Source organism: Carassius carassius, chromosome 25, assembly GCF_963082965.1.
Source record: "Carassius carassius chromosome 25, fCarCar2.1, whole genome shotgun sequence".
NCBI classification, from domain to species: Eukaryota; Metazoa; Chordata; class Actinopteri; order Cypriniformes; family Cyprinidae; genus Carassius; species Carassius carassius.
This window is the reverse complement of record NC_081779.1, coordinates 1,814,145-1,886,233: the sequence shown is the minus strand read 5'-3', so window position 1 is coordinate 1,886,233 and position 72,089 is coordinate 1,814,145. Positions and strand designations below refer to the sequence as shown.

The 72,089-nt window shown below is 37.7% G+C and overlaps 3 protein-coding genes, 1 long non-coding RNA gene and 1 other non-coding gene across 6 annotated transcripts; 1 reads left to right on the top strand and 4 right to left on the bottom strand.

Annotated features, from left to right (window-relative positions):
- Positions 1 to 18,147: 18,147 nt before the first annotated feature.
- On the bottom strand, positions 18,148 to 33,337 carry LOC132103877 (uncharacterized). Of its 2 annotated transcripts, none has more exons than XR_009423477.1 (4): positions 33,178 to 33,337; positions 32,977 to 33,030; positions 18,659 to 18,731; positions 18,148 to 18,242 (listed from the first exon to the last, which is right to left on the bottom strand). It is a non-coding gene; the product is annotated as an uncharacterized LOC132103877 (long non-coding RNA). The 2 variants fall into 2 exon arrangements; XR_009423476.1 differs by having other exon boundaries at positions 18,207 to 18,418.
- Positions 33,238 to 38,986, top strand: LOC132103876 (eomesodermin-like). Its single transcript, XM_059508942.1, has 7 exons — positions 33,238 to 33,374; positions 33,879 to 34,739; positions 35,056 to 35,210; positions 35,978 to 36,099; positions 36,548 to 36,706; positions 36,792 to 36,853; positions 37,844 to 38,986. Exons 2-7 carry the CDS (start codon positions 34,015 to 34,017, stop codon positions 38,610 to 38,612), a joined length of 1,992 nt encoding a protein of 663 aa, XP_059364925.1. The 5' UTR covers positions 33,238 to 33,374; positions 33,879 to 34,014; the 3' UTR covers positions 38,613 to 38,986.
- A 10,446-nt stretch (positions 38,987 to 49,432) lies between these two features.
- On the bottom strand, positions 49,433 to 60,123 carry LOC132103879 (trichohyalin-like). The gene is made up of 5 exons (XM_059508945.1): positions 59,965 to 60,123; positions 59,735 to 59,826; positions 55,533 to 59,189; positions 51,118 to 51,364; positions 49,433 to 50,013 (listed from the first exon to the last, which is right to left on the bottom strand). Exons 3-5 carry the CDS (start codon positions 59,100 to 59,102, stop codon positions 49,985 to 49,987), a joined length of 3,846 nt encoding a protein of 1,281 aa, XP_059364928.1. The 5' UTR covers positions 59,103 to 59,189; positions 59,735 to 59,826; positions 59,965 to 60,123; the 3' UTR covers positions 49,433 to 49,984.
- A 2,620-nt stretch (positions 60,124 to 62,743) lies between these two features.
- On the bottom strand, positions 62,744 to 62,816 carry trnak-cuu (transfer RNA lysine (anticodon CUU)). The gene has a single exon. It is a non-coding gene; the product is annotated as a tRNA-Lys (tRNA).
- A 2,774-nt stretch (positions 62,817 to 65,590) lies between these two features.
- Positions 65,591 to 67,675, bottom strand: LOC132103883 (uncharacterized). The gene is made up of 5 exons (XM_059508951.1): positions 67,123 to 67,675; positions 66,884 to 66,927; positions 66,255 to 66,530; positions 65,775 to 66,026; positions 65,591 to 65,685 (listed from the first exon to the last, which is right to left on the bottom strand). Coding segments are annotated over exons 1-5 (669 nt in total). The 5' UTR covers positions 67,125 to 67,675.
- Between the last annotated feature and the right edge of the window lie 4,414 nt (positions 67,676 to 72,089).

Sequence of the window (72,089 nt, the reverse complement as noted above, 5' to 3'; positions counted from 1 at the left end):
ATTAATTAAGTAACACTGTTTTAAAGACAGACATGCGTTTCATCCTGAAAGAGAAAACAGATGCAGCACGTGGAGCTCGAGCTGGAGGTGTGAAGAAACACAGTCCTGGAGAAGAACAGTGTTCTCGCTCGGGCTTACACTCCTCTGACAGCAGTGTGTGTGTGTGTGTGTGAGTGTGTGCCTCCAGCACCAGTGCTCTCACTCAGGTACGTTTACCTCCACAAATCCATATCTACATGTACGTACACTGCTGTTCAAATCATCATCATCATCTGTTTTGTAGAGCTCAGTTTACTCTGGTATTTCAGATCATTCTGATAGAAACTGATCTATTTACACATGATTTCCCTGTGAAATAATCCAGCCAACATTTATTTGGACAAGATTCATATGGACAAAAATATTCCAATGCACTGGACACTAGGAACATTAGAAATATTTTCCTTTTTCTTTCTTTCTTTCTTTCTGAAGAAAAAATCTTCTTAATGTTAAGAAGTCTTAACATTCTTCTTAATGAAATCTTCTTAATCTTTTTTTTTAAAGCTTTTATTTAGCTTTGTTATTTGTTTATTTTTAGTTATTTTTAATTTAAACTATTTAAATAGTTTATTCTGTCTATTTATATTTTTTTTATTAAAATTAAGACTTTTAATGTATCCATTTTAATTATTATAACTTTTAATTAAAATAAAGAATTGTTCATGTTTATAGACTTAAAAGCCTTTATTACATTTTGAATTAAAATAAATTAAATAGTTTTGTTTTTTTTATCTTTTATTATAATTAATTAAAACAAGATTTTTTTTTGTTATATTTTGTTTCTATTGTTATTATAAATAAAGACTTGTAATAGTTCACAAACATTTCACCTTTAATTAAATTATTATAATGTTTAATAAAAATAATTTTAAAACATTTTAACGTTTATGTCAGAAGATATGTATTGGACATTTTTGTATAAAATCCACCAAACACCAAACCTCATTCATAAAGATTCATAAACAGCACTGAAATACTTGAGAACATAATATCTTCATCAATATTGATAAAATGCAGAGTCCTAGTGTTAAAATCATATTGGATGAGCCAAATGATGTAAAACAGCCAATCGAAAAAAACAGCTGATAAAAATATATATCTGATGTGATGAAAAACAGCATTTTAAAAAACATTTCACTGTTTATTATAAAATTGGTGTCTTTTATTATTTTACTGTTACAGTCTTTTACAAAAAGCAATCAGTCGCTTGAGGCTGTGCATTCCAGTGATTTACCACGGTAAAAAGAGCTAAGAACTAAAAACTTTTAAAACCTCGGTAAATGCCGCAAGTGGCTTTATTCTGCACCACACGTCTATCTGTGCTCTAAACAGAAATAAAACACGTCTGTCACTAACGCGGTGACAAATAAACACACAGATCTGTGAATTTCTAGACTCTCGTGATTCAAAATCCTGATTCGTCCTCAATCTGTTGTGTGCAGGATCTTCGGTCGCACACAAACGCAGCGATACGAGGCACAGGAGCGAGAGAACGAGAGAGCGAGCGGCCGCTGGGCTCGGCCAGGCATGATGCCATCAGCTCCAGCTTCACGTTGGCACGGCTCCTTCGCCCTTGCCCTTGCCCTGTCGATGCCAGCCGAAGGCACAGGGTGGCACCTTGGCCGAGATGCCCAATGGTCCAGCTAATCATATGCATCTCTGTAGGGCAGATCAGGCCACCCTGAGAGAGACCAGCAGATACTCCAAACTCTCGAAATATGACACCGTTTGGAGGGGAAAGGAACATTATCTCCTAAAGCTAAAGAAATTAGAAATAGAAACAGCACGAATGGTCTTCAACGAGCCCAAATGTTACACCTATCCTCATCTCCATGGCTAACGGATGCAGCTCGCATCAAGTTCAAGACATTGCTTCTTGCATATAAGACTCCGCACCCGTCTACATCCACTCACTATTACGAATCTAGATCCCCTCCAGAAGTCTGAGATCCGCTAGTGAGCGACGCCTCATGGTACCATCACAGAGAGGCTCAAAATCACTTTCCAGAACATTCTCCTTCACCGTTCCTGGCTGGTGCAATGATCTTCCCACCCCTATCTGGAATATGCTGAATCCCTGACAGTTTTTAAACGACAGCTGAAAACTCATCTCTTTCGAAACTACTTGGCTTCTTGGTAAAAACATCAAAAAACTCGGAGAAGCACCCTATAGTGTCATTGTAAAAACAGTTGAAGCTGCTAGAAGCCTCATCAGCCGTTTGACAAGAGGTCAGAGGTCAGCAGCTCTACAGTCACGTTGTTAAAGGTCACAAACAGACACCTTCTTAGTTGCATTTGAGCACCAATCAGTTTTACAGAGACAACAGACGTTTATGGAAGAGCTAAGTAAGTGTGTGTGTGTGTGTGTGTGTGTGTGTGTGTGTGTGTGTTACAGGTGGACATTCTGCCGAAGCATCTGTTGTCTGTACAGATGAGTGACCCACAGCGGGATGGACACACCTTACACAGTGTGTGTGTGTGTGTGTGTGTGTGTGTGTGTCGTGACCTTGTGTTTCTCAATGTCAAGTGTTTTCAGATTGATGTTCACCTTCACTGGTCTGAGGTCAGTGTGATCAGTCTGTCTGTATGTGTGCTTTAACTGCTTTCTCGCTCTCTCATATCGGTCTCGTCTGAGGAAAAGGAAACTGCAGGCTGGATAAAAGGAAACCTGCTCATGCAACACTGGCTGTGAGCCATATTCGTCCTGTCCGTCTGTCTGTCCCCGTCTCTGACTGTAAACTCTCATCCCGTCTGATCTGTGTAACCTTTCCTCGAGCCGCTGTCGGCAGTGATGCTGCGGTCCTGATGCTGTGACACGAAAGCTCTTCGAAGGCTCATTGTGATCACACTCACCTGTGTGTGTGAGACGCAGAGACGAGAAACCGTGAGATCAGATCTATTGTGGTGGTCTGTGGTGTTTTCACAGCTAAACACACATTTGGATGCACATGCTAAATACTGACGGGAATACATCCAGCTGTAAATCTGCTGCTGCTCTAGATAAAATGAAATTAAATGAAAAAAATAAAATAAATTACTTACATTTATTTTTAAAAATTTAAATAGTTACATACATAAAAAATACAATTGAAATAACTAATTTAAATAATTTGAATAAATAATATATTTAATTAACTTAATGGAGGAAAATTAAAATAAATGCAGAAAAATTAGAACCAAATAAATAATAATAAAATATTTTAATGAACAATACAATGTTGAATAGCTAAATTTTTACAAATTTTTATAATTTCAATAAATAAAATGAAAAAATCAAAAATAAAGTGTATTTATGCTCTACGTTTTGCATTAGTGAATTGTAGAGCTGCACAATTAATTATATTTTAATCTTGATCACAATTTCTTCTATCAATGAATTAACAGAATGAATAAATAAATAAAAACTATTTTACTGAAATAAAGTGAACTGAAATAAACATGAAATGAAAAAATTAATAATATAATATAATATAATATAATATAATATAATAAATAATTGCATCAATAAAATAAAAAAATAAAGTTAACTGATTTCAATGAAACTGAATTTAATACATGAAAAAATATATTAAAATAATAACAAAATTAAAATGATAAAAAATGCATAATAAATGAAAAAATAAATTATAACAAAATAAAACTTCATTATTTTAATAAATAATTCTTTTTTATGTACTGTTTTGCCACAAAGCACTGTGCTTCTGCATAGCAAAAACAGAGCAGAATAAATCAAAGCAGAAGGCCTGTTTCCTAAAGCTCAGCTCCAGAAGTGAACAGCAAAGGTTCCTCAGCAGCACGTGAGTGTGAGCGTGTGACAGGTCTCCGTGTGCTCATCTGAAACTAAAGAGCAGCCAATCACAGCTAAATGTCCCCCTGAGGTCCTTGAGAGACAGACCCCCACCCCGCCCTCCCCCAAAACATGAACTTGTGCCCCCTGCCCCAGATTTGACCCCTGTCTCTCTCTCTCTCTCACACACACACTCCTGTTCCATCCCTCTGAAGTGAGAAAATAAGACATCGTATCTATTAACACATCTGTCTGAGTTTGTGTGTGTGTGTGTGTGTGTGTGTGTGTGTGTGTGTGTGTGGATAAAACACAGAGCAGAGAGGAGAAGAGCCGGATTGACCGGCGGATGGACTGATGTGATGGGGAGAGAGACGGTCGCCGCGGTAACAAGCAACATCTCTGTTCAAACATGTGGAGGTGAAAATCTTACACACACTCATATCACACATTGATCGCTCTGATTGATCCACACACACACACACACAGTGATCGATAGAGAGGAATCTGTCTGGGCATGTAGACCAGAACAAAGGAAGAGTGTGTGTGTGTGTGTGTGAGAGAGAGAGAGAGAGAGAGAGAGAGAGAGAGAGAGAGAGAGAGAGAGAGAGAGAGAGAGAGAGAGGGAGAGAGAACCCATCCAATGATGCATTAGCGATTGTGAATATTGTTGTGTTTTTGTATGTTTGTGTCTGGTTCACTGGAAATAATTGGGCTGATTTCGGGCAGCGTCTAACGCTGGATGTGTTTCTGTAACGAGTTGAACTCGTTATCACAGCGAACATTAATTACTGTGCTCTTACAGCATCTGAACGCTGCGTGTGACTGTCTGTGCCCACACACACACACACACACACACAAGGTGTGATTTTGCAGCACACGATTACACAAACATGGGGAAATTGAATAGGAATCAATTGAAAAATGCTCCCTGAATTGAACTGAAATGCCCAGCAGTTGTATTTATTACCATTTATATGATATATTCTGGACTATGAGGTGAAAATACACGTTTGGTATGAACTTTTTATTCTCATAATTCTGACTTTTCTTATTGCAATTCTTATAAGAAAAAAGAGCAAGATATAATCTCAGAATTCTGAGGGAAATGGTCAGAATTTAATTATTTAATTATTATATCTTTTTATCTCACAATTCAGAATTCTTTCCACACAATTCTGAGAAAAAGGATCTTCGATTATCAAATGTATTTCACAGTAAGAAAATAATAGTTCCAATTTAAAAAAGTGTTCATGAAAGCCTCTTTAGAGACCCTAAAAAAAAGTTGTCAAAACATCCTGAATGTACAAGGGATGAAAAAATGCCTTTGAAAGAGAAACATCTTGAATTGGAGATATTTGTCCAAGTAAAATGTGTGATTTATGACATAAATAATATTTATAAATGATATTTACTCATATAACAAGTAAATTTGTAAAAGTCTAGCGACAGGTCTGAAATGATCGCTGTCCAGAGGCAGTAGAAAAACAATATTGGAGCTCGGCAGTAATAGTCACAAACGCAACCATTGTGGAGCAAAACCTGTAGAAAACGTGAATATTATGGGATTCGTCTTCCCTATGGTGCTTTGTCAGCGTTTCTGGACATTCACCATTCAAAGTAGGAATAAAGAGGCTTTCTCTCAACATTAAAAATATAATGCATCATTCCTCAAGTGCTTGCAAACGACACAAGTTTGATTCTTAGACAATGCATGAACTGTTCAAAGTAAATCTGCAATGAAAGCCGCTTTGCATTAAAACAGCATCCAAATGCATGAATCTAAAATGTTACAATTAACTAAAATGCTGTAATCTCCTCAGAATGACCCAGTTACTAAAATACCGCCGATAATTATGCATCAAGATGAATTCATGCACAGATTGCAAAGATCATCTTCATAAACTGAAAAGCTTGAGATATCACAGACGTAGTTGCACGTTCTGTAAGTCAGTGTGAGTTTTCTGCAGAGGAGGCTTGATTTCTCAATAGAAAGTTAATTAATAAGACTAACAAGGCTGTCTAAACATGTCTCCGGCTCTCTCGTGTTGAGCACAGAACTCATGACACTTCTAGAGCTCCATTTCCATGATGCATATATGCATATACAGACTTCCCCCTTTGAGAATTCATTACCATGCACACACACACACACACACTCGTTACCCGGAATATCACACACGACATTTACAGGTGTTAAAAGATACATATTAAAAATACAGTGCGAAATTCCTCTGATGAAAGAGTGTCTTCCAACTCGCCCGCTCTGAACGACAGGGAGAGAGAGAGAATTCTCTGCGCGAGTCGTCTGGATTTTTGGCCGTGTTTGTTAAAGCGAGTCGAGTCTTAAGAGAAAGTGCTAAAATATACAGTGAGAGAAAGTGAGAGGAGTGATCCGGGGGGTGGGGGTGTGGGGTGGAGGGAGAGAGAGAGAGAGAAAGTGAACGAGACAGAAACAAACATGAGATTGGGCTTTGAGGACCAGCTGATCGACGTCCAGAGAACGTTTGCACAACCTCTGCAGAACAAAACAACTCGAGCGCAGTGGGCTTTAAATATACAATATTGGCCTTCAGAGGTGAATTACATCTGATCCGTTTGGGTCCGATTAATGACAAAATATTTTATAAATATTTTATAAATAATAATAAATAAATAACTGTAAAAATGTATAAAAAATGAAATAATTTAATAAAATATAATTATTATTTTATATATTTGATAATAGATTTCAAATATTATATATTAAATATAATTTGAGTCTTTAGTAATTGTAAATAACTTAAAATAGTAAAATAAATAAACAAACAAAAGCACTTTGAGTGCTTAGAAAGAGCGCTATATTATTATTATTATTATTATTATTATTATTATTATTAAAAGCAAACTATCCGTCATAATTTGGGTCTGTAGTCAGTGTAAATAAATAAAAATAAAAACATTCAAGGTCATTTAATATGTGCTTGTTTATTGGCTAAATAAATGTATGAGTAAAATAAATAAATAGTTTCTATTATAGACTGGGTCTTTAGCCATTTTAGATAACTTTACAACAAAAAAGTATATCAAATGGGACTATTTAACTAGATAAAAGTGTGTAAAAAAAAAAAAATAATAATAATAATAATTGTATTTATTGTTTTGGGTCTGTAGCGAGTGTAAATAACGTAACAAATCAATGAGCTGCTCTACATTCATTTAAATTGTATTTTTAAAGAAAAAATTAATTAATTAAAAAATAAATGTGCCAAATATAGCCAAATCAGCTCATTTTCATCAGTATTCGCTAGCTGTTTCTATTTTTAACTATGTCTGTTAACTATTTATTTTTTTATTTCTCCTAAAGAATTTTAACAGATCATTTCCATTACGTTTCCTTAGACAAACTTACGGGCCAAACATCTTCACAGTATTTGAGTTCTGTTCCCATGCAGAACATCATTCACCATGAAAACCACCTCATCAATGCTGACAGAACTAAAGCAAAAGCAATCAATTATTTCTCAATCCTCTTTAAAAGCCCATCAAACCGCCATGTTCTCCTCCACCTCCTCAATCAGGCCTTCATTAATTTTCCACCTCCAGTCTTTCTGCTCGGCCCGCTTCTCCTTCAGCGAACTAATGGAGCAGAAAAGCAAACAGAAAGCACAACAAACGCTGAATAGAAAGAGCCACTGCTGGGCCGCTCTTAACACATTCAACGGCGCTGTTCTCTGAGGATCTGCGCCTCGCTTTAACCTTCACCAACCCTCTCTTGTGCTCGGCCATCCCCCTCATGTTAACTACAGGGGCCCAGAGGCTATGCTAATTAATGGCCCCGCTCTCGGGCCCCTGGACCAGTCCAAGATCCAGTGTAATGAATGGATTAAGTGGCTGTATTAAGACCTATTTAACCTCCAGCACTTGTCCAGCTTCAATACGGATTACAGAGGTCTTTAAAGCGAGTGGCGGTCTCAATTAAGACACATAAAGGCTAACATGCAGAAAGCGTTGTTGGGGGGGGGGGGGGGGGGGTGTAGCATCTGCCCAAAACGCAGAGAGAGAGAAAGAGAGAGATGCAATGCAGCCTGCGGCGATGACATCAGCAAACAAGGGTCAGAAGCAACCTGCATGCATTTGCATGTGAATGCATGAATGCATAATGATCATCATGACTAACCTCATCTCTACTAGTTAAGTCAAGCCAGTCAGTCACTTTATTGCCATTGCACATCTGTAATAATGAGAACTCAGTACTACTCTTTACAGTAAGGTCTCATTTGCATGCAACTAACATGAACTAACAACGAGCAATATCACAGCATTTATTAACCTTTGTTCATGTTAGTTAATAACCTTCGTGTTAGTTCACAGATGCAACTTTTAATTTAAAAAAAAAGCATTGAAAAATGTTGAAATGCAATTTACATTAACCTAACTAGGCTGTAGAAATACTTTTATAACGTTGTTAGTTCACAGTAACAAATAAGTAACATATCTAATTGACTAACATAGTTCTAATACTAGTAATAAAACTAGTACTAATGAGAAAAGATTATATTTTTAAAGATTTTTATACTTACTGTTATTGTACAAATACTAATGACAAAGGCAGTCTGTCATCATCCATAACTTGATTTATACTGGTGCACATATGCATATTGTCATTGTAAAAATAAGATTAGTTAATACTATTAAACATGAGATTAGCCCTAATACAAGCTCCAGTAGTTAGTTTTACTACTAGTACAAATGTGAGAAAAACGATCTCAGGTCTTTATACATAGTGTGATGCAATACTATTCAGCACTAATACTAGTACTAATGGAAAAGGCAGTCTCAGATCTTTATACATAATTGCATCTTTACTACTAAAGACATATGGCTTATTGACATTGTGCAAATACAGACATTAGTTAGACAAAACTAGTTAGCTCTAATACTAGTAATGAAAAAGACAATCTGGGATCGTAATACACAATTTGATCTTCACTAGTAAAGTCAAGACAGATGCTTATTGGCATTGTAAACATAAATACAAGAAAACTAGTTAAAACAACAAGACATACGCCACGATACTAGTTCTTTGACAAAAGACAATCTGGGATCTTTATACACAATCTGATATTTTACTAGTGAAGACATAAGCATATTTTCATTGCACAACACAACAAGATTAGTTCTAATACAAGCTCCAATACTAGTCAATTCTCATACTAGTACAAATAAAAACAAAACAAAAAACTGTTTGGTATCTATATACATAATTTGATCTTCATTAGTCAAGTCATAAGCACATTATGATTGTACGAACACAACAAAATTAGTTATAACAACAATATATAAGTTCTAAGACTAGTTATCTCTAATACTAGTATTGATGAAGAGAATCTATGATCTTTATATGTACTGTAATTTGATCTTTACTAGTCAACCTAAGGCAGGTGAATATCGTCATCGAACAAATTTAAGAAGATTAGTTTAACAGTGAGATTAGATACTTGTCAGCTGTAATGCTAATGATTATGAGAAACACAATCTAATATTTAAGATGCCTATTCTCATAGTACAGATACAACAAGATAAGTTAAAAGAACAAGATAGAAGTTCCAGTACTAGTCAGTTCTAATCCTAGTACTAAAACTAGTATTAATGCCAAAGACAACCTGGGAACTTTAGTAGTTAATTCAAAACAGATGCATGTTTTCACTGTACATATAGAATATGAATAGTTGAAACACAGAGTAGTTCTAATACGAACTCCAATACTAGTAAATGCTGATACTAGTTTTGAGAGCTACTAAAGCAAATAGTCATTGTGTTTGTGGTTAATGTCTTTAGTTGTGTTCTGACTGAAGTTGAAATACTCAAACAATTATCTTTCAATAAAGCTTTAAAAATGACAGTGTTTCACACACACACACACACACACAGAAATCTATTTTCTAAGTTGATCTCTCGAGATGCTGCAAAGCGCAAGGAAGGTGTCATGCCAGATCCCCTGCCGAACAATACTTCCATTGTTCACTTCGGTAAAGCAAGCTGTCACTGAGGCACGCTTCCCTCTTGTATCTTTCTGTCGCCCACAATTCGTTTGTTGGTGAGGCGATGTGGGCCCAATGTGGCCCCAGTGGGGGGGCCAGAAACGTCAGGCGTGGCGGCACCCTAAATTTAGACATTTCTGTAAAGACAGTGATGGGCTTTTTTTGAACTCTGCAAGCAGGTCGTCGCGCATCTCGGTAACAGCCCTCACCAATTCACACGCAATTAATGATGACCACTGACCGGTAACGTCGGCGTTCGAGGACGCTCCTCTGCGCCGCTAAATGAGATTATATTAAGCACTTATTATAATTCTCTCTCTTTTCTCTGTTCGTTTAACAATAGGCCTGTTTCACACGTAGAGGAGAGGGCTGGAAAGTGTTAATGAGCCTGCGGATCTCAGGACGAGATTCTCGTGCACACACACAAACGCTAATCCCTATCATTACGCGAAAACCTTTTCGTCTTTACCGAGAGACCTCAAAGAGAGTGGCACTGGCCACAAACACACTTAACCCATATTTTCAGTGTTCAGAAAAACAAGTGGCATGTGTTAAGTAAACAGAGAAGTCACGTTAAAAACAAGCGCATCAGTCGACGAAGAGTGGCTACAGTCGCGACCGGGAAGCACTGCGAAGGCTAAACACTCAAATAATACTCTGAATCTGTCACACTTCAGCTTTTGTGCATGGAATTCTGTCGCACAGTGAATGAAAGTGAGCAAGTAGCCTGTTTATTGCTAATGGATTTCTCTGATGCCAAGATAAATTCTGACACCTCGAGTCGCAAAAATACCTCCCTCCCCTATCAAAAGGTATTACCATACAGCAGAATTGAGATTAAAATCTTTGAATATATTATATATAACTATACATAATTAAAATTAATTAAAATTGTACCAAATTTATATTTTATATAAAATTACTCATTTTAAACAATACAATTTACATTTACATTAACTAAGAAAAATGCATGCTTTAGAAGTAGTTCATAGTAGTTACAGTAACTAATGTTAACAGATGATATATATATATATATGTGTGTGTGTGTGTGTGTGTGTGTGTGTAGCCCGTTTATTGCTAATGGATTTCTGTGATGCTGAGAGGATTTCTGTCAAATCAAGTCACAAAAATACCTCTCCCATCATAAAGCATTACCACATGGTGCACAAAACCCTAAAAAGCAGCTTTAAAGTCTCTACAGCGGTTGAGTTAATTAAGCCAACACTGAGCTGGAGCTATGATTCCTGTCAGAAACCACCGAATGCAAACCTCCCCACTGGCCGAGTCTTAAACCGAACACCATGAGACCCATCAGACTCCATTAGGCTCTAGCATGCTAGCATTTTAGCACTAGCCCACGGGCCTGTGGGAGGGAGGGGCTTATGCGAATGATTGACAGCTGACAGTAGGGAAAGTGAGTTGCAGCAAGAGGCTCACGCTTGAGAAGAGGTTAACCGCAGATGGGAGGTGACATGGAGACACACGCCACAAGATTTGCGTTCCTCTCTTCATTACACACTCCAGTGATACTGTCACTCATGCTAGCAATCAAAAGAAGAAAGAACTGCAGTGAAGAGGCCGCATTCGGTATGGGATGCCGAACCACGTACTGGTGTGGGGTGATGCACTCGCTGTCAGTGCATCGATTCAAGGGTATTGCAGGTTTGCAGAGAAATAAAAAATCAGATCAATGCCAACGCACTATAAACGATAGATGGATGGACGAATGGATGGACGAAACAATGGATGGATGGATGGACGGTGGGATGTTTGACAGATGGATGGATGGACAGAAGGATGGATGGATGGATGATGGATGGAACAGTAGATGGTTGGACGGATGGATGGACGGAACAATATATATAGATGATGGATGGATGGTGGGACATTGGACCGATGGATGGATAGACAGAACGATAGATGGATGGACAGACGGATGGATGGATGATGGATGGAACAGATGGATGGACGGACGGATGGATGGACGGATGGATGGACAGATGGATGGATGAATGTTAGGACATTGGATGGATGGACAGGACGATAGATAGTTGGACAGATGGATGGACAAAACAATATATATAGATGATGGATGGATGGTGGGACATTGGACCAATGGATGGAGGAACAGAAGATAGATGTATGGATGAACAAATGGATGGATAGACGGATGGATGGATGGATGGACAGATGGATGGATAGCGGGAAGTTCGATGGATAGACGGACGGAACAATAGATGGATGGATGGTGGGACATTGGATGGATTGACGGATGGATGGACAGAACAGTAGATGGATGGATGGATGAATGATAGATGGATGGACGGAACAATAGATGGATGGACGGATGATGGGACGTTGGATAGATGGACAGAACGATAGATGGATGGACAGACGGGACAATATATGGATGGATGGAGGGACGTTGGAAGGATGGATGGACAGAATGATAGATGGATGGATAGAACAATAGATGGATGGACGGACAGAACAATATATGGATGGATGGAGGGACGTTGGAAGGATGGATGGACAGAATGATAGATGGATAGATAGAACAATAGATGGATGGACGGATGGATCGATGGACTAACAGATGGACGGATGGATCGATGGACAGAACGATAGATGGATGGAAGGATGGAGGGACATTGGATGGATGGATGGACAGAGAGATTGACAGATGGACGGATGGACAGAATGATAGATGGATGGATGGAACAATAGATGGAAGGTTGATTGAACGATTAATGGACAGATGGATGTGTGGATGGATGGATGAATGAACGAATGAATAAATGATGGATGGATGAATGCATAACTGAATGATAGATAAATGGATCGATGAAATTATGGATATTTGAACAATGGATGGATGGATGATGGGACGTTGGATGGATGGATGGAATGATAGATGAATAAACCAGTAGATGGATGGATGGATGGACGGATGATTATTGAAATTATGGATATTTGAACAATGGATGGATGGATGATGGAATGATAGATGGATGGACGGAACAATAAATGGATAATGAATTAATGCATAATTGAATAATAGTTAGATGGATGGTTGAACTGATGGATGTTTGAGCAATGGATGGATGGGTGATGGAATGATAGATAGGTGGATGATGGATGGTTGGATGACCAGTTTGATAGAGATGGATGGATAGATCAACAGATAGATGGATGGATGATGGAACAATGGTTGATGAATGTATAGATAGATGGATGCATGAACGATGGGATGATGAGAATAAACAGATGGATAAATGGATGGATATAACAGAAAGACAGTCAACCTAGAGTGATTACACAAATGAATCACTAAATCAAAGTTTTGAAATGATTCATTTAAATGAACCATGTGAACTGATTCACTGAAAAATGAATCAACCTTACCAACCCTAACAGCATTGGTACTACTTAAGTTTAAAAGAAACGCTATTAAAATATAAATATCTGTCTCAACATTTCCATACACACCAGACACAAGATGAAGAATAATCAAATTAGTCTAATCAAACGATATCTAAAAAGTGCATAAAGCATCAAAATACTCGCACTGTGCTGCTAAATGAACGTGGAGACGTGTTGTGAGAAAGGCAGTCAAGAGGTGACCACAAACCCTTCAGCAGAAACCAACACCATGACACCTCCAGCAGCGAGAGGAATCCCCCAGCATGCACCTCACATATACCATCACAGCTCTCCTCCTCCTCCTCCTCTCCTGCGCTCTGCTCTCAGATGAGCTGTCATTAGGATGCGAGCCTCATCTAGGTGTTAAACCACACAACTTTCCCTCTGTCTCTATCTGTCAGTCACTTTATCTCTAAATATGTGTCTGAACGGCAGAGCGAAGATCAGTATGGACAGATGTCAGCAGGAACGGCGGGTTTTGCAGAAGCAGAGAGTTGCGTTGAACTTGAAATGACTGGTGACTGAAGCATACATATGAAACATACACATTTATGGTGTTGCATATAAAAAACGTGAAACGTTTCTGCCTGAATGCTAGAAAAGATGAAAGGTGTTTAATTATGTTTTGAGTATAAAACTTTTTTCCAGTCATATTAGCTTTATATAAAACACCATAAGTCTATGCATGTATGTGCATGAGTGTGCGCGAGTGAGTGTGTGTGTGTGTGTGTGTGTGTGTGTGTGCGCGTGTGTGTGTGTGTGTGTGAAACAGCAGACAGATCAGGAGGTGATAATGAGCTCTAGTCATGAGTGAGTGAGTGAGTGCTGTCACTCATTCTGTCCGTCACCAGCTCTGAATGGCCAAATGGGAAAGATCAAGCGCCTGGCATGAGCAGACGGGCACCCAGACCGCGCTGATGTCACATCCTGTGGCCCCCGGCCCTGTCATATGACTCAATGCCCCCTACTGAGGGCCGAGGTGTCCCACACCCAGGCATGCACACACACTGTCCTCACACAAACACAGAGCAGCACAAGTGTGCACAAACACAGGCTATTATGACACACAGATGCCCCAAAACTCTGTGCGCACGCAAACACTACAGTTACAGTTCAGCCGCTTTACCATGGTAAAAATCCCTGTGTATACATGCACGGACTGCTCTAACAGTACAAACGCACATGCAAACTCTTAATTATCTAATTTAGAATATGAGGAAGTGAAGATACAAAAATATTCTAAATTAAACAAAAAATAAAATAAAAGAACTTTATGAGAATTCAAGCTTTTGGCAAAAAAATAAATGTGAAAATATTCACGTTTAAAATGCAAAATACACTTCTAGTATTTTATAAAGCCACTTTTTTAATGGTATAAATCACTGTGTACTCTTACATGAAAAGATCTAACAGCAAATACACAAGAAAACTCTTATTTAGAGAATTTGCTCAGTTATGTGAAGAATCAAGCTGAAGGTAAAAATAATCTGGTATTTTAAAACTAAAATTAAAATAATAAAGTTAAAACCAGGATAATCAGTCTTTAACTTCTCCATTCTTGTCTCCAGCTCTATAAAAACATATCAAACAACAGATCTGTCCAGCCGACCACATGTAGAGATTTTAAGGACTTATCTAAAAAAAAAAGAAAAAAAAGAAAAAAACAATGATGCCAGCTGCATTTTACCCTGTTTGAGGCTTCATTCATTTAAGAGTGAGCAAAAATTAAACAGTTCTTTACTAAAGCAATAATGCAATACAGTACTGGATTGTAAGTTGAAATCTTTGAATGTTTTAATTATTAGATGACCCTCTTGATTCTTATTGGTTATAATGGTATAATTCTGTGGTCAAATATAAAAATTTACTGTAAACTATAAACCGCAGTTTCAATGATTTCATAGCTGTGCTGGTTTTATGTCTCGTGTATTGATAAGATACACTCTTTTTGTGTGTGTGTGCACATAATAAAATCATATACATTCAAACAAATATTTAATAGCCATTAATATAAAAATAAAATTTAATATCCAAAAATAAGTTTAATTAAAACAAAAAATGTATACTAAACTTAATATTTCATAAAAAAAATATATAATTTAAAATTAATCGAAATATAAAATAATAAACAAGTTATATAAATAAATGAAAAAATAAATATTCTTTTAGAATCTGACTCTCTTTCTGCTGTAATAATTATAATCATAATTAAAATAATTTCACTCAGATCCAATCCAGTATCAATATATTTCTGCATTATTGTTTTCCTGCAGCTCAGACAGTAGTTCATTTCACTCAAGGTCAAGGGTAAGTTGATTACTTCATCATAAAATGCAGATCATACAGGTTATCATAAACACGAGACGACACGTTGTAGAAACTTTCAGCATTACAACCACTTCATAACAGAAACCCATTCTCTCACAGTGTTCAGTAGGTAAAGTCAAACGCACGTGATTCTGTAAATTCTGTAATATACGAGGAAGCGGTGCTCATTACGGACTCTGGAGATGTGTCTATTCATTAGTTTCAAAAGGGTGTCATGCACATGAATTATGCTAACAGGATCTAATTAGCAGATGCAAATGAGGTTAGTCAAAATCAGGGAGAAAAGACAGAAGAAAAGCTCCATGGGATAGTTGGAGCGCCACGGCTCACGAACGCCCCCACGCTGGGCACCAAATGTGATGGTTCGCCCCTGCTGCTCTCCTGTACCGGAGACAGGAACGAACCATAAACACGGGCCGAGGGGGGCGAAGGGTTCTGGAGGAGAACGCCATGTTTGGCGGGAGCCGATGGAACTCCGGAATCCGGATGTGAGAAGAACTCGCCCACCGGCGCCTGCCATTATGACATCAGCGGGCGCAGGGCCAGGATGCTGGCACGGCCCCCGTGAGCAGCTTGCCTTCTGGCCTGCCCAGGATGGGTGCATGCTGATGGGTCAAAGCCCACTCGGGCCACGGGCGAAGGTGCACGAGCGGAGCACGAAGGCTGGGGGTTTGACCCGCGTCGGGACATTGGGAGGGCAGCGACCGCGGATAAACGCACACAGCGAGGAGAGCGCGACCGCGACCGCGGATACCCTTCCTGTGACCGACAGGGCCGAGAAAGCATGCCAGCGAGTGTGTGTGTGTGTGTGTGTGTGTGTGTGTGGCCGTCATCGTTGAGTGAGCGCGGCGTGTGTGTGCAGTGCCAGGTTACCACAGGAAGGTGAAAGAAGTAATGCAGCTGATACACAAACACAAATATGCATCAGGGCATGAAATACACTGAATATTCAGATAGTGCTTTTCATGCTTCATATGACACTGAGAAGTTATGGGAACGCAAAAATGCATCATAAAAACAGATGTGAAAATATGCACACAGGACAATAAAATTCAAAATAAAAGCATAATAAAAAATTTAAACAATCAAACAATAAAAATTAAATAAAAAACACATTAGAACATCTCTACTGTTAAGGAATGGAGAGAAGCACAATCAGGCCTTAAATAAAATAAAATAAAAATCAGGTTATAAATTGTATTAAATATTCAAGTAACAGCAGTAAAAAGTTATGAGAATGCGAAAAATGCATCACAAAAAAAATGTGAAAATAATGCACAAATTAAATAAAAAATAAATAAATAAATAAAACCAAACACTAGAACATCTCCACGGTTAAGGAATGGAGAGAATCACAATCAGGTCATAAAATAAAATAAATGTAAAAAAATTAATAAAATCAGGATATAAAGTATGTTAAATATTCAGGTAACAGCAGGCAGTGAGAAGTTATGAGAATGCAAAAATGCATACAAATAAAAGTGAATGTGTTCACATATGGGACAATAATAATAATCTTAATAATTGTGACTGGCCATCCATCTAGAGTAGGACAAGCTATTTAGAGATGAATAAATAAATAAATAAATAAATCAAAACTGACTGACTTCAACACAATAAGGTCATAAAATACATCAAATGTTTAATAAACTCATTTCACTATAGGTTGCTTCTTACGGCACTGAGAAGTTACGAGAACACAAAAATATAGAAGTTCCTCTGTGACTTCTGTCGAACCTCCTGAAGCTTCACAGGTTGTTGAGAACAAGGACTGACTCTAGATATGACCCATGTTAGGCTTTTGCTGTACAGGCCAGTCATAACGGACAAGAGGAGAATGAGTACAAATACATTAAATGACTATTTCCTGGCAGTGACTTCTTCCCTTAATCCATCCATTTCCACACTAGAACATCTTTTTGTGTACCCTTAACCTTCATGTCTCTTTATTTTATTTAATAATCTATCATTTTTGCATTAAAAAATGCATTTACTAGTCAGTGCTATTTTAGTATAACTGATATTCTATTAGTTTTCATTTTTATATTTTCTGTTTATATTTTATGTACATTTATAGGAATTCTTTTGTGTGTGTGTGTGTGTGTGTGTGTGTGTGTGTGTGTGTGTGTGTGTGTGTGTGTGTGTGTGTGTGTGTGTGTGTGTGTGTGTTTTTCATGTGTCTATATACATTTTTTATTTCAGTTTCAGTTTTTGTTATTTTAGAACGAAACTAAAATGAGAATGAGTTGTGTGGGCAAGTAGCTGAAATATGAAAGAATCAATTTTTTTGTATTTCAGTTCATTTTATTTCAAGTAATAACTTTTTTTCTACAGTTTCTAGCTCATATTTCACATTCTGTGCAAGTATAATTATTAAAAGTATCCATTTAACTGTACGAACATGAAACAAAACATTCTTAATTTTTACTTGCTCAAACTCCCACACACACACACACACACACACACACACCTGCTGTTTGAAACCTCATAACCAGCTGAAGAACATGCATTAGAACGTGTGTTTTGTGTTTACTGCTGTGGATGCTCAATAGAGTTGTTCTGCGGTTGCTGAGATGTTCTGAGTGATTGTTAGATGGTTTCTTACCGGTCCTGGTCACAAGAGTCCTGCACGCTGACAGTCTGGTCTGTGAATATGGCTCAGGTCCATCACTTCAGAGCATCACGTGACAGTAGATCAGAAGAAAGCAGCAAGTCTGGATGAGTCACAGCGCTGAGCCGCAGGTGGGTTGAAAGTTCTGGTCACCCACACACCTCTACATCACCTGACTTAACCAGAACTCACCACCACAGGTGAACCAACCTGCACACAAAGGTCAACCAACCACGAGTGCTCACCCCTCACTGTACAACACACACACACACACACACACACACGTTTACTGTGCATGGATGTTTTTATACAGACATCCAGCTAGTTATAAACAACATAATAATAATATTCCTATCTTTAATGATTTAAGAGAACGTCTGACAGGCACAGAGTTTATTTATCTGACAGATTGTCAAATGTTTACACTGAACATGCTAGGTAGCTACACACCTCAGTATTTCTTCTTCTGGTGAGTCATAATTCTGATGCGTCTTGCCTTCAGATGAGGACCTGTGAGTAAAAACTACACACATTGCAAAAATCTGATTGGTACGTGTCTTATATTTGAGTAAAACGAAAGTGTCTTTAAAACAAGATAAAATCATCCGAGATGCAAAAAATTGCTTTAAAAAAAAAAAAAAAAAAAAACCTTGATATGCATTTAGCTTATCAGTTCTACGAATCCCATTTTAGGGACCCATTTTAAGGATTTTCACCGGAAAACAAGAGGCAAAAAAATAACAAAACGAAAGGGACAAGGATTTGTACAGCTCAACTCTCAACAAGTCTCATTTGCAGCAGTTATGGTACATACAGATCATTTGCATGCCGCACGAGACACCTGTAAACATGCACATGCACTGCATAAGCTATTGTTTAAATGTGCATCAGATGTGAGCCTGAAGAGACATGAAAATGAAAGCACAGATTTGTGGTGTTCAATGCAGCCCACCACAAATGTCGCGTCTTGTCTGTCTTTCTTTCTCTTTCCCTCTTTTGTTGCCCGGTAGTCTCAACACCTCCCACTCTCAGGTTTAGAGACTGGGTGACCTCATGTAGGACTCCCCCCTGCGCGGGCAGGGGGCTCGAGGTGTGATTTTTCTGAGCTGATTGATGCTTCTGCACTCGACTTGAGCTCAGGACCGATCTTATACATTGTGCACGCATCAGGACTGACGTGACGTGTCGAGCGGTGGCATGAGGGCCCGTCCCAGACGCCAACCAGCAATATTACAAAGGCTTTTCTCAAGTGCCACAACACACCCACAGATATTTTGCAACTTAGACTCAGTACAAAGCCTCTTCTAATCAAAAAACATATTTTGTATTACAAGTTTTTACAGAGGGGGTTATGGATACCCCTCTTTATCACTCCATAAACCAGAAAATACTGTTGTATAAACTGTATCAGCTGATTTTTATTTTAACAAACTCCTCAGTAAAAACCTTCAGAATATAAATAGGAATAAAACTGTAAATTTCGGTGTTAGTTAGGGATGCACCGATACCGATACTAGTATGGGTATCGGCCCAATACTGCGCTCCTGAACTCGTAAAAATGCCCAAATACCAAAAGTCAATACCCACACAGCATGTAAACAGCTGTGTCCAGAAAAAGAAACACTCAAAACAGAATAACACAGAGTAGAATAGAGTTATTAGAGATTAAGGACGCCTATGAAGTACATTCAAGTAATTCATCTAATGTTAAACGTTCAATATTCACCTTTTTAAGATCTATTTAAAATGTTATTTTAATTAGAATATTTGTGATTACAGTATTGAGCTGCTGCAATGGAGCACCTCTAATGTGCCATTAAAATGAACAGTGAACGTAACAAAAGCTTTTTAACATTTTACATTTTAACAGGTATGATTAAGAGTAGAAATAATGATAAAAGATAATATCTGTTTGCTAAATCAAGCCAACTAACATGATTCATATTTTTATTGTATTTATTATTATTATTATTATTATTTTTATTTTGTTTCTGTACCCAATATTAAAAAACAAAAAATAAATCCAAATGATGTGAAAATACCGGTATCAGTATCGGTATCGGCAAGTACCAAAAATGATATCGTATCAGACTTTTTCTGAAAAATGTTATATTGGTGTGTTTGTAAGTGAGACAAAACCAATAAAACCCATTACAAACAAGGCATTTGTTGCATCCCGTTGGGACATATTTATTGATTATAATGACTTATACAGTCTTTTTACATGTTGCGTTGCATATCGCGCTGTGTTAACATAAAACCATGTCTGCATTTGTGATCGGAGAAACGACAAACGCTACTCTACACTGCTCAAAACTTGTGTTTGAATTGTCAGTGGCAAATCCTTTAAATATGTAAACTTTCTCACAGGCTGTGAGTCAGAAGCACCAGACTGTCCTTGTTTGAACTGCCCAACTTTATAGAAACAGCGTTTGTGCCACAGAAGCATTATAGTCTACTCTCACAAGAATCAGTCTTTGTTCTCCATAAAATCTGAATATTTGGGTTGAACTGTTCTGGAACAGTGCTGTCAATACACCTTAACCACTGATTTCTAGTTTATCCTCTTTTGGAAGGCCAAACAAAGTAGTTTCGCTTTCACAATGAAACACAGCATCTCTACAACATGGCTCCGGCATCAACAGCGAGAACAAAAGTTACTCCTTTCTTTGCGTGTATATCTGGGCACGTGTTATGCTAATGTTCCCACATAGTGACTTGGATTTGAGACTTTAGTCTTTTCAAATTTACAGATCTTCTTTATCCACCAAGTGCTTGCAACACTATCCTATCTGATATTTTTCGGTCTTAAAAAATATCAGTATTTTTCATCAATATATAAATTACATGAATTGCATGATTCACAAACCCATCTAACTTCCATTCATACTGAAAACCATTCATACTGAAACTAAACTAAACCACTTTCCATACTGAAATTGAACAGCTCTACATTGTTTATCCTAATTTTGATTTGAATATTGCTTCACACCCAGAGGTGTTGCAATTAAATTAAAATTGTGAAAAACATTTTTTATTTTCTTTAGAATAAGGTGCACCAATGAGTCAAACACAATAAGACCTAAACATGCTTAAATGGGACAGTTCACCCCAAAATGTAAATTCTGTTATCATTTACTCAACATCAAACCTGCATGACTTGCTTTCTTCTGTGTGGAATAAAAAAAAAAATTTTTTTTAAATGTGCATACAATGAAAGTCAATGGGGTCCAGCAACATGAAGCGTTCAAGGTGAAAAACCCTCAAAATATGAAATGCACTGCACGTTTAAAAGAAGACTTCTATGACATCTTTTGTTTGGGAGGGAAGGTCTGATTTAGTCTAGTGTAGCCGTGCATGAATACCTGAATAAGCAACATGTCCCTGTGTGTGTGTCTGTCGTGTGTTGCGGTGCATTTAAAAACACATGCGGTTTGTGGGTAAAGGAGAATCTGGGGGTTGCTACACAACAGATTTGTATTGGAGAAAAAAAGAACATTAACACCAGGTCTGAGTCCAAACTGGGCCGGCTGTTTCTAAGCTGAGAGGTCCAAATCCTCCAAAGCCAAGACCTCTCTGCCTCTCTTTCTCTCTCACAGGCAGCATGTTCAGGGTAGATCGCATGTGTCTGGACTCCCGTCATGGCTAACCTACAAGCACAGAAGGAAATGCAAACACCCAACAGACGATCCAAAGCAACACACTCCTGTCATGTGCTGGTGGAATTTCCCCACAGCAGCTGATCTGAGAACAGCCTGGACTTTCTCTCGTGGATTTGACTTTGATTGTTGAGAAGCCATCAGAGTCGCATTTCAAAGGATGACTTTAATTTGAATAGCTTTAGTTAACATGCATCAAGTTTAACTTGAGCTGAAAAATGCATTTCGTTTCTGAATTTAAAGAAACACTAAACTGAGAAAGCCTATTTTTTGCGAAAACGGCCAAGAATAAGAAAGAAGCCTTTTATTCCTACCACCATTAGCATTTTAAATAGATTTTTTATATACATTTTATTTTTTTAGTTCTACAAGTAGGTTACATGTTAACCACATCAACTCTATTTAATAATAGCTTATTAAATAATAGGTATTGTGTTGTTTGATTAAGCCTTAGTCTAAAGACAAGTTTCCACCCTATGTGGGTAGACAATTAAGCTTTTGAATTTGAAACGGGATGGATGGATGGATGGATGGATAGATGGGATATTGTCAACATACACTCACACTCAGTGTTTAAAAACAACAAACACAGGTGATCACTGGGCCATTCTGGTGTCCAAACGGACAGGGACAGAACAGTAAGCGTGTAAAGAATTTGGATGCAAGTTTAAAAATATGGGCCATTCTGGTGTCCAAATGGATAGAACAATGTGTGTGTGTGTGTGTGTGTGTGTGTGTGTGTGTGTGTGTGCGTGTTGAAGGGGGGTCTGTTTATCAGGAGTGCCTGCTGTCATCGGGCCTGTCGGGTGTGTGTATGCGTCTGATCAGCGTCTGATACTGATCTGAGTCCAGTCGACAGGCGGCCCGTCCAGACTGTTGTACAGCATCTCAGATAAATACACAGACCTCTGCTGTCCTGCACCTTCAATATTGAGATTCTCCTCATCAAAGACCAGAGACTCGCCAAAGAAAGCACCGCTGATGACAAAGACGGCTAGAAATGAAAATATGCTATACTGGGACGCACGGATACGGAAAATCTGGCATATACTGAAAAGTATGTTTTTCTAGGGCAGATAATTGATATGATGACTGATAGAATAGACAGCGTTTCCAGGATGTTGTCATTTTCATTACATTTTGCATTTTGTCTGAGAAATAATCTCTACCTGTCTATTCAGATTAACATCTCTTTCCAATTTTCCAAACTATGTAAAAAAATAAATAAATAAAAACATGTTTGGATGATTTACATGTGATCTTTGCCAGGACAGAATAAGATGCAAAGTGGACCAGAGTTTGTGTTTGACGAATAATGAGAAGATGACAACATGCAGAACTCCTGGCGTGAGTTCAGGTGATGAAAGATGTTACTGATCATTTCTCATTTGGTGCTGTAATAAAACAAGATTCAAATGACTCATTCCCTCAAATGAATCCACTGATATTAAATACAAAAGCGTCTCACTTGCATTCAATCAGTTGAACTGACACGAGTGTTCAGAGACGAGAGCGTGGGTTTGACGTCTCCAGAGACCCTCAGTGGGGGATTCCTTCTCTCTATGGGGTCAGTTTTAAAGCAATAAACATGTCTACATAAGCAGCATATGCCTGAGTAGGCTGAGAGACAGAGATGTGTGTGTGTGTTTAGCGAAAGGTGTAAAAACCTCTGACTCACAGAGACAGGCCCGTGCGCAGCTGCTCCTGCACTGAACTGCTGCAGAGAACTGCGTCTGCTCGCTGTCCCGAAGAAAGAGAGAGAGCGGCGAAATGCAGTTTCTGAGTCAGAGCTGGAGATGTGATAAAAGCCCTGCTTGTTCTTGAGTAACAGCACTCGTGGGCCGCCACCGCCGGACCCTCCAAAGTGCACACACACACACACACACACACACACACACACACACATGCATCCTGAAACACACACACGTACTGAGAGGATAACGGTGAATAATCTTGGCCCCTTAGCATGTTACTCTCAAAACACACTCCCACAGACTCGATCACAAATACTGAATTCAGTAAAGCATTTACAGTATTTAGGATGCACACGGTGCAGTATGCAGTTGCACTTTATTTTACAATACATGCACTTGCATGTACTTATAGTGCACTTACAGTGTATTTATCTAAGAAAGTTCATGGGGTAGGGGTAGGTTCAAGGGTAGCACTTAGTTATTACATAGTTATTGTAATTACCATAATAAGTACACAGTATGTACATGAGGAACAGGACTGTATAATAAAGTGCTACCTGAATGTCCTGTATGCATCACTAAAATTTGTAAGGAATATGGTATCCCACAATGCAGTGTGCTCAACTTGACCTTTTAAACATACATTTATAGTTATTTAATATTTTGAAGTAGTTTTTATATTTTCTGTTTTACTTTAATTTTAGATTAAACTTTTAGTAATTTCATTGAGTATTTGTTTCATTTTTATTAGTTATTAAGTTATTGTTTTACATAGTTTTAATATACGTTTTATATATACGTTTTATATTAATATACGTTATATATATATATATATAAATAAATACACGTTTTATATTATATATATATATATATATAAATATACATACATTGTATACTAATCTAAAAGAGTACAATGGAAACCAAACAATACAACCGTAACAGCCTACAACCCGAATTCCGGAAAAGTTGGGACGTTTTTTTAAATTTTAATAAAATGAAAACTAAAGGAATTTCAAATCACATGAGCCAATATTTTATTCACAATAGAACATAGATAACATAGTAAATGTTTAAACTGAGAAATTTTACACTTTTATCCACTTAATTAGCTCATTTAAAATTTAATGCCTGCTACAGGTCTCAAAAAAGTTGGCACGGGGGCAACAAATGGCTAAAAAAGCAAGCAGTTTTGAAAAGATTCAGCTGGGAGAACATCTAGTGATTAATTAAGTTAATTGATATCAGGTCTGTAACATGATTAGCTATAAAAGCTTTGTCTTAGAGAAGCAGAGTCTCTCAGAAGTAAAGATGGGCAGAGGCTCTCCAATCTGTGAAAGACTGCGTAAAAAAATTGTGGAAAACTTTAAAAACAATGTTCCTCAACGTCAAATTGCAAAGGCTTTGCAAATCTCATCATCTACAGTGCATAACATCATCAAAAGATTCAGAGAAACTGGAGAAATCTCTGTGCGTAAAGGACAAGGCCGGAGACCTTTATTGGATGCCCGTGGTCTTCGGGCTCTCAGACGACACTGCATCACTCATCGGCATGATTGTGTCAATGACATTACTAAATGGGCCCAGGAATACTTTCAGAAACCACTGTCGGTAAACACAATCCGCCATGCCATCAGCAGATGCCAACTAAAGCTCTATCATGCAAAAAGGAAGCCATATGTGAACATGGTCCAGAAGCGCCGTCGTGTCCTGTGGGCCAAGGCTCATTTAAAATGGACTATTTCAAAGTGGAATAGTGTTTTATGGTCAGAGGAGTCCAAATTTGACATTCTTGTTGGAAATCACAGACGCCGTGTCCTCCGGGCTAAAGAGGAGGGAGACCTTCCAGCATGTTATCAGCGTTCAGTTCAAAAGCCAGCATCTCTGATGGTATGGGGGTGCATAAGTGCATACGGTATGGGCAGCTTGCATGTTTTGGAAGGCTCTGTGAATGCTGAAAGGTACATAAAGGTTTTAGAGCAACATATGCTTCCCTCCAAACAACGTCTATTTCAGGGAAGGCCTTGTTTATTTCAGCAGGACAATGCAAAACCACATACTGCAGCTATAACAACAGCATGGCTTCGTCGTAGAAGAGTCCGGGTGCTAACCTGGCCTGCCTGCAGTCCAGATCTTTCACCTATAGAGAACATTTGGCGCATCATTAAACGAAAAATACGTCAAAGACGACCACGAACTCTTCAGCAGCTGGAAATCTATATAAGGCAAGAATGGGACCAAATTCCAACAGCAAAACTCCAGCAACTCATAGCCTCAATGCCCAGACGTCTTCAAACTGTTTTGAAAAGAAAAGGAAATGCTACACCATGGTAAACATGCCCCGTCCCAACTATTTTGAGACCTGTAGCAGAAATCAAAATAGAAATGAGCTCGTTTTGTGCATAAAATTGTAAACTTTCTCAGTTTAAACATTTGCTATGTTATCTATGTTCTATTGTGAATAAAATATTGGCTCATGTGATTTGAAAGTCTTTTAGTTTTCATTTTATTAAAATTTAAAAAACGTCCCAACTTTTCCGGAATTCGGGTTGTATTATATATAGTTTTATTTATTTATTTATGTATATATGTATTTATTTTCAGTCTTAGTTTCAGTTATTTTAGCACATGAATATATATATTTATCTTATTTTAAGAAACACATTATGGTTGTACTTTTAGTTTTACTTTATTATAATGACCTGTTTCAAATCTGGAAACAATACAGCTGTGATTCTGACATCCTTTACTCATTATTGGAGCAGAATGACTAGTTGATATATTTTTAATGCAAAAGTAAATTAAACATGCAAAATAACATTTATTTCGTCTGATATAATTAATTCTATTTTTTACATTCTATTTAAGTTTTCTGAATTGGCACAACAATTTTAACAAAGAAAATTAGTTGATGAATTTAATTAATTCTTAAATTAAGAATTTAGAATTATAATATATTTGTATTTAAATATAACTTTTATATTCATAATATAGTGTTAAATTATTGGCATTTAAAATATTTTTTTATTAAAATGAAGCTAAAATAAAATATCAATATTACATTAAATAATAATAATAATAATAAACTGATCAAAAATTTTAAATTGACATGAGTTGAAGCATAAAATACAAAAAGTGGAGCAAATTAAAAACTAAAACGGAAATCAAAATAACAACCCTAAAATTAACATAAAAAACTAAAAATTACACACACACACAAAACAAAATTACTAAAATTTAACTAAAACTAAAAAATAATTCCAAAATATTAATAAAAATTGGCAGGATATATAAAATAATACTAAAATAACTGGTTGCAGTGCAGATGCCAGGACATACACGCACACACTAACACTCAAAACATGTATCTCTGGCCTACGCTGTCAAACTTTTAGCACCTCGGCCGGTCGATGGCTCCGGCGTACTGCGAGGAGAGAGATCCGAGGCCAGAAATGGGTCAGCGTCAGACCCAGCCCGGGGTCAGCCAGAGGTCAGCTCCAGTTAGGAGGCCAAGACGGTGCACGACTCAAACCTGACCGGGGCTAGACAGAAACCGTGCTGCTTTAGGATATACACAAAGCCTGTCCGTCTCATCCGTGAGGTTATACTGAGGACTCATCCATGTATCTGTTAATGTTATTATGTGGTGTTCGACGGCCCCAGTTCCCTTGGATGACTACAGGAGATCAGATCGAGCAGACGCGCCAAAACCCGCAGAATATTCAATCCACAATCTGCATTTGTGCATACAGCTGCTGCCACGCACATCTAATCCACGGGCTTTGATTCTATCATCTTACAGAGACTGGATCAATTCAATTCAAACAGCAACACCAAATTTCTCTATTTATTTTGGAAAGCCTTGGGTTAGTTCACCCAAAAATGATTCTAATGCAAGACTGAAGTGTGGCTTCAAATTATATGGTGCACATCCATTTTATAGTTTGTTTCGGCAGAATCTGTCCACATCTACTCCAGACAAACTGCAATTTATCCTCTTTTTACCCAGTTTTGTCCTTTTCTTACTTAACTGTAAGTAAAAAGGCCAATCATAACATGCATCAGGAATAAATTTATTTACTAATACTCACTTTATCTTAGTATTGCTAAGCAGAAAAGTAAATAAACTCCCATCTTTAAACATTTTACATATAGTATGAAAAGGACAAAACCCAACTTTGGACCCCATTGACTTTCACTGTTCGTTTGAGATGCACGGAAGCAGCTCATACATGTTTGCAGTGAGTAAATGCAACAGAACTCACATTTTTAGGTGAACTCTCCCTTTCAGCATTGATTTGTTTGGGGTTTGTTTTACATTTAGGGGTCACTTAACATTACTGAATATTCCCCCAAAAAGCTCTGACAGCAAACAGGCATCCGATACTCAGGGAAAGCACAGCCATCCATCTCTTTAAAGAGCGACTGTCGGCAGATGCCACGGGCCTGTGTGTCCTTCATGTGCAAATAAATCCCCATAACGCAGAAGAGAGCGCAGACACGCGCAGGTGAAAGCAGACGGGAGCGCAGACGTTCCTCAGCTCGCCTCCCGCCGCGGCTCTCAGCTCCAGGATCCTCTAATGAGACGTACGGCGTTAATCCTGTCCACGGCGTTCATGAATCTCGCACTGATCGCATCATAAAGCAGGAATGCACCGCTTTCATGTGCGTCCGCCTCTGATGGACTCTGACAACAATACGGCTGGACTTCCTTCCCTTCGACGGCCGGCCCCTGACCTCTGGACACCGGGGGTCACGGTACATGGTGAACGGGTCAGAACGGGAGCGGGTTTATGAGGAAACGTAAACTTAGGGCTCTGTTGGAATGAATCTATGCGTATGTGCCGTAATTCAACCTTGTTTGGTTCTCTGGGAGCCTTGAGGTTCGGTGGAGCGATGGGAGACTGATACATGCTTTGAAAACCAATCCATACTTTCTGAACTCAACTGAAAGAGCTGCACTTATAGTGCTCATTTAGTGCAGCCAACTGTGAAATATCACAATATACTACAACGTTAATAAATGGGACTAATGTAATGACCAGGGTCATAGCTAAAACCCAAGATACTTATATATATATATATATATACCAAATGATTAAAACTTCAAAATCACAATGAAGGCAAAAAAACTAAAAAACTAATATGAAACTACAATAGTATATTAAACTAGAATAACACTTATGACTCACTAATTAAAAGTTCAACCAGTCAGGATTCTTTAAATTAAAACGATAAAACCTTTAAACGTCATTACATTTTTTATATACAGTATAGCTATATTAAATCAGTTACAAAAAAAACCCTGCTGCACTATAAAAGCAAAAAATTGCATTTTTTATATTGTTGATTTAATTAGTAATTCAAATTCAAGCTTTTTTTGCCTTTTTTACCCTCTATCAACAAAAGAAAAAAACAATCTACAAATTTAGAAAATGACTGGCACACTTCTACTGAAAAATAGACACGTTATGAGGTAAAATATAAAAATATGTTATATTCATTGCTTAGCTAGCACCTTATTTTAATACTATTTAATTGTAATTTGATATATTGTATGTTTCTTTTTCTTTTTTATTACTTGTTTTGTTGTATAACACTTTGAATATTTCTATGTAAACACAAATATGCCAGTAAAATACTTTAGACTGAACTGAAGTTAAATAATTGATCGATTAGGCCTCATCTGGAGACTGTAAATGGCCTGTTGTGTTCGTCGGGTGTACCGAGGTGTTGACAGCGTTTGAGGCTAAATGTGTCTCCAGTCTGTCATCTGACCTCAGTAACGGAGCCGCGGTATGATACACGGCTAGGACATTTAGCGCACGGCGACGCCACCGCAAGGCACACGCTGATACACCGCTGTCACGTCAGGTCTGCATCCAGCGGTGTGACATGACAGGTCAAAGGGCGCGAACGTGTGCACAGCGACTGTCACTCCTGCAGCCGGGGAGAACACTGTACACCCCATCACTTTAATAGCACAGAAGATTATTTATTTCATTTGCCCTTTATAATAAATGCATATGCATGTTTTTTTACACATTTTTTTTTTATATACCAAGTAAAAAATGTTTGCAAGAGCGTGCATTTTAAATAAATGAAAAAAAAGCATGTTATGGGGTTTCATTAAGGTCTGTAGCACAAACTGTGAAGTTTACTACGATGCGCTCAGGTATTTAAGAAAAAAAAATGTGTTCATGTCACTAATAATAAGCTTGGTCTATACAGCACCTATGAAAACATGGTTAATGTGCTTTAGGATATTGTTCATTTTTCATGTACACATCCGAGGGGACAAGAACTATGCATTATATGCATTATAGACATGAGTTTACATTTACCTGAGTGAAATCACTGTGACTGACCCAAGTCTTCAGTTCTGTGAACCACAATGAAAAACACTCACAGTTGTGTGCTTAAAAAGAAGAGTCAGGATCCCAAATCCACCGTCACCCGTCTCAAAGCCTCTGAGAGCTACAAAAAAACATTTAAGACGATTACCGTCCCTTATGTATCTGTCCCATCTAAAAGCACCGTATTGATTTTGAGTGACCCTGATTCACCCGCAGCCTTTCGCCCGACTCTCTCCTGTGCACTCAGGACGGAGAGAAACCGAGCAAGGGAAATAAAGACTGGGTGGCGTTTTGAGTCAATAATAAAATGAGAAAGATGCTTTCAGAGGCAGAGGAGTCTTGTGGGGACGCCGCGGGGCCCTCGGGGGCCATGACAGACATCTTGCGCCTGGTCACCGAGGTCCCAGACCGGAGAGGACAGCAGATTCTTATTTCCTCCTCAGGCTGGCAGCCAATCAGTTTCCAGCTGAGTTCCAGCCCCCCTCTCTGTCTTTTCACAGATTTTTAGCCCCTTTTCCCCAAATTCTTCACACATCTCTAGATTGCACACATGCAAACACACATATACACACATATTCCCTGCTCATAACACACATCTGCACACGGATAATGTGCACACATATGTTTGGCCTAAATATATAAAGCAATAAACTAAAGTAACTTAATATAATATAAATAAATAAAGGATCCAAAAGGATGTTTTCAACAGAAGAACCAGAAACATAAGAGTTCAACTATTTTATGGTGCATGAAGAACCTTTAACATGCATGGAACCTTTGCATTCCAAAAAAGCTCATTTAGATTATTAAAATGTTCTTCATGCTCAGAAAATAAAAAGGTTATTTTAATAACTGTTCACTGAAAGGTTCCGAAAATGACAAAATACCCATTTGGAACCTTTATATTTTAGAGTGAATAACATTTTATAATGTAAAAAACACTTTTTCCACTCTAAAGAATCTTTTGTGGAATGGAAAATGTTCCATGGATGTTAAATTGTCATGGAACCATATAGATGGAAATAAAGAATCTTTATTTTTGTAAATGTTCTGAAGCTCAATTTAGCTCTTCATTTCATCTGTTTTAATTGCATGGATATATTTAAAAAAAAAAAAAAAAAGGTTCCAATGGGGTGTTTCACAGCGATGCCATGGAAGAACCATTCGGTGTTCCTCAAAGAACCTTTCAGTAAACAGTTATTAAAACAATCATTTTTCTACAACGTTAATCCAATAATCCAAATATTTAACACTATAAAGAACCTTTTGTCAAATGTAAATGTTAGAGGTTCTTCATGGAACTGTTGATGCCAATAAAGAACCTTTATTTTTAAGAACGCAGAAGAGCCATTTATGGTTAAGAACCTTTAACTGGACCGTTCTTTAAAGAACCATTTTTTCTGAATGTAAAGAACATTTTAATCATCTAAAGAACCTTTGGTGGAATGGAAAGATTCCAAAGGTTCTTCGTGGAACCATGTAAATGCCAATGAAGAATCTTTACTTTTAAGAGTGTATGACTGACAGTCTAAAAGCGAGTTTCTTCTGTAGAAAGCAGAATTGTGTATTCTGCACGGTGAAGTCGTTCTCGTCTCAAAATTCCTCTTAGCTGGGAGCTAATCCTTGTGAATCTCACACCTTAAAAACTACAAGGCACTTGGGACCCGGGATCTGTCAGGTGAGAACGCATAATCATTCCTGAGTGTGTGTGTGTGTGTTTCTCAGGTGCTTTGTGTGGATCGTCTTTACATCACACCTAGTTGAGATGATTTCAGGATTGGATCTCATAATTTAGACACACCGACTGAGCCGATACGACAAGTCCGAATCCAACACTGGGTTTTCATTACACTGATAATGATTGAGCAGGATTTAAAGATTGAAGCTGCAGATGTTGTTGATTTAAGGAATAATGTGTGAGAGAGCCGCAGCAAGGTCAAATCATATTATCACTCTGAAAGCAAATAGAAAGAGGTCAAATGGGCCAAATAGAAACGTAATTTCAAGTGAGAATAGGTTAATGCATGGTAGTGTTTTAATATAATCACAACCTGTGACTTATTAAATGTATAACAGACTCTCTTTAGTTTGTCATCAGGCCCGTGGCTGTCATCAAGGAATTTAATTTAGAATGACGAGCTAAAGAGAGTCAGCGGATGGGTTTGATGAGGACACCCGGTGGGGTTTTTCATTAAAGAGCTCTCGCGCTGAGCGGGTGACCCTTTCCGGGTAACCGACCATTATCGCCACCCGGTCAGCGCGGCTCCGTGTATCGCGAAGTTTTGCGGCCTTTCTGTCCGTCCTCCTCTCCTCTATATATATTTCTCTCTCTCTTTTATCATATTTGTGTTACAGAAGGGTTTTAATAAGGCGGTGTCTATCCTCCGGCTGTCTCTTCCTTCACTATCACCGGTTCTTTCACACGGAAAAATAATTGGCCGGTTTCCCTGAGCTTGGAAAGGGGTTGAGCCCCCGCCCCTCTCTTTTTATTACCACCGCCTGATGATAAAGACAATCAGATATTACCTTATGGTGAACTGGGGCTCAATTGTTTTTCCATCTGTTGACCTGCGTGTGTTTTCTCTCTCTCTCTCTCTCTCTCTCTCTCTCTTTCTGAAAATGTTCTCTGATATTGTTTGAATCCTCCAGACGTTTTGATCCATACAACCTACTTATTTCGTGCACAAAATGTTTCGCTTTAAACACATAAATAAATACATGGTATTCTATTTAATAAACAAATATGAATATTCTAGAAATAAACAATTTATTCAGTGTCTTAAAGCCATTTTTGATTATCCGTTATTTAGGAATTATGAAGAAAAAAAACACAAGCACAATATTTACAATTAGGTAGCCTAATATTTTAATTCTAAAGAGAAAAGATACGTAAAAATAAAATGAATGTATTTTTATTTGCCTTCACTAAAAATCTATAGGCTAAATCTATTTTATAACCAGGGTATATTGTCAGTATTATTAATAATAAAGGCGCAAGGTTTTTTGTTGTTGTTTTTTTAACCCCTCAGGTGACGCACGAGCGCGCCTCACGCCACACTCACCTCGTGCACGCCGAAAACAATCTCCAGCAGTTTGTCGCCCGGATCATGTAGACGCTGAAACAGAGTTCACAATAGAAATACACATTAGAACACGTAGATTAGGCACTTAACTTAAATATATGTATATATAAACTACTTTTCTATAGGGGAAATGCATTGGGTAATTGCACGTTAAAACTCACTACATTTTCGAATGCTTACTTGTGCGTTTCGTTGTCAACAGCAGAGGGAACTTACGCTGCTGGTCGAGTTTTTTTGCGCTGAAAAGAAGAGAAAAGCGTCTGGGCGCGTGCAGGTGAAGCGTGATTTACCCCAAACACACTGATCCGGAGAAGGCTCAACTTTAACCCTGCCACACGACGAGCTCGAGACATGGCGGTCCTGCATGACAGTCTGTGGTGAGTTTGGTTTCGCTGGTAATCGTTTGTTAATTATTTGAGTTGCCAAGTAAAACCGTTCTCAGGTCAGCCTGGAGGACTCGTTAATTGTTTTGTTGTCGGTGCTTCTAAAATGGGTGTCAAGTTCCTATGTGGGTTCAATGTCAGTCTCAAATTAACACTCATTAATTGGCTGGAAACGAATTTTGAAATGTTCTTTTTAAGAAAGTTTTAGTCATAACCACAAATTGTAGACACTCCAATTAAATATAATAACCTATACTGTTAATAACAGCAGACCTACCTTTCTAGCATAGATACATTTTAAGTCAACAAAAATAGAAGTACTGGCTAAAATAATACTAAAAAAAGAACAAAAATGCATGCGTTTTAAATAATAGTAGAGATAAAAAAAGAAGGCCTCCGAGCCAATGAGAACACGTTCAGAACGCACGAATTGCCGAGGCTCCGCCCCCTCGAGTGGGATCATATAAAAACTCTCTCAAACAATTCTGTCACTCACAGATTACAGTTGAAAATCCGGAGGTGTCGCTTCAGAGGTCAAGCTGCGGGGCGCACGGATCCGCGTCCTGGTGTGATCTACTTATTGATCTCCACCTGCTTTTAATTGATTCTCATCCCCGTGTCAGTGCATTGAATAATGCAGTTAGAAAGCATCCTCCCTGGCGCATCTGTAAACTTACCCAAGACCTTCTATAACCTGTCGTCGTCCTCAGAGAGCACCAACAACAGCCCGGGGTCAACGCAGATAGACTTCCAGGACATGGACCGAACTGAAACCGAGCAGAGCTCCGGGGCCAAGAAGTTTTTGAGCGGTGGGAGCGCGCTGATGGATGAGGCTGACAGTGAGGGCTTCACCGGGACTAAAGCAGCAGCAGCGGCCGCCGCACCGGACGCGCGTAAAACTTCCCCAGTGATCGGTGGAGATGATGAGCTGTCCAACGCCCGCCGCTACAACATCGACGAGCTGGGCACTGACCGCTATTTCATATCCTCGACCCAACCGAGCTCAGACGTCACCAACCCATGCTCTCTCTTCCCGTACGGAGGCCAGACCGGGTCGGTGTACAGCGGCTCGAACGGGTCCAGGTATTCGTCGTCTCTGCATTACGGCTCGGTTCTTCCGCCCGCCGGGTTCTCCTCCGCTGTGTGCGCCAGTAGGAGTCAGTTTGGGAGCGGGTATCAGTTCGGACAGGGTCCCGGGTGCCTGTACCCGTCCTATCCCGGACCGGGCTCCGGTTTGAGCTCGATGCCCATTCCGGGCTCGGGCTCCGCGGCAAGGGCGCAGGTTTACCTGTGCAACAGACCACTGTGGCTCAAGTTTCACCGCCATCAGACCGAGATGATCATCACCAAACAGGGCAGGTAAGAAAGAAACTTCAGGAGCTGGAAAATGTAAACTAGTTTTCATTTATATATATATTTATATATATATATATATATATATATATATATATATATATATATATATATATATATATATATATATATATATATATATATATATAGCAATTTAGAACATAAATGCATGCTTTTAAAATTGTTTTTCAAACATGAAATATGTAAATTACAATTTCATAAAATTATACGCCTGGTTTGAATATCGAATTCATTTTCGCAGGATGATAAATCAATCCAGAATCCGTTCTAATTCGTGTTTTATTAACGATCATATTCGCAGGCGAATGTTCCCTTTTCTGAGTTTTAATATCACTGGGCTGAACCTGACGGCGCATTATAACGTGTTTGTGGAGGTTGTTCTGGCTGATCCGAATCACTGGAGATTTCAGGGCGGAAAATGGGTCACCTGCGGGAAAGCGGACAACAACATGCAAGGTGAGAAAAAAGGAAAAGAAAAAAAAATACCAGAGATGATGTGAAAATTATTTGAGCATCATGACAACCGGATATATCTGCAGTTAAAAATTAACATTGTTTTTGTTCTATAAAATAATATATTATTATACATCAATTAAATGAATATTTATTTATAATCTATAATCAAATAAATCATAATTTATAATCAAATAAAACGAAAAGATGAAATCGATTTTTTAATTTTCTTCTGAGTGGGATTTTAATTTACATTCGAGATTGTGTTGATAGAATTGGTTAAATATATAAAATCTTCTCTGGTGTAATGCAACGGAAACATATTAAAATCAACGAATTTCTTAAAATAATTTACCAGGCATTTTAAAACTAAAATGTGATGTTACGATTTCCAAAAATGTTTCTGAATGCGCGCGATTGTTTTATGTTATCATAATAATTTTTTCCACTGTTTACCGTGTCATTTCGTTTAAAAATGAGTGTATTTTGCAATTAAAACAGTTTCACATTTAACATGAGCGATTTGCAGCTATGACACTCGGGGACACGCGGGGGTGGACGTGTTATTCTGCTATATGCATTAGAATTATTCAAAACAAATCGCTCTTAGTCACGATACATGTTTTTTATAAAGGAGATTTTTTTTTTTTTTTTTTTTTTTTTTACCGCTAAAGTTCACTGCTGCTTATTTTAAATGCCTTATCTGTCTGTTTAGAAAAACTAATAATTTACTACCAAACAAAACATCGAAATTCTTTGTTTTTGTGCAGGAAACAAGGTTTATGTTCACCCAGAATCACCAAACACTGGAGCACACTGGATGAGACAAGAAATATCATTCGGAAAACTGAAACTAACCAACAACAAGGGCGCAAATAACAACAATACTCAGGTAAACTAATAACCTTAAAACTCACTCAATGTTTTAATGTACAACTAAGTTTGAAATTTGAAATGTGGATTGAAACTATAGTAAAGACACGCATGTATTTTATTAAAGCCTAAAAAGAAGAAGGCTTGCAAAAAAAAAAAAGGCAGATATGTTTTTATTAGGAAGTGATGTTTTTAAACTAAGGCATGAAGTATACTGGCTGTAAGACCAAATATGAAACAAAAAGCAGAACCTTTAAATCTTAATAATTTACAGTCTGATATTTTAGTACATGTCGCAAAGAACAGATGCATCTGGTGCATTTAAAAATAAAGATAAAGACGAGTCTGCGTGCGTGTAGAAACTTCCAGTCATCTTCAGTGTGGCTTTGACACCTCTCTGTATGTCTAACTGCAAACTCTGACCATGAACTCTGATGCTGTCTGTCTGTGTATGTGTGTTCAAACAGATGATCGTCCTGCAGTCCCTGCATAAATACCAGCCTCGGCTGCACATCGTGGAGGTGACAGAGGATGGTGTGGAGGACATGAGCACCGAAGCTAAAACACAAACCTTCACTTTCCCAGAAAACCAGTTCATCGCTGTAACAGCTTACCAGAACACAGATGTAAGCAGAAACTCAGCCACAGCTCCCTGCAGCCACTTCTGCATTCTGCTCTGCTTCTGAACTCCTGGTGTTTGTTTAATTGCAGATCACACAGCTCAAGATCGACCACAACCCCTTCGCTAAAGGCTTCAGAGACAATTATGATTCGTAAGTGCATTTCATACTACAAAAACAAATTATGAAACCCCTTCAAAATATATGGGCCTTCCTTTTGTCATTCCCTTTATTTACACTTGACTCTCAAGCTGCAGATTTTACATTTGAAGTCTGAAAACATTTCTTTTGAATAATTTATCATTTAAAAGAAAGATTTTCAAACTTTGATTCCAATTTCATTTATGCATTTATGCTACAAAGCAATGTTTATAAAATTCTGTAGTATGACGGGTGAACACGGGTAAACTGAGACTGTATCTATGATATTTATATGATGACACTTTACAATTAGGTCCCATTAGTGAACAGTTAATGCATTAACTAAAATTGTGCACGAATAAAAATAAAACTAATCTTTGGTAGTTCATGTTAGCTTTAGGTTCATTAAATAATATTAACTGAAAATTAAAAGTTAAATGTTATGTATTACTGAATATTTAATTATTAAAAAATAAATTATTTAATTATTTCCATTGTTAAAGTAATCTAGTTGACAAATGTTATATATATATGCATGTGTGTGTGAATAAATAATTTTATATTTGTAATATTTGTTTAGCGAAGATCTTTAGCTGCACTTGTAAAAAAAAAAAAGAACATTTTAATTTTCCTTGTTTTATATATACTGTATATATATATATATATATATATATAGTTTTTCATTTTCCTTGTTACGCGAAGATCTTTAGCTACACTTGAAACTTGTAAATAAAACAGATTACAGAGCATTTTCACAAAATAAAAATACAATTTCTTTCTATTAAAAAAAATGTCAATTAATTCAGTGTGTTACTTCCTGTTTCTTTGTAATTGATTGTGAAAATAGTTTCTGCACCTTTTTTTTTTGTTTGTTTTAATCTCTTTTTCCACGGTGCATTGATTGATATCACACAAGGCATCATAGTTTAGGCAACTGATCAGAAAGCTTTAATAATACAAACTTCTAACAGCCTCTGTCTTTCTGTGCCGCTTCTCTCTCAGGATGTACACGGCTCCAGAGAGCGACAGACTGACCCCATCTCCTACTGATTCTCCGCGGTCGCACCAGATTGTCCCCGGCGCCCGCTATGCAATGCAGCCCTTCTTCCAAGACCAGTTTGTAAACAACCTGCCGCAAAACCACCGCTTCTACGCCAGCGAGCGCGCCGTGCCACAGACCAACGGCCTGCTCTCTCCTCAGAGCGAAGACTCGGCTGCAAGCTCGGCTTCGGCTCAGCGCTGGTTCGTCCAGCAGAGCGCTGCGTCTGGTAAACTGGACCTGTCCTATGACAGTGAGTACTCGGCCTCCAGCCTCCTGCCGTATGGCATCAAGCCACTTCCTCTGCAGAGTCCACACGCGCTCAGCTACTACCCCGACTCGGCCTTCGCCTCCATGGCGGCCGGCTGGAGCAGCAGAAGTTCGTATCCGAGGAAGATGACCACCGGCCTGCCCTGGTCTCCTCGACCGAGCCCTCCGGCGTACACCGACGACCTGCTGTCCTCTAAAGACAAGCTGCAGGACGAGAGCTCAACGGCGGGCCCCACGGCTGGCAACACTGGCTCCTGGATGGAGGCCCCGCCGGTGCTGAAGGCTGTAGACTCGGGGGACACCAGCGGATACTCAATGGTGTGTAAGAGGCGACGCATTTCTCCTGGAGGCTCCAGTACAGACGCTTCACCCACTATAAAGTGTGAGGACTTGAGCTCTGAGGAGTATAATAAAGAGAGCCATAAAGCCATGGGTTATTACGCCTTCTACACCAGCCCTTAAGAACTGCTTACTCGGGTCGACTCTCTCTCTTTCTCTCTCTCTCTTTATTTAGTTTGAAGTGATCTGATCATGTTGTGTTTTTAATCTTTTAATCTGCAAGTGCCAAAGCTTTCGTGCCCCCTGGTTGTGCTTGTTCATTTTTTTGGCTCATTTGTGAAATACGCTTCATTTTAATGAGGTTTTTACTTTGGATTCTTTTTATAGCATGCCCTTAATTCTTTTTAATCATATTTTTCTATGAAGCCCGATGCGATTTTCCTTTTATTTAAGATTCCTCTGTTGTACAGTATTTGTGCACTTTAGATTGTGACGTATCTTGTACAAATGTTCTAATGGCACTGTTATGAAAGGTGAAATAAAATGTGCTTTTCATACTTTCTTTGTCTTTCTTTGCACTGCAATATTGAACACTTCTATCTTTTATTTTTAATGTGGTTTTTATTTATTGTGTGTATTTCTTTAAGGAAAATCTTGATTTGAAGCTTACAGGCTTATTCATGAACCTGTTCATTAGAAAAACTATTAGGATCGAATTCGTAAATGTATTTAATACTGTACTCCACGTTCAGTTAACAACATGAACACGTAATATTTTAATCAATCAACAGATGTTTTTCGCGGCAATGAGCAAAACGTTTGTAAAGCAGACCGATGGAAAAATAAGTGTTTTGGGTTGATTTTGAAATATAACTAATATTTGCCATTTAAGAATTATACAAAATGTGTGCAATAAACCAAAGATCAATAATATTTTTAGAATGTTTCTATTTTTGATTCATAGGCTAATGTTCTAAATGTTCTTAAATGTCAACAGAATCATTCCTTTTAAACGTTGCACTGAACAACCATGTAGTCGAATTATTCTTAGAGATTCTGTTCGTTTAGTTTTGGCTTCTCCAAAAACATCGTGATGGATCTCGATCTCCAGATCAACCACAAACGCACCGTTGTGTCTTTATTTGAACGCCTGCGGGTCACATTTCTTTATTTTGAACGCGTTCTGGTGAGCAGGAGTTTGTCGCCTATACATTCAGCAGCTTTTCCCGGAGTTATTTCGGATCACACGAAACGCATTTCTGGGTGAATGTGACAGAGGAAGTCACTACAGTTCCTCATTTGCTCTCTTCGTGTTTTATGCCACTATTTTGCGCTTTAAATGAAAGTGACACAAATACATTTTCCTTTACAACCCCTGCTGAACACATTTAGAGATGCTTCTGTACAGTAACCGCACGAATTGTCCGTCCAATGCATTTAACACTTTGTCCGAGAAATATAATGCGTCTGTGTTTTTCAAAATATTGAAATTCGAATAATTTTTTTTTTTGTATAGCGCCTTTCACCACACATCGTTTCAAAGAAGCTTTACAGAAAATGCATATTCAAAATAGTATTATTATTATTATTAATTTAGCACATTTATGTGCTTTTCAAGAACCCATAAATCTAAAGAACTTATAATTAAACATCTAGAGTTTATTAAAATGTGTTGTTTTGAAGACTAAAGGCGTAACTATTTTTAAAGACCTGTCCTTTTAAACCTATTCATTTCTTACACAATACATTTTCTTAACTGATGAGGCAATTGATTTTCTACCTGTTGTATTTTTATGAAGAAGCTCAATGAAATATTGAATGTATTAAATATGACATGCTGGTCGTGCTGATAAACTTTCTAAGCAAGATGCACGAGGTTGGGCCCATATTTGGCATTTTTAATGAGAATTGGACCCTCTTGGAGCTCTGTTCCGTCTGTCAGCTCACAATCCTTCCTCATCAGCGAATCCCTCTTGAATTCATTTCAATGCCCCGGTATTTTTAAGTCTAATGAATTCTGTTGTCAGACTTCTTGACAGAAAGCGAAGACTCCGACTAACTCCAATTAACACCTTCTAATGATGCTGAGCTCCTGATGGCGCTGAGATCATCTGCCCCGGGCGGGGTACTGATGGGGTAGCGGGGCTAAAAATGTTCTGTGCTCCTTCATCACCCGTGTCAGCGAATCCCAGACCGGATTACCGCGATCCACTTCGCGCAGCGTGTACGAACTCCTGCCGGTGACGAGCATCTGCGCGGACGCGCGCGCCATCGCTTCTGCTGACTCGCGTTCACGGGCGCTTTCTTACTTTGAGCCTGTGTGAGTCTTACAAGACAAAAGTGTAGCACTTAATTTGATTTCACTATTTTGTAGGGTGACTTGTGTAGAAGGCGCGCCATTTTTAACGTGAATGTGCGCAACTTCCGGTGTCTTTGGCTTCCAGTTATTTCATCTGTCTAAAACAGTCTGTTATGGTGCTTGATATTGCAAACTAGTATTTGCAATCATATTATTTTAACTTATTATCATAATCATAAACACACCCTTTTGTAGCACAAACCGTTTTAATGTTTACAGCACGTCAATAGCAGCAAATAAACCGGAAGTCTATCACATTCACGTAAATATTACGCAAAATAAGGCGGATATGCTGTCTGCAATGTCTGTGTGCTCCTGGAAAATGACAAAAAATAACTTTAGTGTTGCACATTTCAAATTTACAGTTTTCTTTCTTTTTTTAATTCTTTTGGAAAACAGACCAAAAATATTGGCAATAATCAATAATCTAGATTAAGAATGTCCCTCCCAAACATTATAAATACCACTTTCTTTATACTAAATAGCAAAGAATGGCTCATGTTAAACTAAGTTTATAGGCCTTGAGCTCTGAAGTCCCATTTTGCTTCAATATGTAACATGTAGACTAATCAAACCATGAGCCATTATTTGATATTAACTATGCTCGTTTGCAAACAAATATTGACTAAAATTGACAATCATGATGTTGGCATGTGCCAAACTATTTCAAACATAAAGCCAGTGTAGTATTAAAGCTATTTGGAGTGAATCCAGATCACTTCCTCTTTGGAAATCCCTTCAGGTGTCTGATGACCCAGGATCAGACCAGTCGTGTTTTTCTCTCCTCGTTTACATGCTGTGCTCCATCTCGACATGCAGAGCGCAGGTGAAGTGTCTATTGATTAGTGGAGTTCCTGTATTAATGTGTGTTAGTGTGGCAGTCGATTGATTCGTTGTAAGAGTACAGTTCCTGTCCTCCCAAAGCTCAGGGTCATGTGTGCATGTGATCCATTAGCTAAATGAACAAGACAAGATCAGACATCCTCCAGTTCAATTGCAAAGCACCAGGACACAAGGAGAAAACTTTCCCTTTAGAGGTGGGGAAATGAAAAATAAAAAAACATGCCACTACAATACAATTTCATACCTACATTTTATCAGCCACCAGATCTCTACTGAGAAAAGTCACTGTAAAACCATTAACTTCTTACAAGTGTGGCACATAATCTAAATATCAGCATGTGTGCTGTGTATCTTTAAAATAATCTCCACACATGTGGAACATCTCTGCTAAAATAAATAAATAAACAGCATGAAGGTAATCAAATGATGACAGTCTTAATTTTTGGGGTGAACTATCCCTTTAAGACCCTCAAACATCATTAACACACAGTGAAACAGTCCTTTAACACGGACGGAGTGAATGGACATGTAGCTTGCAGGAGGAGGTGTGGGGAATGAGAGAGAACTGAGATCAGTCTGTTCTCAGATTAATCGGACTCGGCTGATTTGAGGAGGTCAGGTCTGTTGTGCTGGGTCGTGATCACAGATTGTCCAGCTGTATCCTGGCCTGTGTGTCATGCTATGTGTGTGTGTGTGTATATGGTCTGGGTCAGTAGTGCATGAATAACAGTGTTGGGGCCTGAAACTGTCCCCTGCTCAGACCTGCACTTAACACTGAATTGATTTCAGACACCCCTTGCCGTCCTGGGAGGATCCGGGCTTTACCGCTGGAGAACAACCGCAACACACACACACACACACACATACACATACACACACTGTAAAATCAAAATTTTGGATAAGGTTGAACGCACCAGCACTGATTTAGAAGAACAAAACACTGATCACATGTTCAGAACCCCATAGTATTTCTGCACTGTGTATTTTAATCATGGTATGCAAATTTTCTTTATGCATGTTAAAAAGTGCAGCACACACTACTGTATCCCACAGTGCAGTGCAGTGCATCCGATTCCACATTTATTTGCATTATAACACATGCAACGTAAGTTATTGAGTTAACATTTTTTATTATTTAACTAATAATTATTGACTTAATCTATTTTATCAAACTGCAACAAGTTAAAAGGCTAGTTCATCATTTACTCACCTTCATGTTGATCCAACCTATAAGACTTTAGTTAATCTTTAAAACATAAATTAAGATATCGAGCCTAAGAGGTTCCTGTGCTTTCACTGAAAGTCCAGTTAGCCAAAACTAAGACCCAAAAGGGTTATAAGATCCATATGAATCGAGTTTTTAATTGGTATTGACACTTTATATGATGAATAGATTTAATTTAGGGGTTTATCTGGCTTTATCATTTGATTATGATCAACACACATACAGACTTCGATTAAACCACTCGATTCATATGGATTCGTTTTGCGATCTTTCTGGATCTTAAACATTTGGTTGCATGAACAGTTTGAAAGGAGTCAGAAACCTCAGAGAGTTCCTAAAAAATTTGTGTTTCAAAGATTTCAAAAGTCTTGTGGGTTTTAAATGGCAATTTAAGAGTATTTTGCGTAAATGCCCTTTTAAATTTATATTTGTAAAATTGGGTTGGAAATGCAAAGTTCTGAGGTAAGCGGATCCCATTCATTGAATTATAAATGCTCACGTGGAGGTCATGTGACAACACTATGACTTCTTGATGCATAATGAGTGCTGTTTCACATACTAGTATTCACTGTACAGCCATAAGTACACTTCTACTTCATAGTTCTGGGTCAGGATGGCGGGTCTGAGGCGTTGTTCGGTACCAGCGCCCCCCTGTGGCTCTCCCCAGAGACACTAGCAGACACATGGAGCACTAAAGCTTCCAACATGGCCGCAAACAAGTTCCAGTCAAGTGTGTGTGTGTGTGTGTGTACAGGGAGCATGTTGTCCATAGCCGACCGGCTGGAAAGTTGTGGTGCTGAAATCAATGCACTGGCACTTTGAGGAGCGTCCGACAGATTTAGGTTGTCCCTGTAGGGTCCAAACCGCTGGAAAAAAAGAAAAACAACATCCTTCCATCCCTCCAGTGCCCCAGGGAAAGAGGGATGCTATCTCTCCATCACCCCTGGGGAACAAACGCAACACACTTGATAACCTCCATCCTAAATAACCCACTCGATACACACGTATCTATTGTTTTAACACTGGATCAAATAAATTAACAAACATGAAATACTGTAGTGTAAACTATTTCATTACATGATAATTAAGTCTGGCACTGCTATGAAGGGAATCAGTTGCACGGGACAACAATAGTATTAACCAACCAGTATCAAATATTCCAACGCGCCACAAAAAATACAAATACATCTGTCATTGATGTCAAGTTTTGCTTTCTAATTATTGTAGCCTATTTTTTGCATTTATTGTAGTTACAGGTTATATATTTATATCATTTCTAGAAGTCTCTTCTGCTCACCAATGCTGCATTTATTTGATGGAAAAATACAGTAAAAACAGTGAAACATTATTACAATTTACAATAACGGTGTTCTATGTGAATCTATGTTAAAGTGTAATTTATTTCTCTGATGCACAGCTGTATTTTCAGCATCATTACTCCAGTCTTCAGTGTCACATGATCTTCAGAAATCATGAAAATATACTGATTTACTGCTCAAGAAACATTTCTGATTATTATCAATGTAGAAAAACAATTGTGCTGTTTCATATAATCATGGAAACCATGATTTATTTTATTTTTCAGGGTTCTTTGATGAACAAAGAGTTCAAAAGAACAGCATTTATTTGAAATAAAAATCTTTAATACATTATAAACATCTTTACTGGCACTTTTGATCAATTAAGTGCATCATTGAAGAATAATATAATATTTAATATTATTAACAATAATAATATTTTTTTTTAATGTTAGAATAACTTATAAGCATTTTTAATATGTTAGAATGTCTATAAAGCATAATGCCAGCAGTGTGATCAAATGTCTTTTGGAGCAGATGGCGGCTCTAGAGCTGAACTGTTGACCCCGTTGGCCCCAGTTATAACAGACCTACAGGATCCTGGAGAACCAGAGGATGCATTGGTTCATAGTGATCTGTGGGAGCTCATCTATCTTAGTTTAGTTAGCTGGAGACCATAATCTCATGAGTGATGGAGGTGTGATACTGGATAAAAGCTCAAGGCTTGCTGGTTTGGTCAGGACATGGACTGGCCTCCAATCATCATCACTGTGTCTCTGTGCAAGGCACTTAACCTCAGGTTACTCCAGAGAGACTGAACCTGTAGTGAGTCTATATGAGACACTTTAGATGAAAGCATTCGCTTTCACATCCAAATAATAGATTTCTTTATGCATTTCTTACTCACAAAGTGTGTACATACACAGTGTGTTTAATTCACAATGGTGATAATTCATAGGTCAGTCCTTGTGGGAATTGAACCAGCAACCTTCCAGATATCAGCTCTGACCACAACACTAAACCACACCAGACCAGATCCTCTGGAAAACACTTCAGATTGATAAAAACAGCTCTTCTCAACATCAAAACAGATGATATCTCTGGAGCAAAGAGCTTGATAAATCTACCTGGAATTAAACCAAACTCAAAACTGCTAAAAATTCCCAGAAAACCAAATGCTGTTTAAAGGGTTAAATCACCATTTTCCTATCTCCGTGTTGTTCCAAATCTTCCTCTCTTCATAGAAACACAAAAGGAGCTCTACTTCTCTATTCAACGACTACACAAAAAATACAGCTCTAGAAAGCGCTTTAGAAAAGACAAAAAAAAACTATAACTTTTGTGGTGCACATTTGAGAGTTTGGCACTAGTAATCATCTATTTTCAGAAGAAATCAATAAATATGATGGTCAACTATTCCTTTAAGACTCAATCTCTCTTTATGGCACGCTGATGGTATTTGCACCTAACAGTTCGATACATGAATGTCTGAAGACTCTGGCACTGGAGCGTTTTAGACTCATTGCGTCATTGTGGTGACTGGCAACTCGCATTGGGACAAATTTCTGACAGCAGCTCTATATGACACATAATAAATAGCCAAAAACAATGTTTTTCAAAAAGTGCAACAACAATAGCAGTGCTTGTTGAAAATAAAATGTGTAATTCTACAAGCTTGCCATTGAAAGACATTAATGCAATAAGAAGAATAACGAGAGCGACTTGAAAGATGTGCATTTTATTGATGTCTTTTTATCAAACCTATTGGTAAAATACTTTTTTAAAATGATGGGAATCATAGCAAAAGGTTACAAAACTACAAATAAAAGTGGATCTGATAAGTTAGCTTTATGCTTCAATAAAAGCATCATCATGTCTGTACATCATAAAGGTGCACTCCGGTAAAGCAATGCAATCTCTGGATCTGAGAAACCCGTACACACCTCAGGTACTTGGTGTGTGTTAAAGGATCTGAACAGAACTACAAACGAGGTGTAATTAACTGGTGAGAGTGTCTGTGATATTCGTGTTCTGTGGTGTGACTTGCCTTTTGGGAAAATAACTATTTCAAGACCGAACCCCATGCACAGTGAGAATCATCTGACATCCTACAGCACACAACACCGCTAGAACAGAGAGATGTGCTGTCATTTTTAGACAGACTCATGTCTGTATAGGACTACATTTCGGGTTACAGCTGTTAGACACACTCAAACAAACATGAATATTTTAGAGAAGCCTTCAAAAGACATGAGAACAGCCTTCAAACCACTGGAGAACTGAGAGATGATAACAGCAATCTGTTAATGACTGAATGAGATTCCTGAAGCCTTAAAAATACACTTATGTTTATGCTCTAAACAGATGTTTCATACAAAAACTGACATGCAATAAAATGCACAAATCACATTTAGTGGAAATTACCATGATAGAGTGGAGAAAATACACAGCATATGCTCAGACAGGCCCCAAATAATGAGGAAAGACAAAAAACACAACAAATAACCTGCAATATTTGCAAATGCATATCAAGCTGCTGATAAACTAATATTACATCAGACTGACAATGCACAAACACACAGCTGTACATAATGTGTCATTATGCATCAGTCTGACAATTACATTCCAATGCAATTACTACAGATAAAAAAAAAAACTTTTATAAAGACTATAATATTCAAAGTATTATGCATCTATCCAATCCAATCCAATCTATTTCTTATTTAATAATCATACAGTGGAACTATGAATGTAAAACCTACTGTTTTTGTATTTCAGTACAGTGTAAAATAGTCCTTAGATTACAAATGCATCTTCAGCTTTTTTTATAAAGCAATTATGATGGTTCATAATTATTTTTAGTAAATATGCTGATTCTGACGACACAAATATGGAAGGCTAACCAAAATAATCAAATCTAGTTCAATCAAACTCCTGTTTCTATGAAGCATCATTTAGTGAAGATTCATAATGGAATCATTGTCAGAGTCTCTTTTTAATCACTACCGAGTTCCTAACAAGTAAAGAGTATTTATAGTACAAGAACAGAGCTGATGAGGGTCCCAGAATTAGTCCATCATGAGCAGGTGTCTTAATACTCACACTACAAATGGCTGTTGATTGACATGCGCAGTAGAAACTGGGTTTTGATGTATGAATGGATTCAAGCCTGAGGACCAGGCCCATCTGGGGTCCCAATAATGGAAACGGTCTTAATCTTTCTTCGTTATTGATTTTAGCATTAAGCTAGTTTTCAGTCTTCTGCTGCTCTCTAGTGGTCTTTATGAGTAATTGATTTCAGACTTTCTTCACAAACTAGTTGGGAAACACTACAGTGCCCCGCTTAAATTGGCACATGGTTAAAAAGGTGATAACTCATAAAATATAATACATATAAAGCCATAACATGGTATAAAAACTCATATCGCTCTAACAAATAGTAGCCTACTGAATCACAGTGATGGAAATATAACATGGCACACTAAGTGGCCTATATATTGCATACTACTTATATTAGCTGTGGTATTTACATGTTTCAATGAATGCCATGGTGCCATGTTCAAATCATATGGTACTTTTGGTAAGTACTATAAAACATGCTTACATTTTGACGAGGTCACCCTCCGCTTCATCATTTTGGGGGAAAGAAAAGAAAAGTTTACACTGACGCACAATTTACACAGCGAGAGCGGAGCCGTTAGGATTTTCCCGCTCATCAAGAATTTGAAATGATTTGGAGGTGTCTGGAATTGAAGGCTGAAGAGTCTATAAAAAAAAGGATTAAATTAATAATGATAAGATTTGTTATGTATTATTCGTGTCTGCTAGCTAGAAGTTCTAATATTCATTGCTGCTAGTAGTCCATTCTAAAGAAATTGCGTATCACGATTTAGATCAGTGTTGCCAGGCGTACGATAATTATTGTATTTGTACGATAATTTTTTACCTCTGCACGATGTACGATCAATAATGAAAAAAATCCCGTAATGTACGATAATTTTAGAATTTTCTGAAAATTTAAATTATGTTAGTTGCAGTCATATGGCTTCTTTACTCATACAAGAAATCGGCTCATTACAGACAGTCTAAATGCGTTCGTGTGCACCTGAGGGTGTGTTAAGAATGCAGGAGGGTGCCCTGCTTTAAAGCCAACGAGCAATAGTTGCGGTCCAACACAGCAAGAACTTCTTCAACATCTGGCAACACGCAGGAATCCGATGACAGCGGCTCAGATGTGGAGTTAACTGCACCACGCAGCAACAGCTAAATTCCTTCTTCACTGGACGCGACAAAGCAAGCGTTAAAAATAATTTTAATATGATTTAATATGCGCTGCGACGCAGACAGTCACTGAAAATAATGGGATAGTATTTTGTCTCACTGCTTCCGTCCGACAATAGCTAAGCATAGTTATATATTGTGGTAATTTGCAGGTCGTGTCAAAATGTTTTTGGTTTAGAATAGATAAATAACTCATTTGACTCGTGTACGATAATTTTCTTCCAAATACGATAATTTTGAACTTCTGGTACGATACTTGGACATTTCCAATCTGGCAACACTGATTTAGATGTCATCACGTGATCACAAGTTCGCGGTGATTGACACGAAGGCGCGTCCGAATCACTTCCTGTCTCCTGAGACGTTGAGCTTAAAAAAATAAAGATGGTCTATAAAAGCTGCGGTTGGTGGTCAGTTTGTGCGTTCCTGACCAACTTTTTGCACTGTTGATGTTTTCTGTAGCTGGAAATAACTATTATTAACACGTCTATAGGACGTTTCCTATCAGATGTCTGAAAGCTTATTTTGGTCAGCAATGAAATTTGATAAATTTCCCGTAACTGTGCAAAATGGACTGTGGAGATGGGCATCTCATTAATATTTCTGATGTTTTGATGTGAAAAATCACTCATCGTTATCATGATTGACCAGCAGGTGGCGCTTCAATACAGCGTGCAGAAGAATCGAGAAAATAACCAGTCACTCGATGGACTTTGACATAAAATATACAAACACACTGTATTTATCTTGAATGTTTATTAACATTTTGAAGGTGTTTCTTCATTTTGTTGTAAAGTTAAAATAGACAAACTGGTATTTAAGTACAAACAATATATAAAAAATTGATTTTTTTTATCGCATTGTAAAAATGCAAGTGTGTCTCACTGCATTTTAATACAGACCATTCTCTCTCGCTCACTCAAACTCTATATGCATCACATGATGAAAACTTATCTCCTTATTTCCCATATAAATATCATATCACTGTACCATGAAAATATTTAATCTAACCTTTATTAATCATAATCATACATTCACAAAAGAGAGTAAACTCTACTCATATGACAATCAGATAGTGAGGGTTTAATGTCCATTTTTGAATAAAAATGAGTCCCCTCAAATGTGGTAAATGATATAATTGGAGTCTATTACTGTATTTTTTTAACCTTTCAAAATAAACAAAATCATTCAGTCCATAAAGGTTTTTAAACTGTAAATCTCGTTAAATTGTGCAAACCATCACATCAGACCTGTCAGACCTGAGGACATCATTCTGTGGATCAGAGCAGCACTTGCATGGCTTTACTGCACACTACACAATATTAACATTTATTTTCTTCATCTCTCAACATGAAATAGAAATGATTTTAAAACAATTTCATTAAAATAATCTCTTACAAAATATTGCGTTTGTAAAGTTCATTTGATTCTCTGTCTGGACAAGCAAAACTAAACAAATTTTTTTTAAAACCAATTTATAAACAGTTTATCATTACTTACACCTCCTGCAAATGTAAAGAATTGAAAGTCTAATGGATGCCCTGGTTTGTTATTTGGAAAGTCGTTTACAGGATTCATCTGGAAAAACAAAAACAAAACACAGACAAAATAACATTTAAAATGACAATGAAAATATAATTTTATGATTTAAAATGTTCTATTAATGTTTTTTTTTAACTGCAGCAGGATTGTGCCAGATTCAGATAGATAGATAGATAGACAGACAGACAGACAGACAGACAGACAGACAGACAGACAGACAGACAGACAGACAGACAGACAGACAGATAGATAGATAGATAGATAGATAGATAGATAGATAGATAGATAGATAGATAGATAGATAGATAGATAGATAGATAGATAGATAGATAGATAGATCCATCTTTGTTGGAATTCTATGAATAATAATAATAATATTAATAACTTAATAACCCTGAACTGCAGGCAACATGCGTTTTTATTATATATAAGTATCACACCACATAATACAATTGCTACTTTAAAGGAAATTCACCCCAAAAATGTTTTGCTTTAAATTTAATTGGAGAAAGCAATATTACGGATGAGGACTTGTATTTAAGGCTGAAGTGACATCTTGAAGTTAAAAACGTCTTAATGCTGGATTTGTTTCATCTTTTGTCTTCTCCAGATGTGAACTGATGAATTGGAAATGCTGTGGATTATTGTGATGTTTTATCAGCTGTTTAGTCTCTCATTCTGACGGCACCCATTCACTAGTGAGCAAGTGATGCAATGCTACATGTCTCCAAATCTGATGAAGAAACAAACTTGAATGGGCAAGCACTTTAAGCAAAATGTAATTTTTGGGTGAACTATTCCTTTAAGAGCAATGCAAAAAGAAGCTTTATATTTATACTGTAAAGCACACATGCACAGGCTTTTCTACAAGGTTTCTACTACTACAGTTATACATACATTTAAGATGCATTTAAAAAAGTGCATCAGCGTTATTTCTGCATCCAAGGCAATCGAACCTCATTTAACTACTGTAATAGTGCAAATTCAGTGTGAATGCAGTTTATGCTTCATTTCCTGATTGACTTTATCAGAAAATAATGAAAATAATTAGCTAAACAGTTTAGTCACAATACATTTTTAGGGTTTGTTTATTCCATTGTTGGTTTGTTTATATTATGATGTAATTTAGAAGCCACTGACCCACTTTTATGAATCGAGCCTTTCCTGCGCACTCATTCATGCCTCTGCGAGACACAAACGCTGCGCTCTCCTCCTCCTCATCTTCCTCCTGTCCCTCATTCTCCTGCTCCCCCCCACGCCTCCCCTCTTCCATCCCGCCGTCCTCCGGCCTCGGATGAGGAGAGGAAGGGAGGGATGCTACCGCACAACCTTCAGAAGGATACTCACAAACTCTCTCCAGCTGGGCGTCATCGAAACACACCTTCACCTAAAGCAGAGAAACAGAGAGAAAACGGTGACGGACATATCACAGTATGGTCTTCAATATAAGATCATAAAAACAAATAAAAATACAACTCATTATAAAGACTTTTATTTTGCATAACATCATCTTTTGTTTTCCACAAGTCATAACATGAGGGTGTGTAAATGATTTTGGCTGAACTGATGTGTGAATGCACTGTTAAAAGCAGTTAATGAAACAAAAAATATTGCAGGACGTTTTACAAGAAAATACTAGTTTGCTATTTATTTGCTAAAATATTAGATTGCTGTACTAATTAATGCGTCTGAAAATATTTAATTTCTCATCACTAATTACTTTCTGAATCCCATTTCAATCAGTTAAACGATACAAGGACAGATGTGAAACTGCTCTTTTCATTCTTTCAAATAAATAATAGAAAACTGCATAAATTACTCTTGAACTGACCAAAGTATTTAAAGGGAAATGTTATGTTAAAAGCATACATTTTAACATTAGATGATACATTTTTTGATGTTAAATCCACTTTTGTTTTATTTATAATTGTTCTGTAGTCTGTACAATATTTAATGCAATTACAACAGAAGTAAATAATTAAATTACAGGGAAATTAAGATAAATGTAATGAAATAACAGTAATTATTTAATAATGTTGTTAGTAATATTTCCAGATGCACACATACTGGACTAAAGAGTTTCAGCTTTACTTGATTATCCATCAATCAGTTTTTAGAAGAATCAAGTGCGTCTCAGATTTGATTATCAGGATCATTTGAGCATTGGATTGCATTGCATTATATGTTTGGATTATTTAACTCTCATATTACTAAAATAGATTACTTGAGATAGAGTGATGACTGATATTGATCAGCTATACTGTTATAAAGATCTCATTGATTTACATTACATCAGAAGCATATAAATATCAGCATCTGCACTAAATTGCATACTTTTGTTCAGTTTGGGCCTGTGAATAAAATGTATGGCTATAAACATAAAACACATGCATTTCATTTTCTTTTTACATTTTTTTGAGTTTTTAAACGAAATAATTTAATTAAATCATTCCATTTTAAAATAGTAGATTTTCAGAGCAGCAACATAAGATAAAACAGAAATAACTCAGAGGACGTAATACAGAGAGAAAAGCAGCGCTATAATGGCTTAAGGTTCAAATGAGGAAAGTGTAGAGTCTCTGACAGATTAAGAGACTAACGTCAGTCGTTCTGCAGAGGGCACACGGTAAAACAGCCACACTACTTCTACTGCTATTTCTGTAGCACACAGCATAGGAACAGTACAAGGTTTTCTGTATGCATGCACAGATGATCTTTTAGATTCAACAGAACGTTTCGTACACAGCCAGAGCATTGCATGCAATAAAGAACTTCAGAAACAACAGGCTGTTTAATGAACCCAGTGACAGAACATAAAGCTGTCCCCAAAGACAGTCAGCAAGTGTGAGCTATAAGAAGAATGAAGGTTAGATGTGGTCAGAGTGTAAACTAGGGCAATGACTGTTGGAGCAAGTAAAATGCAATGCACGAGCACGTGATATTGTCAGTTATATAGTATGAACTGAACCGGTAACCCTAGGTTGCTTTTGTTTTTATGCATTCTCTTCTGTCTGTGCTACAGGAAGTGACACAGATCTGAGGAGGAAGTAGCCAAAGAGCTGTCACAAGACTGCTTTTAAAAACCCCAAATTTTGCCGCTACATAAAACACACACTTTAGGGTTTAGCTGGTAAAAAATGCACAAATCACCTCATGTGTACAGTTTAGCGTTTCATGCTATGCTCTGCTATTAATGTGTTGCTTCTGTCACTTTAATTAGAAAAACCGATTTGTTGTTATTTACACTAATCTTAAAAAGTTTGAAATAATTATGCTTTATTTTTTTTTACATCAGATATTTTGTAAGCTAAAACTCTTTAATCTAAAATACTTACCTGTAGTCCTCCTGAGATTTAAATTATTTTAATAATGTAACAAAATATTCAATTATTATTATTATAGTATACATTTTTTATGATTTAATTTAATAAACTTCCATTTTATTTTTTAATGCTTATTTTAATATATTTTTTCTTTAATCAACTTTATGTATTTCCCTTAGAAATCCCAGTTTCAGAAAGAAAACCTTTACCATTTTTTTATGCTAATGAACTACTGTACTGTAGTTCATTAGCATAAACATAGGCCATTTATGGCAATGTAGCAAATTTCTGTATTCTAATGTATAATATACAGTCACAGCTGCACGTTTATCAGCATTGTACAACTTAAAGTTGAATAACACTGATATGTCATTTATAAAATGTAAAACTTTTTCCACAGGAAATGGAGCTGGAGGTGTTTTATTATCATAAATGCTTGTGTTCTTCTGTCTCAAGAGTCTGATTTTTATTGTTGTCTTCTTTTTATGTACATTTGACTCCAGTTCCTGGCAGAAGTTAGTGTACAGTATGTGGGTACACTGATCACCACAATGCAAACATACTGCTCTGTTTAACTGATATTAAACCCCTCACTGGAAGACAGGAGCAGGACCAAATATCTCTCTGAGTAGTTGCTGTTTGTGTGTTTCCAGAAGTGAAAGTTTCCATCATTATATGTGTTAGTGTTTTCTGCAGCTTGAGAGAGGAACTACAAATATTGAGAGGAAGCCAAGCATTCAGTATTCAGTGTTTCATGTGTATCAGGCTCACAGATATATTCTGAAATCAGATGCCTTCATAAATGGCTTGTGGTCACATCAGCGTTCTGTGTGTACTATAATTCTATTTCTGTACTCTATTTCTACCCTTCTGTAGCCTAAGAATAAAATTAAGGCATGACTGAAAGTAATGATAATGTAGAGTTTAGAGAGTTGGATGTCAATTAAGTGAACCCTATAGTTGATTCAGAGAAGGATTCATCAGACTGATAGTTCCAGAGTTTGTCTTTTGTAAGAATCAGACTGCATGGGTCGTGCTTTAGGTTTGGTGTGTAAACAATGCAACAAAATAACATGTTTCTTGATAGCATTACATATGTTGCTTGTGGAGATGCTTCAGTGAATGTCAAACTGGTATCATTAGCATTCTTCTGTAGACCTGACACTACATAATGCGCTTTCCTGGGTCATTCTAGACTAACAAACGTCTAGGTCAGACAGGACATTGTCAGGGTGAAAGGTACTGAAGAAGGCATGATTGCAATAGATTAACCAGTCTATTCATAGATACGTGTTCTACTTTGAAGTCAGCCTTTACGTGTAATGGTCTCTATTTTTAAAGGCATGAGTAATCATATAAGTTTTGTTTTGTTACTCCCGAACAATGCGGAATGAATCATAAAGTCATATTTTTTTAATGCAGCATTTAAATGTGTAAACTCACACAGGGACTATCTTCACCTGCGGACTGTGATGGCGTGAGAGATAAGCCTAATCCAGGTTTAACGCTGAGCAACTGCTTTGGCCACAATCAAAGATGACAGAGATATTCTGACCTGACTATTGAGAGATCACACCTTGATTTGATCTTGCTCTTCTCAAGTGCAATTGTTTCTTCTCTGAAATTAGAAATCCCACTGAAACACAACCATGCATCTAAATTGCATTATGATAGTTGTGTATTAATTTTATGGCATATCCCATATTTTAGAGTAAAAGTGTAGCATACTGCATTTTGCTAGTTGTGTGTTAATATTATGGCATATCCCATATTTTAGATTAAAAGTGGAGCATGTTGCGTTTTGCTAAATTGTGCATTCATTTTATGGCATATCCCATATTTTAGAGTCTAATTGTAGCATGCTGCATTTTGCTAGTTGTGTGTTAATATTATGGCATATCCCATATTTTAGAGTAAAAGTGTAGCATGTTGTGTTTTGCTAAATTGTGCATACATTTTATGGCATATCCCATATTTAAGAGTCTAATTGTAGCATTTTGCATTTTGCTAGTTGTGTGTTTTGCAAATTGTGCGTTTATTTTATGGCATATCCTATATTTTAGAGTCGAATTGTAGCATGTTGCATTTTTCTAGTTGTGCATTAATTTTATGGCATATCCCATATTTTAGAGTCTAATTGTAACATGTTGCATGCTCAGTTATTCTGATCTATACGATCAGCTCGTCGTATAGATCATGCAAAAACATTAAAAAAAAAAAAAAAACACTCACCGCTTTTGGTGTCCCTTTGCTTTTTACCAAGCATGACCGTTCAAGGTTCTGGTACCCTCCAATCACCTCAATCTCTTCTGCTGTAGGATACCTCTTCTTCCCTGCCTCCTTGGTGCTGCTGGGAGCAGGGGTAGATATATGGCCCTGGGGGGCTGCTTTGGGCACTGCAGGGGTCCCTGTTGGAATGCCACCAGACGAGGCTGCCTCAGCAGGTTTTCTGGGGGTGATTGTGATGGTAGTTCCTCTCTTACCTGGTCTACCCGAGGCACTCCTAATGGAAAAGAGAGGCGGAGATGGAGATGAAGAGGGGGATGCAGTGCAGGGAGAGGTTGGCGATGGAGAGCTTTGTTCTGGAAGTTTCTGTGAGTTTTCTGTTGATTCAGTGCTCCGGGAGTTGATTGTGAATGACCTGACCTGTTTAGGGGGTTGACTTTGGGCATTCAGTTGCGCTTGTGAAAATCTGGGACTTGTAGGCATTTGGCCTTTCTGTGTCTCTCTTAGTATGTCTGGTTTCTTCTGGCCTTCGGTTGCCCTGATCTCTGGCTCTACAAGTGGATAACTCTCCATGGAGGGCTGTGCCATTTTGTCATTGGGGTAACCACATCCTGCTTCCTGTTCCCTCAGCTGTAGTCGTCCCACCTGCCGCTGTACCATCTGAACACCTGCCGACTCCATGCCCTGAGTTTTGTCACCGTCCCTCCCCTGATTCCACATCTTGGCAGTTACTGGCAGGATGTCCGGTGATGGTGCTTGTCTGATGGGGTTGTATTTACCCTGAGGTCCACTGTGTGGAGGCATATCAGCTGTCCTTTCACTGATACACACTGCAGTCCTGGACCCCACCGTCTTGAGGTTGTAGATCCGGCTCATGGCATCCAACGAGTCTGAAACTGTAGGGGAGGGAGCAAAAGGAGGAGGAAGATAGTCTTTCTCTAACAACTCTTCCTTTCTTTCTCTTTCGTCTATGTCCGGTGTTCTCCAAGCGATGCACGTTCCACACTCCTCTACATGGCCTTGTGCATCTCTCTCTGCTTCCCTGGGGCAGATATCGCTCTCCGAAGCATCTCTGGTGATCTCCCCAGCTACTCTTTCTGTCGAAGCTGACTGCAAGAGCGACAGAGAAACAGGAACAGGAAGTTGAGGGTTTGACTTTGCCATGTCAACTTCCTGTGTGACGTCAAACATTCTGAGAGTCTGTAATGTGGTTTCTTCCTGTTCTCTCACAGTTCCTCCTGCTTCTCTGCTGCCCTCATCTTTGCCATCCTCCCTATTTTTCTGTCTTTCCTTCTCTTGCTGACAAATTCTCTCTTTCAGAGATTCCTCTTGGGTCAGAGGTCGCCCAGTCTTCCAGCTCTCTCTCCTCTCTACTTCTCCTCTGTCTAGTTTATCCCCAGCAGGGTGACTCACCCTTCTTCTTTCAGATGATATATCGACTCTATAGAATAAAGTCCTGGGGATGGTGACTCCTTTTTGGGTCCAGAGCTTGCTCTGACCCAGTATAACAGTTTGTTGTGGGAGTTGTGAGGTAAAATGTAGTTCCTCAGAGGCTTGTTTTGGAAGGCTTTGATAATGTTGATGCTCTTTTTGATCTTGGTTACTCATTTCACCAGAGATACTTTCATTGTCTCCATGTGAAAACATATATCCTGCACTGTTGAGTTCTCCATCTAACTGGACTTTTCCTATTTTACTGAGCAAATCTTCTGTGTGTTGGGTAAGGACTGCTTGGCCAGAGGGTTGTCTTTGTCCAGCATAGTCAGACATAGTTAGGCAACTGGAGTCCGCAGAGGGAAAAATGTCACATAGACGCTGACTGTCTGTAGGTAAATCTATAGTACTGTTATTCGAGGGTGATATATATATGCCAAGGGATTGTTTTGAAGTTGCAACAGTTTCCTCCTCTTGATTCAATCTCTTTTCAGATTCTGTTTTGGGCTCAATTTGGTAATTGGTTGATCTCTGCTGTAAAAGTGTCTCTCTCTCCTCTTGCCTCTTATCTCTCTGTATCTCTTTATCTATCACTATCTCTCTCTCATTCTCCTCTCTCACTTTCTTAATCTCTCTTTCTGAGCTGCTCTCCGTCCCATCTTGTTTGATAAGAACTCGTCGTGCAAACGTGGCCCCTTCAGGGATTTTGACAGAGGCCAGAGTGAAGTCTTCTCTTCTGTCTAAACTTGAATTCCATTCCTCTGTCTCTCCACAAACCGATTTATTCCTCTTATTTTGTCTCTTTTCATGCATCACCTCATCATTTTTGAGTCGACCCCATCGCCTGGCGACTTTTGGTTCACTTCCTGATTGGTCGGCGACCCCTGTTTTGACCCTGTGTTCGGAGTACGACCTCTCCACCAGCTTAAAATCTGTCTTTTGCTTACAATCTCTGTCATCCTGTTGGCAAACCACGCGGTCTGAGAAGCTAAAGGAGCGTTTGGGAACACCCCTGAGCATCAAACTCATTTCAGTCTCCTCTGTACTCTGTTCCTCCTCCACAAACAGGTCACCTGTGCTGTATCTGGCCCGGTTCTTGAAGCACTCCATGCTCTTGGAGCGAACTGGAGGTTTTGGGTGTTCACCAAACTTACTAAGCAGCTGACTGACCCGCCCACTACATTCTGGAGCCCTTATGTCCTTGTGGTTCAGGACTTTCTTGGCTCTCTGATTGTCCGTCCTCGACACTAGTTGCATGGAGGACCATATCCCCTCTTTCACTAAACGTTCGCTCCCTCTCTCTGGTATCCCTGCAGTCTCAGTTTCCCTAATCCCGTCCATAACGGGCGGTTTGATGATCAGTACTTCTGAAGCCCTAATTTCCGTCATGCTTCCTCCGCCAGCTAGAAACTCCCTCAAATCCATCCTCATCCTTTTCTGATCCTCCCTGACCTCCTTCTCTCTCATATCAAGTTTTTCCTTAACATTTTTGTCTTTCTCAATAATGATAATGTTGTGTGCCTGGATCGTGTGAAGACCTATGACTGGAGAAAATAAGGATGTGCCAGTGTCTGCCTCTTTGATTTCTCTCCCAGTGCTTCTGTCTCGCTCTCTTCCCTCACTTTTACTTCCCATCTTCTCGACCCACATCTCTCTGTCTCGTCCTCTCCAGATCTCCTTCTCTGTTTCCCTATTTCTTTCTCTGCCTCTATTATTGGCGGGGTTTTTATCCTCATTCTCTCCATCTTTAATCACCTCTTTCCCTCTGTTATCTCTCCTAAAGCTGTTCTCAGAACAGATGAAGGGGTTCTGTTGGATGGGGCTGATGGTGTCTTTGGATATCCGTTTTTGCAATTTATACCCAGTCTGTTCAGTCTGGAGGTGATGTGTGGGTTTACTGTCCGTCTGCTCTGTGACGATGTCCTCATTGATGCTCAGGATATCTGGAGTATCTCTCTCTTTCTCCCTCTCTCTTTCCTCATCTTGCTTCGCCCTCCTTCTCTGGATGATCCCTCGCTTCCAAGCCGGCATGCAGACCAACCGCTCTTCTTCCTCCTTCTTTTGTCTCTCTCTCTCCTCCTCCTCTCTTCGCTTTCGCTCCAGTAGCAGCTGCTTCCATTCCGGTAAAGCAGATACAGACATAACCACGGAGAACTCGATGAAACACTGCTGTTGTACTGATCAGATCCTTTGCAGAAATACAGTTTTATCCAAAGACATCCATAAGTCCTGTCAAACCAAAACACCTATGAGCACATTTGCAATTTTATTTATTTATTTTTATGTGGTAAACATGCAGTTAACAGTGCAAATCTACTGTCAGAATAGATTTGAAGTGAAATGCAAGTCTTCTTAGAGTACAAATAAGTATGAACGTTTTCATTCATCAAGCATCAAGACTTTAGATTTAAAATTAATCTGAATGGAAAAGAGAAGGTTTGTTTATGGTACACTGAACGATCCCAATTTTTTTTGCAATTAAAAACACATTTACATGCAGTTTTGCATGCAAACATTTGCATGTTTAATAACCTGTTTAAATATAATTTAACAATCCATGCAAAAAGATAAAAAAATATGTTTAAATTAAGTGTAGTGTTCCAATGCTGTCTTGTTTTGTCATTTCAACTATACCTTAGTGGTGATTTGTTAGGTAAAAACGATTTGTTAGAAAAGAAATGTAGTTCAGTTCATGCTCCCTGTTCAAAGTTCGCTTATATATTTTGACATATTGATCTAAAACACAATACTCCATAAATAATGTTTTTGCAAACCTTCAGATATTGTGATGTGACCGAATTCCCGATTCTCTGGAATAAAGATTTCCTCGTTTCCACGCGTGATGTTCATCTTTCCATTCGTGTAACTCCAAAAAAAAGTCCAGATAATTTTTTTCAGTCCTTGCAAAAGGGAATAAGCAACCTCCAGTTAATTCATATTTTCGTGATGCCGTGAACTGAAGGTCGGTATCGTGAACCGGAGCTGCATGTGTAGTAAATATTACCGGCTTTAGAGGCGCAGAACTGTTATCCCATAATTACATTAAACTCCAGCAGGACAATCACAGGCGCACACACCACACTGCCTAAGAAAAGACGTTTAACTAAACTGCATCTCCTCCTCATCTGAGTCCCTGCGGACACCGGAGTTACAGGAGGTGACGGACGCGCGGGGATTAACCGGTTACACATGACGTCACAGTTACGCATGCATTCACTGATCTCTTTATTATATTATACAATATATACATTTCACACATAGTTTTATGGTATCATATTAACTTATATACAAACGGTGAGCTGTTACTGCGAGAAACACTCTCTCCTATTACTGTATGCAAATTAATTAACCTATTTAAACTCCTAATGCACATTTGTTGCAGCATTTTATTCAGCAAAGTGGTGTGATAAATCACATCACGCTACAGTAAAAAGTCAAGCCAATAAACAAAATGTATTTTATTTTATACGTTTATAGACCATAAAAAAATACATTCTTTGTCAAAATCTGAGGTCATTATATGTAAACACACTTCAAACACATTAGATTTTTTTATAAAATAAAAGCCATGTTTTGCAGTAGTATGACACATAATTAATTGTGAAAAACACAGGAGGTAAATAACGCGGTTTATCCCATCTCCTGCTGACCTTTTGGTTTTGTGATCCTAAAATATTAGCAAAAACAGCAGTATTATATAAAACTTGCAGTATATGCAAAACAGCTGTGGTAGCAAATCCATCATAAAAGCAGAAGCAAAAGAAAATCATCCAATCTGTCATTTTTCTCCACATGTAAGTGTGTGTTTTGTATCTCTTCCAATTAGAGGAAATTAATCTGATGACCTTTGACCTGAAACCAAAATACATGAGACCCTCCTCTCGGTCATACTACTCAAAAATACACAATAACCTTATTCATTTCTGAGATGATAACAGGACAGCTGAATTAAACATTAGAGATTTTGAAACACTGCTGTGTGAAGCTTTGAAACCTTTGTGAATCATTTGTTTTGAACCAGTGCATATCAAACCAAAGTCACATGATTTCAGTAAACAAAGCTTTCAAAACATTTCAGAATGTCACAGAAACCAGTGTCTATACCAGCTTACATGATCTCAAATCAGTTTCATACTTTTTTGAATAACACATTTATATAATAAAATTGAAGAGTTGTAGATAATATACTCTTATTAGTCTGATAAACCACACTCTACAAATGTAATAAAATAGCACACATTACACAGACACATCATATTTAATGGTCTTTGATAATATGTTAATTGTAATTAATAGATTATAATTTGCAACTGCTTTGTAAACGGTGTTTCATGCATTGGCCTGAGTTTTCAATGCATTTATGTGTGTTGTTCAAAAAACTTCAGTTCAAAGTTTTGAAAAGCTTCATTTCAATATTAAAAATGCATGAGCTCACATGAAAACAAATGCAGCAGTGGCAGTGAAATATGCTAGATCTGTTGATACATGCAAACTATAAATGCACAGTTTATAGTGTATTGTCCACTATTTTCATTCAAAACATATCTTTGATTGTGATGATGAGACACGAACGTCAACAAAAGTTGATGGTTTTGGTTATAAAATTTGAAAGTTGTTGAAGTCAACGGTACATTTTTAGTTGTGCATTTGTGTACTGTTCAAGAACAACAATATTGTCCGTTTAAGAGGCTTGTGCAACAAAACTACATTTCCCATCATTCCCTGTAGCAGCACTAGAATTATTATAATTCACAGATGAGCCCTTATACATACTACATTTGTTTAATTTGTTGTTTATTTGGTTGCATTAGTGGTCAAATCTACCTGAATTTGTTACAAAGAAGAAGAAGAAAGTTCTTGAACTTATGCAAGCTGTTGTAGCTCTGATCGCTGCCCTCTAGTGGTGTGGAGAAGAGCTGCAGTTTTCTGCGCAGCTGAAGGCTCCTCAGAAGATGTGAGATGTTCTGGAGGCTTGTGAAGATCATTCCTCCGCTGAGGAACAGTGAAAGTAAAGCTTCTGGAAACAAACGCTCCTCAAAAGATCCTGAGGATCAGATTTGAGACTCTAAAACATGATTTATGGAGAATCAAGTAAAGCGGAGCTGCTTCAGTCCAGTAAGAGTTCATCTGGAGATATTACTGACGTTTTTCTGACCTTTACTTGATCAGAATCACTCAAGATTTGACAAGAGAGGCTCCAGCTGAAGCTTCAGGAAAGAGAAATAAAACAGCAGGGACCAGATATCCCAGAGTGCATTTCGCACTCATTACAGGCAGGGGGCGCTAGTGACCTGCCAATAGTGCATCAATATCTACACACAGAACATGAATATAGTTAGAGCAGAATATATTTTATTCTCAGTCAGGTAGTTTGTTACAGTAGTTACTTTGACATAATATATATATATATATTTTATTTGAAAACATTGAAAACACTTTGATGTAGATGATAATGAAAAGTAAATGATAAATAAATTTAATATAATTTAATACCTAATTGATTCAAATAATAATTAAATATTTTATTGAAATAATAAATATTTTAGGATAAAAAATGACTTGCTTGAAATAAAAGTAAAATTTCAATAAAATAATAAATTAATTTTATTAATTCGCCTGCCAGTTTATTATTGAGTTATTCCAGACCAGAAGACTGTGCATCCACGGGAGACAACATCCACGTATTCTGCCTTCAGAACCACTCCGCCCTGCAGAGCCACGGATCTATGATCAGGACACAGAGTCTGAAAAAACACATAGAGAAAACTCAATTAAAAGATTTTCGCCCAACGTGGGGCTCGAACCCACGACCCTGAGATTAAGAGTCTCATGCTCTACCGACTGAGCTAGCCGGGCTGTACGATCATGACGCACACATTCTATTATGACGGGATGACGTACATGTGCGTGTGTAGTTTATAGAATAAAACGCAACTTATTTTTTAATTGCATTTAAAAAAAATTATAATAAGTAAATTGCATTTTTAAATCAATCTTTTTGAAAAGTCAACTCACGAATATTTCATGATAATATTTCTATCTATCTATCTATCTATCTATCTATCTATCTATCTATCTATCTATCTATCTATCTATCTATCTATCTATCTATCTATCTATCAGCAAGAGTAACGCCCTTCTAATGCCAGTAATCTGTTGATTTTCACCTAATATTTTGTGGTTATGTTCCAGGCAACCCGTAACCCGTGTTTTTCCAACCTTCTACCCGTGAAAGTGCACTGGAACAGCAGTCAAACCCGTGACTTCCCACCAGTGAACTCGTACTAGATAGATGTACTCCGAGTTACGAACTCTGACGTCACATAGCCTGCGAAAAACAACAATGTCAGCCTCTACGGATAATATTGCCTATGGATGCAGTGTTTACGCAAGTTGTGCACGTTGAAAAAAAGATTTTAGGACAATATAACATTGCAATAAAATTAATAATCTAGCTACAATTGCTTGCGCTCAGGAAGTTTGGCGTGACTTGCCTGGAACGCTATAAAGTCGTGAGTCGTGGTTTGAAATCGTGACTTACGGGCTCAAAAACCTGCCTGGAACGCAGCATTAGTTGCATCATCTCAAGTCAGGAAACATGATTGTTCACGTTGTAACGATCAGGTTTTCTGGCAAAAAAAAAAAAAGTTTTACTTAATTTTTAGTTCTCCATAGACACGTTTCTCATTAAATTCATTTTTATTTAATCAAGCTTCATGTGCCATAAAAACACATGCCAATTAGATTTTCTCTTAAACTCATATATACGTAATAATGCTTCTCTAGACGAAAATATATTGTGCATAATATTCAATAAAGCATGTGATTGCTGTTCTTTTGAGCTTATTCTCTTCATGTAAAACTGCAGTTGCAGTTATCTGTAAGTCTGTGCATTTCCCTGGGTGCATCTTTATGGAGGATTTTTGTACACATTTTCTTTCTTTGATGTTCTTTAACAGAACAATAACAACATAACAGATGCAGTACATCCAGATTGCATGAACACACGGTTTTAACAGTCATGAAGTAAGTTCTTAGTCATACATTCTTAGAAAAAAAGTACAAATGCTGTCACTGGGGTGGTACCTTTTCAAAAGGCACACTTTTGTATCTTTTAGGTACACTTCAGGTACTAATGTACCTTTAAGGTACAAATATGGACCCTTTAGGTACAAAAGTGTGCCATTTGAAAAGGTACCACCCCAGTGACAGCAAATAAGAAGAATATCAAAGTGCAGAAAATGTTACAAACCAGTGTGTTTATAATTATGACAATGCATTTAAAATAATATGATAATAAATAACCGTGTGAATTATTACGCAGCATAACTAGTGGTTTTATACTGCTATAAATAACTGGAAATGAATGAAACCGGAAGCCTCACACATTTAAGTTACAACATCCTATACATTAAAAATAAGCTTAATTAATTTATAAACAAATTTAGCAATGTTACTTTTGACCTGCATTATTGGTTTCTTTATTATGTAAATTAAATTATATTATGTAATTGTAAATTATAAAATGCACCTAACATTTACAGAATACTATAACTTTATATTTGGTCTAAAGGCATCAAACAATATTACATAACATAAAAGTGTACTCCAAAACCCAAACCATTCCAAACAAATCACATTCAAAATGTGTGCCATGTAATAAATATAAGCTGCAATGTGCAAAACAGAAACATCCAACACTTGTACTTGTATTGCTGTATATATATATTAACCCTGAAACATTGTAACCTGATTGTACTGATTTAACGCTGTGTTATTGTGTATAGAGACACATCACTGTAAATGTTATGCAGAAATACGTTGACAGAATCCTCAGCACATCTGCTGGCTCTGAAGACAATTACAATTAAACAATGTTCAGATGGCGAAGTATCTGTCTTCGTTTAACAGCAACCAGGATCAGAAAAAACACAGACAGTCCAACTTGGACAATCTAAAGCTCCACAGATAGAAGGCAGGGATCTGGGAAGAGAGCACACATTATTTATATTTTAATTTTTTATTATTTTAATTAACTCAGTGTTTACAGATTTCTTTGAGCCTGATTCTGTAGAGGATAGTGAAAGAAAGGTTAGTCATAGTATAGTGTAGTATTTTAATTTAGTATGAATATGCTGTTCAAATCATGATGTAACATTATCTGCATAAAGGATAATATTTAATCATCACAAGAATAATATGTGTGTGGCAGTAGTGCAACACCGTATTTTTCCAGCTCAGTTTATTTATTTATTTATTTCTGACATCTTGGCATTTTATCTTTTACTTGGATGTTATTAGTTGCACTGAGTAAATACAGCTAGATAAAACTAAAACTGTGTTGTCTTTATTGCAGACTGCAAAGTGACAAAATGTAATTATATTAAAGGAGGTGTCTTCTATACCCAGATGAAATCAAATTCAACTCCTCACCATGGTAACACCATTCCAGATATGCAAAAATCATTCACAATTTGGGATCCTCAGTGTTTTGGCATCATGTTGATGCTACGTTTGGCATCAATGTTTAGTGTGAATTTCATTGTAAAGCACATTAAGAACCTCAAAAACACCCGAAAATGCAAACGTTTTTGTGAAAGATTTTGTAAATCCCTCAGTAACTCCTTACTTTACTTACTATGTTCTTCGGTGTTATCATTACTATGTTCATCGGTGTTATTTAGTTTTCCCCTTGAGCCTGATTTTGCAGATGCTGTAGAGGATACTGAAAGGTTTATCAAACAGTTTAGCATCAGTTTGCTGATCAAATCGTGATGCAATTTTAAAATAATCCATCCAGTGAGCTTCTCTCACCTCTGACTTTCACCATGATCAATATTTCTCCTTTAGAGTCCAGAACTTCATATGTTCCTGCATCTCTGGCTGTAAAGTTACTAATGATCAGGTTTCTATCTCTGATGCTGATTCTTTGGCTCTGAACTCCATCACTTCTGCTCCAATCCTCCTTCCAGTCTGTGCTTCTTCTGCTCTGATGCTGGACTTTATCAGCTTCTGACAACAGAACATCTAACTTCAGCTGCTCACCGATGTTCACAGAGACCTCATCTGAGAAGAAACAGACAGACATTAATCATTATTTTAATCTATCAAAACCAAGAATATTTAGGTTTGGGGGACCACATATTATCATTTAAATGTTAGCCACTGAAAAACCCATATTTGTAACCACTGATCTGAATATTAGTGTCCCATTTAATGTTACATTAAATACTGGACAATTATTAAAAGAAAACCAGAAAGCAGATGCTAATGTTTGATCAGTTTTGACTTTACCATCAACACAAAGTTGGTAAATCTTGATTTGTGGCTCCAAGCCATTATTGTAATAGATTCTCAAAGTGTATTTCCCAGCGTCACTGAAGATCAGATTCTTGATGACGACGTCACAGTTTCCTTCTTTAAACACTCGTCCTCTACATTCTTCAGTCTCACACACAGATATGTCTCCTGACCGACTCAAAACAATATCAGGAATCTCACTGCCCTCATATCCACAGGACAGTGCAACGCTGTCACCCTTTCTCCCTATCACAAATATAGGGGTGGTTTCTGCACAAAAAAATAAATAAAAAGACAGAAAATATTCATATAATTATTTGTTCCATACTGAAAAATACATGTGGTCTTTCTTCTCTCTATTCTATAATGATCTTCATAACTTGTACTAGTAGAGTTATTTTTAGTCAACTGGATTAAATAAAAAGCATGAAGGAGACAACAAATTTAGTAGTGCCACATTGTAACATTACAAGTGTTGATGACAAAAGTATAAAGCTGTGGCAGATGTACAAATGCTGCGGTAATGTATCCCTGAACAAATAACTAACCAATAACAACAGAGAATCAATCAATCAATAAAAAAAAAACCAGTTACAATTTCCAAACAGAAATGCTGTACTGACCGCTGAAAAGGCAAAACAGCAACAGAAGATTCAAGAGATGAGGCCTGTTTAGAATACAGAAGAGCTGATTTATGAGCCAAATACAGATGCTTTCCTGAGACAAATACTTTTTTTAGTTTCATTTCATATTCAATGTCATAATAACTATCAAATGTTTATATGAATAACTCCACACTGTAAGAAATTATGTTCACGGTTTATCAAAACTTTTTAAAATATGAAAAAGCATGAAAACTTACATGGTTCTGTAAAAGTCTAATGGTCAACACTTTGTAAGCCACAGCACATTTATAGTGAGATTAACTACATATTTAAGTAGAAACAAAACTAAAAGTATGGGGATGAGTTGAGAATATTTGTTGCCTCCCAATAAGGAGGAGGATATGATTGGTAATTACAGTCATCAACTAGGAATTCATTCAAAGCAGATTGACCTGTTAGATGTTTAACATAATGTTCATAATAGGTCATGATGACTGAGTAATCTTGTGAATCTTATTATTCATTCAATCATATTAATTACATTGTAAACTTTAAAGGTCCCGTTCTTCGTGATCCCATGTTTTAAACTTTAGTTAGTGTGTAATGTTGTTGTTAGAGTATAAATAATATCTGTAAAATTGTAAAGCTCAAAGTTCAAGGCCAAGCGAGATATTTTATTTAACAGAATTCGCCTACAAAAAACGACCCGTTTGGACTACATCCCTCTAGTTCCTGCAGTAATGACGTCACTAAAACAGTTTTTTGACTAAGCTCCGCCCACACGAATACACAAAAAGGGGGCGTGGTCTTGTTGTGCTCCGACGGAGAAGAGGAAGAGCTGCGTTTGTGTTTGTCGCCATGTCGTCGAAACGCTGTTATTAATAAAAATTATAATCCACATGTAAAACTATGTGCAGCACATTTTGCTGAGGACAGCTTTCTCAATCTCAATCAGTTTAATGCCGGATTCGCACAAAGATTATTCTTGAAAGATGGAGCAGTTCCCTCTTTGTCTGGAGAAGGTGTTGTTTATGGATCACAACCGGTAAGTGTATTTTATTATTTAAGTTGGTACGTTTAACAGTTTCTGTAACTTATTACACAAAGGGCAACGCTGTTTAGCTTTGTTAACTAGATGGTAGGGATGTGCAAAAAAACAAATGCGATTTTAATGTGCATCTCGTTAGTAAAATCGCTCCTGTGAATATAAGTACATCTCCAGCACATGCTCCTGCCCACTTTCTTCTCAAAACTACTCCAAAACTAACCCAATCGCGTTTCCAGGAGGGTTTCATCTGCGTCTCCTGTCCAAGGCCTGTAAACTGTCAGCGGCCCTCGCTGCCAAGGCTTACAGTGCTGTGGGCAAAGCTGCCTCTGCCCTACATGCCATGGATATCCTGCAGGTACATCAAGCCAAGGCGCTAAAAGCAATGCACGAGGGTGGTACCGACCCAAAGTTGATGCAGGAGCTGTGCATGGCCACTGGTTTCCTGGACAGGACCTCAACTGCTTTGGCAAATCAACTTTCTAGAGTTGCTGGCAGTGCATCTAGCTTTATGGTGGTTTTGGCCGCTGTTGCTAGACAAGCACGTGTTGGTCCGCACGGGCAGGCCTATGCTTTGAAGTGGAATCTGTTCACGAATTGGTGTTCTTCTCACTGAGAAGTCCACCGGAGATGATAGGTCAGAGTCATGCTTTCTTTCCTGCAAGAACTAAGCATTTGCTGTCACTCTCCACCTTGAAAGTATATGTGGCTGCCATTTCAGCCCATCACAATGCAGTGGACGGCCCGTCCCTGGGGAGGCATGATTGGTAATTACAGTCATCAACTAGGAATTCATTCAAGGCAGATTGACCTGTTAGATGTTTAACATAATGTTCATAATAGGTCATGATGACTGAGTAATCTTGTGAATCTTATTATTCATTCAATCATATTAATTACATTGTAAACTTTAAAGGTCCCGTTCTTCGTGATCCCATGTTTCAAACTTTAGTTAGTGTGTAATGTTGTTGTTAGAGTATAAATAATATCTGTAAAATTCTAAAGCTCAAAGTTTAAGGCCAAGCGAGATATTTTATTTAACAGAATTCGCCTACAAAAAACGACCCGTTTGGACTACATCCCTCTAGATCCTGCAGTAATGACGTCACTAAAACAGTTTTTTGACTAAGCTCCGCCCACATGAATACACAAAAAGGGGGCGTGGTCTTGTTGTGCTCCGACGGAGAAGAGGAAGAGCTGCGTTTGTGTTTGTCGCCATGTCGTCGAAACGCTGTTATTAATAAAAATTATAATCCACATGTAATCCACATTTTGCTGAGGACAGCTTCCTCAATCTCAATCAGTTTAAAGATTATTCTTGAAAGCTGGAGCAGTTCCCTGGGGAGGCATGACTTGATCGTTCGGTTCCTGAGGGGTACCAGAAGATTAAATCCTCAGAGAACCCCCAGGGATCTCTCTATTGTTCTGGCTGGACTTAAGAGGGGTCCCTTTGAGTAGCTAGACTCAGTCGAGCTCAAGTTCCTGTATCTCAAGACAGTGCTTCTTTAAACACTCGTCCACTACATTCTTCAGTCTGATACACATCTGTCTTCTTACTGACTCAGACTCAGGAATCTCACTGCCCTCACGTTCACATGGCAGAGTGATGTTGCCTCCTTTTATCCCTACCTTAAATGTAGGAAAGGTTTCTGCAAAAAAAGAGAGTATAATGCCATTAATGTGGTCTTTCTCTCTATTTTCTGTATTCACAGAGGTATTTTAGTCAACTGGATAAAATAAATTATAAATAAAGACATTCGGGGACCAACAGTGCATGTTTTGATGTTACAGATGTTGATGATAAGAGTACAGACCTGTAGCAGATGTACAAGTGTGCTTTTGTGGTGAACTCCTGAACAAATAAATGGAGTGTGATGATGACATAATATTGCTGGAGAATGTCAAACAAAGTCAATTGACTGAGTGAAGCAACAGAGAAACAATCAACACTGAAAACCAAGGATGCTTTTCAACAGTTATGACTGTATACTGACCGTTGTGATTGAAGAAGCACAAAAGAAGCAGATGACAGAAGCCTTTCAACCTGTTAAGAACACAGGTGACATGTGATAAATGCTTTCCTGAGATAAATGACTATCATTTCATCTGAATGTTTATCACGGTTATGCATGATAAAAGTTGTTTACCACTGAAAAGAATTTGTTACGCTGATGTCTTTGTGCTTACAGGAAGGTCAGGAAGCAGACAGACTGGCTAAACCGACCGTCTGCTAGCTGCCTCACGTCACAGAGGTCAGCGAATTCTCAACACATAGAGACTCTTTCACCTAGATATCACACTATAGAGACTGTGTCTGTTCCCCGAACTAGAAAATACAAAAAACATCCAAACCAAGTTAAGATTAACAATTTAATTGAGGTTCAACAAATAAAAAACAGATGCAATACGGATAAACAAATGATAAAGCTTGGCTTATTGAATATCAGATCCCTTTCTACGAAAACACTTTTTGTAAATAATATGATCACTGATCATAATATAGATGTGCTGTGTTTGACAGAAACCTGGCTAAAACCTGATGATTACATTATTATAAATGAGTCCACCCCCGAAGATTACTGTTATAAACATGACCCGCATCTAAAAGGCAAAGGGGGAGGTGTTGCTTCAATTTATAACAACGTTTTCAGGATCTCTCAGAGAGCAGGCTTCAAGTATAACTCGTTTGAAGTAATGGTGCTTCATATAACATTATCCAGAGAAACAAATGTTAATGATAAATCCCCTTTTATGTTTGTACTGGCAACTGTATACAGGACACCAGGGCACCAGACAGACTTTATTTAAGAGTTTGGTGATTTTACATTCGAGTTAGTTCTGGCTGCAGATAAAGTTTTAATAGTTGGTGATTTTAATATCCATGTTGATAATGAAAAATATGCATTGGGATCAGCATTTATAGACATTCTGAACTCTATTGGTGTTAGACAACACGTTTCAGGACCTACTCATTGTTGAAATCATACTCTAGATTTAATACTGTCACATGGAATTGATGTTGATAGTGTTGAAATTATTCAGCCAAGTGATGATATCTCAGATCATTATTTAGTTTTGTGCAAACTTCATATAGCCAAAATTGTAAATTCTACTTCTTGTTACAAGTATGGAAGAACCATCACTTCAACCACAAAATACTGCTTTTTAAGTTATCTTCCTGATGTATCCAAATTTCTTAGCATATCCAAAACCTCAGAACAACTTGATGATGTAACAGAAACTATGGACTCTCTCTTTTCTAGCACTTTTAATACAGTTGCTCCTTTACGCTTAAGGAAGGTTAAGGAAACCAGTCTGACACCATCGTATAATGAGCATACTCACACCCTAAAGAGAGCAGCCCGAAAAATGGAGCGCAGCTGGAGGAAAACAAAACTAGAGGTATTTTGTATTGCTTGGCGGGAAAGTAACCTATCCTACAGAAAAGCATTAAAAACTGCTAGATCCGATTACTTTTCTTCTCTTTTAGAAGATAACAAACATAACCCCAGGTATTTATTCAATACATTGGCTAAATTAACGAAAAATAAAGCCTCAACAAGTGTTGACATTTCCCAACACCACAGCAGTAATGACTTTATGAACTACTTTACTTCTAAAATCGATACCATTAGAGATAAAATTGCAACCATTCAGCCGTCAGCTACAGTATCGCATCAGACAGTGCACTATAGACCCCCTGAGGAACAGTTCCACTCATTCTCTACCATAGGAGAGGAAGAATTGTATAAACTTGTTAAATCATCTAAACCAACAACATGTATGTTAGACCCTATACCATCTAAACTCCTTAAAGAGGTGCTTCCAGAAGTCATAGATCCTCTTCTGACTATTATTAATTCCTCATTGTCATTAGGATATGTCCCCAAAACCTTCAAACTGGCTGTTATTAAGCCTCTCATCAAAAAACCACAACTTGACCCCAAAGAACTAGTTAATTATAGACCAATCTCGAATCTTCCTTGTCTGTCCAAGATACTAGAAAAGGTGGTATCCTTACAATTATATTCCTTCTTAGAGAAAAATGGTATATGTGAGGATTTCCAGTCAGGATTTAGACCGTATCATAGTACTGAGACTGCTCTCCTTAGAGTTACAAATGATCTGCTCTTATCATCTGATCGTGGGTGTATCTCTCTATTAGTTTTATTGGATCTT

Coding starts and splice junctions, on each gene's coding strand:
- LOC132103876 (XM_059508942.1), top strand. CDS start 34,015: ATGCAGTTAGAAAGCATCCTCCCTGGCGCATCTGTAAACTTACCCAAG. Junction 34,740..35,055: donor ATCATCACCAAACAGGGCAG/GTAAGAAAGAAA, acceptor TCATATTCGCAG/GCGAATGTTCCCTTTTCTGA. Junction 36,854..37,843: donor TTCAGAGACAATTATGATTC/GTAAGTGCATTT, acceptor CTTCTCTCTCAG/GATGTACACGGCTCCAGAGA.
- LOC132103879 (XM_059508945.1), bottom strand. CDS start 59,102: ATGTCTGTATCTGCTTTACCGGAATGGAAGCAGCTGCTACTGGAGCGA. Junction 51,365..55,532: donor GCAAAGGGACACCAAAAGCG/GTGAGTGTTTTT, acceptor TCTCTGCTTTAG/GTGAAGGTGTGTTTCGATGA. Junction 50,014..51,117: donor GGCTCGATTCATAAAAGTGG/GTCAGTGGCTTC, acceptor TTGTTTTTCCAG/ATGAATCCTGTAAACGACTT.
- LOC132103883 (XM_059508951.1), bottom strand. Junction 66,027..66,254: donor TTACCAACTTTGTGTTGATG/GTAAAGTCAAAA, acceptor GTTTCTTCTCAG/ATGAGGTCTCTGTGAACATC. Junction 65,686..65,774: donor GATCATGGTGAAAGTCAGAG/GTGAGAGAAGCT, acceptor TAAACCTTTCAG/TATCCTCTACAGCATCTGCA.